The sequence below is a fragment of the Cuculus canorus genome, chromosome 21 (genome assembly GCF_017976375.1).
Source record: "Cuculus canorus isolate bCucCan1 chromosome 21, bCucCan1.pri, whole genome shotgun sequence".
In the NCBI taxonomy this organism is placed as follows: Eukaryota; Metazoa; Chordata; class Aves; order Cuculiformes; family Cuculidae; genus Cuculus; species Cuculus canorus.
In genome coordinates, this window is record NC_071421.1 from 8,799,094 (window position 1) to 8,869,468 (window position 70,375).

Consider the following 70,375-nt stretch of genomic DNA (forward strand, 5'->3'; position numbering starts at 1 on the left):
GTGATGGAGAGAGAGGAGTTCAGGACCAGCTTGGATGGGGCTTGGAGCAAAGTGGGAGGTGTCCCTTCTCATGGCAGGGGAGGTGGAACTGGATGGGTTTTGAGGTCCTTTCAACCCAAACCATTTGGTGATTTTGTGTTTCTATGATCCCTGGGTGCCAGCCCTGTCCCCAGCCTGGCTGGATCAGACAAGCACTGCCTGTGGTGGGGCCCAGTGTCGGGAACACGAAATCACAAAATCCAGACTTGAGGCTCTGTGTCCTGGACAGGAACAAGGACAGTGGCTGGTCCTTGCCGAGACTGCACTTTCATGGTGATTTCTTCCAGAAGAGGAAGAAATGATGTGTTAAAATGTCACAACCCTGCCTCATCTTACCCAGGGCTGCAAGTGAGATAACGCACTGGGCATGGTCCTCAGAGTCTTTCACAGGTGATGCTGTAGTAGCTGTGCAGCAGCTCTGAATCCAGATCCCTTCGCATGCAGAGCAATGCACACCGGCCAACCTGAGCGCATCTGCCCCTGCCTGGACTGGGGGGAAGGAGCCAGGCACCTGCCAGGCTTCCATCGATAAAGTGTTTGTCCAGGGCCAGCAGTGAACTCTGAGTGAGGACTGACATGGTTGTTGTCCCTCTCTGCGTCACGGGGCAAGAGTCTGAGCAGAGCCTGTGCAGGTGTGTGCACTGGGCATGCATACAGAAGGACCAGGAGGGATGAGGTGACCTTCAGAAGTCCCTTCAAACTTTCCAGGATGGAGAGGTGGACCTGTCAGGCTGGAGAGGTGGACATGTGTGAACTCATGGAGTTCCACAAGGTCAAGGACAAGGTCCTGCACCTGGATTGGGACAACCCTAAGAACAAACACAGGCTGGACTGTGGATTGGGAGCAGCCCTCAGAAGAAGGACTTGGGATGCTGGTGGATGAGAAGCTCAACGTGAGCTGGCAATGTGCACTCACAGCCCAAACCTGACCATGTCCTGGGCTGCATCCAAAGCAGTGGGACCAGCAGGGCCAGGGAGGTGTTTCTGCCCCTCTGCTCCACTCTGGTGAGACCCCACCTGGAGCCCTGCGTTTAATTTTGGAGACTTCAGCACAGGAAAGACATGGATCTCTTGGAGTGAGTCCAGAGGTGGCTATGGAGATGATCTGAGGGCTGGAGCATCTCCATAGATGGGAGAGTTGGGACAGGCTGGGAAAGTTGGAGTTTTTCAGTTTGGAGAAGGCTTCAAGGAGACCTTATAGTCACCTTCTTGTACCTGAAGGGGGCTACCAGTAGGCTGCGAGGGAGTTTGTACAAAGGCAGGAAGTGACAGGACTGGGGAGAATGGCTACAAATTGGAGAGGGGAAGATTTAGACTGGATTTTAGGAGGAAATTCTTTACCATGAGGGTGGGGAGGCCCTGGCCCAGGTTGCCCAGAGCAGTGGTGGCTGCCCCATCCCTGGAGATGTTCAAGGCCAGGCTGGATGGGTCTTGGAGCCCCTGATCCAATGTGAGGTGTCCCCAACCCATGGCAGGAGATTGGAATTAGATGATCTTTAAGGTCCTTTCCAACTCAAACCATTCTATGATCCCTGATGGGCTCCAAAGGCTGGAAGCATGCAAGCAGGCAGCGATGCTGGTGGTAGCAACCCCACTCTGTGCTGTGGTGCCCTTGTGGGTTACATGGCAAGAATAATACCCTTCTTTCCTGCAACTGCTGGTGTTGTCTTTGTCCCTGCCGCTCGTGTGCTGGCAAATCCTTCCCTGGATGGCAGCTGGAAGCACAGTAAAATGCCTAAAAGATGGGTCGTACAAGCCCACCTAAAAGATATTTCAGCGCAGATTTCAGAGGATGAGGGCTGAGGGGTTTTGGTTTGTTTTTGTTAACAAATCCAGGATTTCCAGGAGAGGCAAAAACTGGGTCTGGGAAGACCAGCAAGAGGACTCTAATGTTCAAAGAAGCCTCTGCATGCAACATCTCCCATGCCTGCATGATCTCCTGCCCTACACAGCGATGACTTGGTGCTTTGGGGAAGGCTTCTCCCAGCTCATAGCACAGCAAGGTTATGAACCATAAACGTCTTGGCCCTTCTCTGCACTCACAGGTCAATTCCACAAACACTCCTGCTACCCAGGGAGGCATCCTTCAGATTTGGAAGGATTTTTGGAGCGGAGGAAGGTAGTGGCTATCTAAGCACCCCTGTGCTGGCCCCATTGTTCCTGTGAAATAGCCGTGGAGGGTCCCACGCTCTTTGCAAGTGGTGAAGCAGCTCTGCACAACAAGGACGATAACAGGCAAGGAGATGGAAGAAGGAGTTTTATTATCCAGGAGGAGGTGCACGCTCTGAACATAAAAGGCAAACCCTGATCCCCCATCCCCACAGCCAGGAGCAGCCCAATGACCCCATGCTGCAGGATCTGACCCATGGACCACCCGGAAAGGGAACGGCTCCAACCTCAGATCCTGCAGCCCGCATTACCAGGGTTGTCCAGCAAACCCCAGGGATGCAGGTGTGTGGCACTGGCTTCACCTCCACTCTCCCCAGTTTGTCCAGGATGGACTCAACTTCTGGGGAGTTTCAAATGTTGGGAAGAGAGGAGGCGGCCAGCACCCACCCTCCCGTGCTGCAGGGCTTGGACTGACCTCCACCACGAAGCCGATCACAGGGTGGGGGTGTGAGAGGTCATAGTGCAGGAAGCAGGGTGCAATAGAAATTAAACAACACATTGCATCTGTCCCCGGTTACAAAGAGCTTCCATAGGAAGAAGTAAAGTGCCCGCCACAGTCAGCGAATCCACCAGGATGTAAACACCCTGGATGCAAAGCTAAACCAACCCCACAAAGGCCGGGTTAGCCAGGATTATTGCAGCTGAGAAATGGCTTTAACCCTCCCCCCACCCTCTTGTGCCCCAGCAGCCCTGGCAGGAACAGACCTGGGGCCAGGTCCTACCAGTACCTGCATTTGTGTGATGCTGGATTGACTGTGCCAGTGGTTAAGGACAGGGTGCTGTGTGCCAGACTCGTCCCAGGCGGTCAGCATGACTCCCCACAACCCTGCTCCCCCTCCAGCAGCCCCCGCCCCCCCAGCCATGCTTCCATTAGGTTTATTTTTGCAGTGAGTTCAGCCCCATATCTGAAGCCTCTGTGCTTTGACACCGTTTTTTTGTGTACTTAACATCATATTTCAGTAAAACAGCCCCCAAACCCATAGAAAATTGTATTTACACCCCAAAGAAACCTTCCCAGCCCCAGCCTGCCCCTGCCCCAGCCCAGCTGCACCTCTGCAGCCAGCTCCACCTCTCAGAGCAGCTCCACAGCTTTGGAAGCCACCTCACTGGCACCAGGCAAGCTCATCAAGAGATACTCATGTGGAAGAGAAAGGAGAGCTGGGGATGAAAGGCCATCGTCCCAGTCGCTGGTCTCACTAGCTGGGTCGTGCTGAAGATCCTCTTTGCTCACAGCCACTGCCCCCAGTCACAAACCTGTGCACTTTTGGCTGAAAATGTCCCCTCCTCTGCAGATGGAACGACAGCCCTCGGCATCGGCAGGTAGTGTGGTAGCGGACCAGCTCTTGGGTTTCTGTAGGGCAGTGTGAGAACAAAGTAGAGTTTGGCAGAAGCGTCTCTGTCCCTCCACCATCTGAGGTGGGTGCAAACTCTCCCACTCCTCTCTGCTCTGGTGCAGCTTTGGTTGTTCTAACGGGGGAGAAGCCTTAGCTTGTGGCCCTAGAAAACACGCCTGGGCTGAATCCAGAGAGGAGCAGTGCTGGTGGGTTCAAGAGGTGGAGAGCCTTTTGCAGCACGCTGGGCCTCCTTGAGGGTCCGGATGGCAGCCACTGACAACCTCTTGTCTTATGCTCCGTATCTCTGCGCACAGAGCCAGTCATTCCTGTCTCTGCCAACTTGTGCTGTCCAGGGCTTGGTAGATGTGGACCATGATGCCACCTGTAGGCTGGTGTAGTTCAGAAAGTCCAGACTGGAACCGGGAATATTGGGAGCAAGGCTGTCTCTGCTGTGGGGCAGCCTGTGGGGCCCTGCTCAGTTCAGTTATCTACCCTGTAAGGTCCAAAGGAGCTGTGTGCCATGGCAAGCCCAGTCCTGCTGCTTCTGGTATTGCTGATGCTTCTGCCCCCCCTCCATCTGCAGATGCAGCTGAGGCCACGCTGCTCTGTGAAGGGGTTACCACCTGCATAGTTGTGTTGGGAACCCCAGTCCCATTGGGACAAACTAGAGGATGGAGAGAGGCATGGCAAATCCCTAGTCCACTTGGAAGGCTGTTTGCCCCTTCAGATGAAGGAAGGAGGCAGCAGGACCATCAAGTTTTCTTGAAAGCTACATTTCCACTGATACTGGAATCAAAGAGATGTTGTCGGGGCTCCTGGTCCTGGTCTGGTGCCCCTTTTCCTGCTCACCACCCTGCTGCCCCTTTTCCAGGGTGAGTGTTAAGGAATGCCCAGTGCGGGTCTGCAAGGCCAGCGATCAGAGATGTCTCCTAGGGCCATTTGTGTTCATCGTCTGGGATCTCATAGCCTGAATGCTGCTCAAGATCTTCTTCTGGTGGCCCATCATGGTGATGCCCAAACTTCGAACGTCCCTGAGAACAAAGATACTGTCAGATATTCCATGGAGTGGACCAGTGCACGTGCTGCTTCCCCATGTGCACGTCCCATGGACCAGCCCAGGACTCTGCACCTGGTTGCCCATTGGCACAAAGCTGCTGCTGCTGCTGAGGCTGCCACTCCCTCTTTCTCATCCTCCTGACAGGGCTGCTGTGACAGCCCCAGCAGGGAGCAGGAGCGGGAGGGGATCACTCCTGACATGCTCAGGTTACAAGATCAATGGTCTGAAAATGGATTCAGTTTTAGCAAGGTGCCCTCAGATAACCCAGTCAGGGAGACGGGTGGATGATGAGCCTTCCCCACTCAAAATCTTCCCTGATGTGCATGAGAAACAGCGATCAGTATCAGCTCAATCCCTCGGCAAAGATCCCAAGTACAACTCCTGATCGATGCACATGACAGCCCTCTGCCTGCATCTTTCCATCTTCCTTTTCACTGCCTCCTTCTCCACCTGCTGCATCTCCACCAAGGTATGCACTGTCACATCCATCATGGGCACTACCATCTGGCAGCTTGACGCCTTTTGACAGGGAACGATTCTCCTCAGAGGAGGGGGAATGTAAGCTCAGGGTAGGAGCAGGTACAGTTGTTGTTTTTTCTAGTACTGCTTGGTAAATCAGCCACCCTGGAGACCCCCTAGACCAGTGGCAGATCAAGCTCTTTACAGCAGGAGGAGGATGCGTGGTTGGACACATCTTCCCCATCTCTCCTTACTTAGCTCAGCCTTGGTCACTTCACCAGTGACCAAGTGGACAGGTATGGTTGGATCTCAAGGGTCTTTCCCAACCAAAGATTTCGACGATTGGACCCTCCACTCTCATGGAGCCCCTGGATGATGCCTCCCTGGCTAACTGCACTGCAGGGAGCCAAGCCAGTGCACTGGGGTCTGAAGAAGCTCTGAGGTGTCCTCCAGCTCCACTTGTTTCCCAGCGATCACAGAGAGGTCCCACAGTATGGCACAGCCACACTCAGGTCCAGACATGTCTTTTGCAGGGCAAACAATGGGAAGAAGTGCAAGGAGACAGGAACCTCATCTCTGCCTCTGCTTTGATCAGGAGTTTGGATCGCATGACCTCCTGAAGAACCTTGCAATACAAATTACCTATGAACCTATGGTGACATTGGAGAGCCATCACGGATTGTGAGAGGTGATTTGGTACTCGCACTCTCTCAGTACATCTGCCACACCTTCTCTCAAAGGCCAGCACAGCCTTGGACACTGTCTCGTGTCTCAACACCGTTTTCTTAGGGGTATACACCTGGCATTAGGAACCAAATAGATCCAGCAAGCCATGGCAGGACTGTCACTGTTTGGGGCTAGTGGTTGATGCAAGACAACCCAACTGGTCCTGTCTGTTCTCTGGTACTCACTCGATGTTCATGCGCATCACCATGCCCAGGGAGGAGTACCCCGCCATGGCAAAGTTGTCCCGGTAGTGCCCCAGCCGGATGGAGTCCAGCCAGTCCTCCACTGTCAAGCAGCTGGCCAGGTCGATGAGGCCCCTGTCGAAGGGTGTTTGGGTGAACCTGGGAGCAGGATGGAAGGGATTAGCCCAGGAGGTGTTGATCCGAGATGGCCAGACTGTGAGGGCCACCTCAAAGAGCATCTCACCTGGCAGGGGAGGGCAGGACAGGGTGGTAAAGGCAGGCATGCTGCTGCATGAGCACTGCGGCACAGGCTTGGCCACACCCTGGCCATGGTGGGAGCAAGGCAGTGCAATGCAGGATGCTTCCCACCACCCACCATGACCTGTGCCAGTGGTCCCCATCCATGGTTTGAGGGAAAGGCACTGCTGCTTGAGCTGGACAGAAATATCCCCTCCTCACTGCCGCCCACACGTATCAGCTGTCAACCCCTGCTCCCCGCGGCAGCTCGAGGAGCCCTTACCGGTTCACAGTGGCCGTGCACTTCAAGTGGTCGGGGTTGCGGATGAGCTTGTCCAGGATGCCGACAATCTGGGAGAAGCGTGGCCTCTCACCGCGGTCCTTCTGCCAGCAATCCAGCATGAGCTGGTGCAGGGCAGTGGGGCAGCCCATGGGGGCAGGCAGGCGGTAGCCTTCCTCCACCGAGTTAATGACCTGGAAGGAAGACACAAGCCAAAGTGGAGCTCCACTCCTGACCTTGAGCAACCCAGATGGTAGCTCACAAGGAGGATCCACGGTGCACAAGCTGCTGGGGCCATCAGATGGGCAAGCAGGGCAGGTGCACACAGGATTCGTGCTAAATGACAAGCACGTTTTCTGTGAGCTGTGTGCAAGTCCTGTGGAGAGCTGGGAGCGGGGTGGATGCCAGGTACATACAAGAAATCACTGCAATGACAGCAGACTCATCCAGTGGCCCAACAGGGCTAAAATATCGTAGCTTCCCTTCAGCAGAGAAGCCATGAGGACTGCACTCACAGTCAGGCTGGAGGAAGCCTTGGTCAAAGGAGCAGTGCAGAGGAGAGAGCGTAACCACTGCATCTATGCCCTGTTGTCACCAAAGCCACTTTTGAAAATACTAAGAGCATTTGGAAGAGAGGGGGCCCTCGGGACCCTCTGAGCAGGGAGGAGTTAGACAGGTTTATGGTACCTGGAGGTGAAGAAAATAAAGGAGCCCTGCGGTTCCACAGAGGAAAATTATTCATTCTATTGCCCCCTTTTGGAAACGTTGCTCTCAGGTTGTATTAGGGGTATAACTCGTATTTTCCTACAGTTTTTATGCTACTTTTTAGCTGAAGGTGGTTCCCCATAACAAGCCCAAAGCCACTGCCAGGGGTGCAAGCCTGGGGCTTTCAAGCAGCCTCATGTGGGCAGTGGAAGGGGACAGACCCCCAGCACGGGGCACGGGAGGGACTCTCAGTTAGAGGAAAGGTTTGTACGGAGCAGCTGATAGGGATGGGGAGACCCGCAGCGCACACAGCCAGGCACAGCCAGGAGTCAGTGTGCTGTAAAGCGAAAGGCTGCATGGGGCAATGATGGCCAACATGGTGATGTCCCCATGGGAGGGGACAAGCACGCTGTGCACAACCCTGTGAGGCTGTGGGGAGAGGCCAGGGCTGCCCCTTGGGTCCCTTTACCCCAGATCCCCAGGCTAGGCTGGCTTGAGTGAGGACAGGAGGAGAGGCAGCCTTGCCACCATGCTGTGCTGCGTCCACTCACGTCCCGGTTGGTCATGTTCCAGTATGGGCGCTCGCCATAGGCCAGCACCTCCCACATGACGATGCCGTAGCTCCACACATCGCTGGCTGAGGAGAACTTGCGGTAGGCGATGGCCTCTGGAGCCGTCCAGCGAATGGGAATCTTCCCCCCCTGAAAAAGGGAGCAACAGTGTAGACTAAGAGCATGCAGGGCTCGGGCATCTCTATCTCTCCGCAGCTGGGATGGCAGATTAGGCAAGCGCTACGGTGGGGTGGCATCTTCTGGAAAGGATCAAGGATGCAACCTACACAAGGTAAGCCTAGAGGTGTACCTGAAGGATGACTTCAAGGTATTTCCAGTAAAGCAAGAAAAAAGCTGTGCTGTTCTACAAGGTCTTCTTCATGCATAATTCTGCCTCTCAGTGTTCGAGAGAGAGGAATTCAAAGTGATGAAGTGGAGCCAAAGGCTACCAGAGCACACAAGCATGGAGTTGGCCCTGAGCACAAGCAGAGAGCCTGACTCAAACAGACAAGGAGAGCACTGGTGTGTGCTCCCTGTCCATCACTGCTTTGGCAGGCAAGCATTGAGGAGAAGGACCAGGGGAATTAAAGAACCATGCTGACTAAAATCAACAAGAAATACGCTAAGAATACATTTAAGATGGAAATGTGTTTGCCGTCTGCTTGGAGATGAAAGTTGTGGTACAGGGAATGTAGGATGGGTTTCCCAGAGCAGCCAGAGCAGGTGTGATGTGTCTGGGAACAGCTTTCCTTGATGTGGAGTGAAGTTGAATGTGTCCTTTGGGAGACTCCTTTTTGGGAAGGCATATCCTGAGCAGGTCAAGGACAACAGAGGAGGAACACAGGATAACAACTTATCGCAAGTTTCTGAATGAGAAAGCAACTTCATCTTCAGGATATCCTGACTGACACCTCACCAGAGATCTCATGCTTCCAATCCCGTCACTATGGCATAGAATCATAGAATGGTTTGGGCTGGAAGGGACATTTACAGGTCATGCAGTCCAACACCTACTTCCCCCTACCCCAGTGACATCTTTAACAAGGTCAGGTTGCTCAGAACTCCACCCAACCTGACCTTGTGGTTCAGCTCTCTCCAGAGCATGCATAGTCTTCCTCCAGAGCAACCATCACTGATGGTTTCACTGTGCTAAGATACCTCAAAACCTCTGTTTGCAATATGCCCAGTGGCTGCTCCATCCTCCAGTGGCCTCCCCACTTGCAACCCCACTAGGGACATGAGACAGCCTTTCTAGAAACTGGGCAGGACTGGAAAATGTTAGCAAGTAGGTCAATACATGAGCTCTGGTCACTCAGGTCACCTTCCTGACCCAGCATGGTCACTGACACCTGTCTCTGAAGACTTGTTTGCAGAGATTAAAAGCACTGCAGGAAAGTTCAGAGGCTGGCATGGTGGAAGGAAGGTCAGGCTCTATGCATGCCTGTTGGGACAAGGATATGGGCTGCTTTGCTGACTCTGGGCACCTTCTTACTCTTCCTCTAAGAATACCAAAGCCAAGATGCAAAAGTTGCTCTACCTAAACCGAGCAGCATAATTCTTCCCCGGAATGAAAGGATCTGAAATACCAAGTTATTACGTGAGACAGATCAAAGGGAGCAATTGAATGCAAAGACACACAGGGGATACATTCTGACTCACTTCACAACTTGGCTGAAGCCAGTCAACAACATGAAGACTGTGTTCTCCAAGCTGGGCCACTGTGTGCTGATCCCTCAGAGCTGCAAAAGTTTTGGGCCCTGCTCCGCAGTGCTATGAGCTCTCCCAAACTAGCACAGATCTTTTTCTGCATCTCTAGTCCTCATCCTTGTGAAAAGTGATGCTCAAACTCCACAGTTGCAGCTCCAAACTGGCCTCCATTGAGATTTGCCTGTCCCACCTATCTTCCAGCCAGAGGTGGGCCTGGGGAGCACAGTAACACCTTTCATGGCTACAGAAGTGCAAAAAGAGCACATTTCCTCAATGTATTTCATTTCCCCTCTGGTGACCTCCAGCGGAGAAGCACATAAAACTCCAGAGCTGTCAGGTTGGCCAAAAAATGTTAAAATGACCTCACAGATAAAAATGTCCTACCTAAAAAAAAAATCATCTGGAATGTAAAGCCAATTCCCACTCTTTCAACCCTTCCTGAATGAGGCAGTGTCGCATGGGAAGAGTACAACTGAAGAGTGTGCTGGAACACTGTCTGGTGGCTGTAGGACAAATGAAGGAGTGGATGGAGCTACACAGTCTAGTGAAGGACTCCTGCAGGGACATGGAAGTGTCACTGTCAGGTGAGTGATGCGCCAGCACAGGAGCTGCTGGGTTGGCAGGTTTGATCAACTTGCTGCTCTCCCACCCTCCTTCTCTTTATTTCCTGCACACTTCATTTCCAAGATTATTCCAATGCATTAAAGCTCAGAAGCACTTTGGGTTCGTGCACTTGATCCCAAAAACAGTGGTGAGGTGACTATTTGCGCTCCTGCCCTGCCTACTTTGACTTGACCCGAAAGGATGTTTTGGTGAGGTGGATGCTGGTCTCTTCTCCCAAGTAACAAGTGACAGGATGAGAGGAAATTGCCTCAAGTTGCACCAGGGGAAATTTATACTGGATATTAGGAAACATTTCTTTACTGACAGAGCGGTGAAGCCCTGGCAGAGGCTGCCCAGGGGCAGTGATGGAGTCTCCGTAGCTGGAGGGGTTCAAAAAACCTGTGACCATGGCACTTCAGAACGTGGTTTAACAGACACAGTGGGGTTGGGCTGACGGTTGGACTGGAAGAGCTTTTCAACCTCAGTGGTTCCATGATTCTATGACAGTGTGTGCCTTTTCTACCTGTCAGTGGCCTGGGGTAATGACTGTCAGTAAAGATCAGTGAGACTGGGACATTGGAGCCACGCACCGTGGTGGTGTACGCAGCGTCAGGGTCATCCTCCAGGATGCGAGAGAGGCCGAAGTCGGACACTTTGCAGACCAGGTTGCTGTTCACCAAGATATTGCGGGCAGCCAGGTCCCGGTGCACGTAGCCCAGGTCAGACAGGTACCTCATACCTGCTCCAATGCCACGCAGCATGCCCACCAGCTGGATGATGGTGAACTGTCCATCATGTTTCTGGAGAGGAAATAGCCCAGAGTTCATTCATGTTTTCACCAGCATCCTATTGTTGTTATTCTTGTTAAAATAACCCCCTAAAGACCCCCATCTTTGGCTTAGTGACTTCTCTAACCCAACTGCCTCCCTCTTGTCCCCCAGCCCTTCTCCCAACACCTTGGATCTGCTGCTTAGGCGGGTGCCCCTGCCTTGGCAGTGCTGATCCGAGGAGCTGGCTTGGATGCCCTGGAGGTGGTGTCCTCTGGACAGAGTTTGCAGTGGCAGTGATGCTGAGGAGCAGGACCCAGCCTCTCCAGTCACTCCCTCATTTATGTGCAACAAATAAAAATACAATAGCTTCCTTACCTTGAGGAAGGTGTCTAGTGAGCCATTCTCCATGTATTCAGTAACAATCATCACCAATTTGCCTGCAGAAGACAAGGGAGGTCAAGTTAGCAGAGAAGTCCAGTGCTAGGCTTTTACTGGGACAGATGTGAATCTGGGCCTATGGATCTCCTGCAGTCATGCCAACCGGTCTCACCCCTCCGTGGTGCAGGACGGGACGGGCACGGCGGTGGGGATGTGTCAATAACACCAACATTTCCCCCTCCCTCCAGTTGCTATTGATGTGGCTAGGTCAGTTTTGTTATCTTACTGAAATTTGCATGTCATTAGCATAAGACTTTGCATTCGAATGAGCCTTTTTGAAGGAAGACTTCAAATTATGATTCAACACAGGTAACCTTTAAAACAAACGCTAATGGGTAGGACATCTCCTAACCCAATAACCCTGACCTGGGTTGCATGTGGTGCATGGTAGGAAACAACCACGTGGAAAATTTCTCCTGTAAGAGAAGGCAAGGGGGTGTGGTGGGGTGGACCCCAGGCAAATGGACATCTGATAAGATGGGCCAGCCGAAGGATGGAGGGCACCTTGATCCCCGATCCTGATCTCCCAAGGTGCCACAGGGAGATATGTCCCAGCTCTGCCCCACCTCAGGGTCCCAGCTCTGCCAGAGACATACTCCTGGTCACCACCCCCTCCAGGTGGATAATGTTGGGGTGGTCAAACTGTGCCATGATGCTGGCTTCGCTCAGGAAGTCCCGTCTCTGTTTCTCTGTGTAGCCCGCTTTCAGCGCCTTGATGGCCACAGGAATCTCCCTCTTCCCTGGCAGCTTCAGGCGGCCACAGCACACCTCTCCGGATTCCCCTGCAAGGGAAGGGAAGGAGAAGGAATAGGGATTTCCCCAGCTTCTTGCACCAGCACCATGGATCACTCTGCCTGCCGGCATGCTCACAGCATGCTCCAGCCCCTCAGGACTCCAGGGCATGCTGTGCATCACTACCTCTGAGCACAGAAAGGTTTGCCCATCACCGGACTCCAGTGCCACCTCTGGGAACTGGGTAGAAATGTCAGAAACTAACTCTGTGACAGCTTTTAACCAGAGTGATGGGCCAAGAGCAGTGATTACAGTGGCATTTAATTTACTGGTTCCAATTTACACCTCCCACTGGATCAGGTTGCTCCAAGCCCCATCCAACCTGGCCTTGAACCCCTCCAGGGATGGGGCAGCCAACACTGCTCTGGGCAGCCTGGGCCAGGGCCTCCTCACTCTCACAGTAAAACATTTCTCCATAAGATGTCATCTCAATTTCCCCTCTTTCAGCTGAAAACTGTTCCCCCTTGTCCTATTCCTGAACTCCCTGATCAAGAGCCCCTTCTCATCTTTCCCGTAGACCCCATCCTTTTGCATCTCACCTGGACAGTGTTATGGACATGTCTATGCCCTTGCAAACCTGGACCTTATTCTGTTTTAAGCCATGGTTATTTCTGAACTGTAACCATTCCATACTGTACAAGTCTATACTGTAACCATAAATTTGGGAGCCTCTGACAGCAGCAAGGATGCCTCTCAGCCAGGCTAACCTGGAATAAGCCCTTGGGGTGCTCTTGGAGAACTTCCAGCTCTATCTCTGCCTTGTGGTTTCCTGCAAATCCCATTTCTTTTGAAATTTTACCGTTTTGCTTGCAATTTCATTTGCATCTTGTCACCCAGATGCTTGTTCCGAGGTTTGAAAGCAGGGAAGCTGCATCGGAGCGCCCATGTGGGACAGGCTGAGCCATCTGCTGTGTCAGCCTGAGCCATCACTGCCATGACAGCTGAACAGCATCTCTGCACCAAGCTGCCTCCAAAGAGTTTATTTCATGCTTGGGGACTCACCGGACCCAATGACCTTCTCAATCTTGATCCTGGAGGCCTCGATTTCACGGGTGAATTCATGCACGGCTTGGCAGGGGTCCTCGTATGTGTGAGGGTCCACATAGAACTTGGACTCGGGAAATTTCACTGCCAGGTTCCAAAGGAGAGAGAGGAGGTAAGATCTTCAGGCAGCCCTGCTGAGATGCGGGGCAGCAGTAACTGGGTGGTGGGTGCACAGAGGCAGGGCTCATTGGGATGACAAGCAGAGCAGCCACAGGGTTTGCAGCCCCAAGGAAACCCAAGGCACTCTTTGGCCCAGTGGTGTCCTCTGAGCAGTCCAAGACCATGCTGCCCAGGTGTCCTCCAAGTGATTTCCTCCCTCCAACACACTCCATTCCACCTCAAAAACCCTTGCCTGCCGTTAATGTTCTATTCTTCTGGGCTGCTTCTGTCTGAGATGAAGGTGCTGCAGCCTCATCCCAACCCTGCAGCCCTCCAACCCCATTACCAGGAGGCCCCTGGGATCAGAGCCTCTCAGCTTTTCTAGACGCCTCCTCAGAAGCAGTCAGTGATCGAAATCCTCCCCCCTGGAAACCACTGCAGTGTCAGAGTGGGTAACGGTCCAAGTCCTTGCCTATCCACAGGGCTGAGGTCCTTCACATCCCAGGGGCAGCATCAGGGAGGGTCCTACCTTGCCCGTTCTGATAATGCATCTTCTCCTCATCGGAATCCTGGAAAGCCTTGCTGTACCCGCAATGCCTGCCATGAGGACACAAGGGTTGGAAGAGATGCTCTTGTCTCTCACTCTCACAAGCAGCCCAAAGGCAGGGTGAAAGGCAGCACATGCTGGGGCTGTAGGCAGCCCAAGAGGAGCTGGTGCTGACACTTGTCCCTCCAGCCGCTGCATCCCTGGTCTTGGTAGGCTGACACCCTAGCCTGGAGCAAGGCACTTTCCAGGTGCTCTTCAAGGCTTGGTAGTACTAAAAGCCGCAGCCCTATTATTCATCTGGGCAGTGGCACGTGTTTCCCACATGCCTGGCTTGCCCATGCTGAGATGCAGTAGCACATCTTCCCTCTTGGACCTCTCATAGAATGGTTCAGGTTGGAAGGAGTCTCAAAGCCCATCTAATTCCCACCCCCTGCCATGGGCAGGGACACCTCCCACTGGATCAGGGGCTCAAAGCCCCATCCGCCCTGGCCTTGAACACCTCCAGGGATGGGGCAGCCACCACTGCTCTGGGCAACCTGGACCAGGGCCTCCCCACCCTCAGAGGAAAACATTTCTCCCTAAGATCTCATCTCCATCTCACCCCTTTCAGCTGAAAAACATTAGTCCTTGTCCTGACCCTGCACACCCTGATCAAGAGCCCCTCCCCAGCTTTCCTGGAGCCCCTTTCAGTACTGGAAGTTGTTCTAAGGTCTCCCTGCAGCCTTCTCTTTTCCAGGCTGAACATTCTCTGATGAAGAAGAGCTCTCTCAACTCCTGACCTACACCCTAGCCCATCCAGTCAGCCCTTCTACTGGTACTGGTAGTGGTACTGGTATTGCTTTGGCTCACATTGTTATCACTGTTGATGTTTCTACACAGCCTGCCAGCGTGAAAGGATGGTTTGGGTTCTGTCTCGGCCTTGGGAAAGTTGAAGGCACGGTGACTCCCAGATGAAGTCTCTGGGTTGCTTATTAGCTCCTCACCTATGGCTGCTCTGACAAATCTGAGAGGAGGAAAGGTGTGCCCAGGTTCTCCCATCCCTCCTGCCCTAGTTGTTGAGAAGTCACACTGACCTCTGTAAAACACTCACCTCTTCTTGCAGATTAGGACCACCAGCAGCGCGACAAGTCCGGTGATGAGCGTCAGGCAGATCCAGACAATTGTCATTGTGTCGTACCGGAGAGAGACTGGAAGAAGCAGAGTAGGAAGGAGGTAAGCTAGAGTGAAGAGCACTCTGCTGGGCTCACAAAGTCACCTACCCCACTGGGATAATGTTTTCCAAAGATAAAGCACCAGTTCCCACCCAGCCCCAGATTTGGGGACCATTTACACACGGGAAACCAAGCACGGATTTGGGAAAGCCATAGTGATACAGAAACCAGCATGGAAAGGAGTCTGGAGACTCAGGACCTCCAGACTTAGGACCTCCTTGCCTTAACTGCTATGTCCTTCCTCCCTTTTCTTTCTCCTGTGTCAGCACAAATTAGGAGGGCTACCTCAAGCAAACTACACAGGCTGAAACCCCAGGAGATGTGCCTTCAGCCTTGCTTCCAGTACAGAGGAACAATAGCCACAGCCAAGGACATCACCACCCCCCACGCCCCCTGCCCCACACTTGCCACATTCCACAGCTGCACACACACACCTGGCTTCCCTGTTTCCACCTCCACGGCCTGACTGAACTTCCCGCAGCCAGCGGAGGTGCGAGCTCGAACCTGGAAAATGTACCGGGTTGCAGGTTTGAGCCCAGAGATGGTGGCAGTGGTGCCTTTGGATTTCATAGTAGAATAGCTCTGCATTTCCTTGTCCTGGGAAGAAGCAACACCAAAAACTTTGCTGCATCAGCACAGCAAACACAAAGTCTTCCAAAAGAGCCCCTTGTGCGAGGCTGTCTCATAGCAGCAATCACACCAGCAGGATTTAACAGAGCCGTGCCTCTGCCTAAACCCCGCGCTGGGACAGGTTTGGAGCAGCAAGCTTAGCGTTACCTTCTCGTAGTACTTGATCTCATACTCCAGGATGATGCCATTGGGCTGGTCTGGCTCTTGCCAAAGCAAGGTGACGCTGTTATGGCCTGTGCTCTCCTGGTGGACCACCACCACCTGGGACGGGGCTGGAGACGCAGAGGGCAGAGTGTTAGGTGCCTGCTGGTGGGGGTCCTGCGGGTGTGGGGCAGTGGAACATAGTAGAAGGGAAAGGGGGAGCTGGAGCCCCATGCAGGACCTCCAGTTTAAATGATATTTCTGTTTAATTAAAGCTGTGTGGAGATGAGTGCTGTGAAGGGGCTTGCAAACAGGCTTTTGTTCGCTTCAGTTGCCTCAATTTCTTTCCCACGGAGTGATCAGGCTCTGAGGAGATGAAAGAGGAAAGCACTGCCCAAACACAGTCAGGAGAGGACACTAGGGCTTTGCAGAGATCATAGAATCACAGAATCACCAGGTTGGAAAGGACCCATTGGATCATCGAGTCCAACCATTCCTAACACTCCCTAAACCATGTCCCTCAGCACTTCATCCACCCGTTCCTTAAACACCTCCAGGGAAGGTGACTCGACCCCCTCCCTGGGCAGCTGTTCCAGTGCCCGATGACTCTTTCTGTGAAGAATTTTTTTCTGATACCCAGCCTGAACCTCCCCTGGTGGAGCTTCAGGCCATTCCCTCTTGTCCTGTCCTCTGTCACTTGGTTCTGTAGCCAGAAAGGAGAAGGGGCTGTGGGTCTGGAGGCCATGGAGATCCTGGGCAGGACCTTGGCCCCTCCTGCCCTACCTGGGGAAATAGGAGAGGGGAAGGGGAAGAGAGAAGGGAAAATGATTTGGGAAATAGGAGAGGGAAAGAGGAAGAGAGAAGGGGAAATGATCTGGGAAATAGGAGAGGGAAAGAGGAAGAGAGAAGGGGAAATGATCACCCACAGTGCTGAACAGTGTCTGAACTGTGCCCTGGGTGTGCTCTCCTGCCCCGAAGTGCTCTTGTCACCTGCATGAACCTCGGTTGGGAGCCTGTGAATGGGTCCTTATACCTACTGCATCTGAATCAGAGCTGCCACAGCTGGAGGACCCAACTCACTGGTCCCTTTTCCTGCTGGGAAAATCCTCCCTAGAAGGACCCCAGAGAGAGTGGAGGGTGCTGTGGTGGCCAGGCAAGAGAAACTCAGAAACCACTCAGAGAAAAGGGGTCAGGCACCCCTTCTGACCCTAATGACTGGGTAAAAAATGAGACGTGATGGCTCTGGAGAAGATAGAGCTGCTGGCCAGGCGGCTGCAGCGCAGGGGGTCACTGGAGCAGCACAGAGACCAAAAGAGGCAGCAAGGGTTGCAGCAGTGGGGCACCCAGGGACAGAAATGCAGCAATTTTAGCTCCTTTCATCTTCAGGCTGGCTCCTCTGGGAAGCAGAAATCACAGGAACCTGGGGAGCTGGGCCAGGGCAGGATCATAGGATGATAGAATCATGGAATGGTTTGGGTTGGAAGAGACCTCAAAGCCCATCCAGTTCCACCCGCCTGCCACTCAGGTTACTCAAAGCCCCATCCAACCTGGCCTTGAACACCTCCAGGGATGGGGCAGCCACCACAGCTCTGGGCAACCTCCCCACCCTCACAGGAATATATTTCTTCCTTAGATCTCATCTTGATCTCTCCTCTTTCAGATGAAAACAACTTCCCCTCATCCTATCCCTGCACTCCCTGATCAAGAGCCCCTCCCAGCTTTCCTGAAGCCCCTTTCAGTACTGGAAGGACTGAGGGGATCAGCTAAACCCCATGGGCACGTGCAATGCTATCTCTCTGAACACTCCCAGGGCATCTCCCCTGCCTCCTTCTCTGCTCAGCCGCTCTGGGCTGGGGGAAGACAAGAGCAACCTGCATCTAGCATGCACCTACCACCCCATGCAATGCAGCAGCAGCACCTCAGCCCCTCCTGGTAGGCAGGGATGCTCTGTGCTGTGCAGCAGCTGGAGCACCACACACACATGGGAGCGAAACTTCAATCACTACCCTGCTGACTTTGCAGCACCTGCTTAGCATCCGCTTCCCAGCAGAGAGGTTGGATGGGAATATTCAGCACTTCCTGAGAACGTCACCCTCTGAAGCATCGCTCTGAGGCTTCTCATCAGCACTTGAGAGGATCGTGCAGGAGAGAGCCGGCAGGACTGAGCCTTGGAGAGGTAAAGAGGTGCCTCCGGCAGGCAGAAGAGACAAAGGGGCCTTGTTCTCCTGCCAGCCATGAGCTAACCCAGCGAGGCTTCCAGTGTTTCTCCTGCTGGCAACACCACCAGGAGAGCAGAAGGGGCTCAGGACCATGGGAAGTTCCTGTGGGGTCATTTCCAGCTGGCAGGATTAAGAAGCAGGGTCAGTTCCTGCCCTGGCCCCTCTGCGTGCTCCATGGCAAGGGGCTTAGCTGCGCTCTGCTCTGGGGAGATGCCCAGGTGAGGCAGGACATCGCTCTGAGCATTGCTGAGAAGACTGGGGAAAGAGCGTCTCACAGCAAGGGATTTGCAAAGATGAACGTGCACGAGAGAGATTTTTCCCAGCAAAGGTTGCTGTCACCCACCAGGGCCTGGCAGCGGTGTGAGCTAAGAAAAGAGCATGAACTGCTGCTTGGCCCTTTGGGAAGAGACAGAAGGTTGGAGAAACAGCCTGAAAGGTTCATGCTCCACTTAGTGTTCCTGTCAATAAACAAGTGTTCTCCGTGCCCCCTGTCTCCTGCAGAAAAGGAGCCTCTGTCAGTGGCTGCAGGGTGAGGTGGAGGGAAAGGAGGATGAAAAAGGATACCATGAACCAGAGAAGGATAAGAGTTGCCTTGGGCAGCAGCTTCTCTCCAGTCCATCCCAGCTCGCTGAACCCACCTCCAGCAGCAGAAAGGATAGGGGCTACGTCTCCTGGGAGTCCCATGTCCATCACCAAACCAGCCCTTGGCTGCTAAGGTGGGTTCGGACTCCTGCAGATACTGTCGGGAGCAACACTGGAGCAACATCAGCATCAATCACAGAGGCAAAGCCTGGACGGGGTGTCTGCTCCTCCTACCTGCCTGGTTTGTTGTGATGTTGGCGACTGCCGCCCTCCTGGACTCCAGGCTGAGGTCGGACACACCGTTGATGGCCTCAACCCAAAAGGAGTAGTTGGTGTGGGCCAGGAGGTTGGTCACTGTCAGCGGTCCCTGCACCAAGCTCATCTGCTGGGGCACGAAGCGGATCCCACTGCCGCACACCTCGCACTGGCCAGTGTCCCCCGAGCAGCGCCTGCACACCACGTTGTACACGATGTCAGCGCGTCCCCCTTTGTCCAGGGGTGGACCCCACTCCAGAGTCACCGAGGTGCCATTTACACTGGAGATCAGGTTCACAGGAGCAGAGGGAGGCCCTGGAAAAGAAGCAGAGATTCAGGCAAATCCAGGGCTGGCAGAGCATGGCATGAGTGGGAGGTGCACCTCGGGCAGCGGGTACCTGCTGTACAAATGATACTACAAGGGAGACAGAGCTGTCCGGAGTGGGAAATGATCCAAACAGAAGACAGCAAAGGCACAGACAGGTCTTGAAGTGAAATGCCATGGAGGTGAGGGGTTGTGGATCAGGGTGTCAAGCGCCAGGCAGGGAAGAGCTGATGTTTGTTCTGGGGGAAGCAGGGAGCAATGAGGTTGTGGGGATGCTTTGTGGTTAAAGCCAAGTTGTCAGTGGGCTGGAGGGTGTAGAGAGGACCCGCTCATCTGAAGGGAAGGGTAAACTCACATCTCTCGTGGAGATTAATGATCTTGGGGAGATGTGCCAAGGGAAACACAAGTCAGATGCAGCTCAGCTTTCACTCTGGCTTCTGCTAGCAGCCTTTCTGTCCTCCCAGGTCAATCATCCTTCTCCTTGGATACTTTTGTTCCTTTTTAATAGCACCCCCCCTCAAAACAGGAAGCTGAGTGAAAACCATAGAACGAGCTTATTGCCACCATCCACCCACAGCAAGGGAGAGGTCAGGAGCACTTGAGCTGCCCCGTGGCCTCCCAGGGGTCTCAGCAGCTTGGGAATTTCTGCAAACTAAGCAGCCAGCAAGTGTCTGGCTGCCAAGGTCTGGTGGAGCCAAGGTCTCATCCTGCTCCATTGCAGGAGGGAGTTCTGGGAGGAAACTAGACTCTGGCCAGGGGTGTTTGGAGAGCAGCAGAATGAGGATGAGACAGAGAGAAGTGGGGGTGTGCAGTTAAGGAGGTCTCAGCCCATGTCCCAAATGGAGACCCAGCATTGAAAGGCTGCTACGGTGCCTCGGGCAGCATGCACGGTGGCCAGGATACAGGATGGGTGCAGATCTGCTGCGTGTGAGGCCGTGTCAGCAGCCCCGCTGCAGTGCAGGTGGGACCCTGGGCAGCTGGGGTACTCACGCGTGCAGGCGGCTGAGGGGGGGTCCTGCACTGCCCTGTAGAAGCCGCCATTGCAGTGGCACACGCGGGCTGCCCGACTCTCCGAGTGGCTGTGCAAGGGGCACTTTGCACACAGCTGGTCCCCAGGGGCTGACTTGTAAAATCCCAGCTGGCAGGCTGCAGAGGAGGGAACAGGCAGAGGTCAGAAGGATGTGCCTGGATGAGATGCACCCCACAGCTTGGAGAGTCTCACCAGTGCAATGCTGGACCCCCATCCCAGCCCACGGGGAACCAGACTTTCCCCCCAACATCTGAGTGAGTTCCCCTCCAGCTGGAAAACTGCTTTTGTCTGTGGCCGAAGCTGTACTTACTGCCATCCTGGTGCCTGTTCCCCACTGTTTCATCATCAGACTTGGGTGCCTCTGCTCTTTGCCAGCTGCCTGCAAAGCTCGAGGTGCTCTCCTTGCACACGTGTTTGCTGCCCAGCACTCTCCCCACTGCATCCACCCCTCTGGGTCACCACCTGGCCCCGGAGGCAGCGGGTGCTGCGAAGATCAAACCAAGGAGCGCTGGAAGTTGCCTTGTATGCTGTTCTAGGTACCATCATTTACAGGGCAAATTTACAGTCTTCACGTTACAGCAGTCGCTGATGCTCATGCTGGCTGTGCCCGGGTGCCTGAGAGCTTCAACGTGGGAATTCTCTAGAATTAAAAGCTCCACACCTGGGACTTGGTGGTGTCCCTCTGGGAGCCTTTGGGGGGCTGTGGTAAGAAGCACCAAACTTCCTTGCACAAAACAAGGGAAAACACCCTCTGTTTTTTTTCACCCAGCACTGCATGCCCACTGCCTGCTCTCTACAGAGGGACAGCATGGCCAGATGAGCCAGCCTGACATTTTTCTGACAGTACAACCTTCCTTCCGTTGCTCAGTCTCCTCCTCATCCCAGGGGCTGTGTGGTGGGAGCATCCTCTCATCCCATCCTACGGCTGACATCGCTCTGCTCTGTCCCAGCCCCCATCTCCCAGCAGCCCCTCGCGTTAATCATTTGTCACACAAACAAACAACTTGTCTCTCGTTACAAAAATCGATATTAGCTCCAGAGTGACATGTAACATGGCAGGGATCTGTCTGAGGGTGGAAGGAGCCAGCATCTCTTGCAGATTTTGAATCCAAGTAAGGAAAACCAGTCTCTGTCCAGGTCCCTCTACCCACCAAGTGCTTCTAGGACCGGTTCCAGTGATTCAAGCATCATTCCTGGCTCTAACTCGTTTCTATTTTTCCCTACTGAGGCAGTAATACCTTCATTTTCCCATCTTTACCCCCAATGGCCAGCTCTGCATTCAGCCTCAATTTTTGCTTCCAAGCATGTAGAAGGGTTTTGTTTGTGATCCAGCAGCCCTGGTGGTCTGGGTCCCTCCTTGCTGTCTGTTCTGCTTCAAGGTGCCGATTTGTTTTCTTGTTATTAACACTCCTTTCCTCACCACAGATGTCCCTGGACTGATGGCTACCAACATTGTTCACGTATCACATGCTGCACAGTAATGCAACGTCCTCTTTAAGCTACTCCCAGCCATGGCAGCTGAAGGCAGGACTGCAGCCAGACCCATCCCTGGTAGCTTGCTGGTCCTTCTTCAGACTCGGTCACCAGCTTCTGGGGCACTTCTGCCCCACTGGTGTTCTGAAGAGAGGGGAACGACACCACAGCAGAATGTACACGTGCTGCAAATGGCAGAGACGCCAGTATCGTAGGCTTCAAGTTGGACGGGGAAGACTTGGTTTAGACACTGGGAAGAAATTCTTCACCATGAGGGTGGGGAGGCCCTGGCCCAGGTTGCCACAGCTTCCCCATCCCTGGAGGTGCTCAAGGCCAGGCTGGATGGGACCCTGAGCCCCTTGATCCAGTGAGAGGTATCCCTGCCCACGGCAGGGTGTGGAACTGGATGGGCTTTAAGGTGCCTTTCAACCCAAGCCATTCCCATGATTCTATGGTTCTATGTTGGTACAGCAGCCTGGAAACAATAAAGGCCAACATTTCCAGAGTTTGTTCCTAAATTCTCGCTCCTCCACTGCCCAAAGAGCATCAGAGCAAGGAGCAGAACTGCCCAAACTCGGGGATGCAGGGGAAAGCAGATGGGGCTCATGAGGAAATGGCAGCAGCTTGGCATTGGCTTTCCTCCCCAGCTCTCTTGACTCCTCTTCATCACAGGAGAGAAATTAGGAGAGGCAGAGCTGGGAAGGAAGGTTTGCTGTGCCAGTCTGCCACACCAAGGACAGCCCCGGGACACTGCCAAGCTCTGGTGCTGACTGTTCCTCGTGGTGCAACCCACCAAGAGAGGCAAGGATGCCCTCCGCCTGACACTGCAACACCCTCCAGTCTGCAACCCTTGGGTTTAGGTGTAAGACTGAGATGGGTGTCATTACACCCTATTCTTAGGCAGGGAACAAACACCCAAATCTTTAAGAAAGAAGAGTTTCCAGTTTTTCCATGCAGGGAAGGATGAAGACACGGCACAAGAACAGCCCACCAGAGGGGCAACTGAGCAATGAGAGGCCCACAGTCTGTGCGGGGCAGCATGCACGTCAGGATTTGCTGCCTTCAACTTGTGCCAATCCCACTTGGACCTGCAAAACACCACCATCATGTGGCCATCAGGGTGAGGGAAGGGATTCTGCCCCTCTGCTCCGCTCTGGTGAGACCCCACCTGGAGCCCTGCATCCAGCTCTGGAGTCCTCAGCACAGGAAGAACATGGAGCTGTTGGAGTGAGTCCAGAGGAGGCCATGGAGATGATCTGAGGGCTGGAGCACCTCCTGTACAAGGACAAGCTGAGAGAGTTGAGGTTGTTCAGACTGGACAAGAGAAGGCTGTGGGGAGACCTTAGAGCAGCCTTTAAATACTCAAAGGAGGCTGATGAGAAGGATGAGGGAAAACATTATCACAGGGCCTGTAGCAACAGGGCAAGGGATGACGGTTTTAAACCAAAACAGGAGAGGGTTAGATAGGATGTTAGGAAAAAATTTTTTACGTCGAAGTTGGGGAGGGTCTGACCCGGGTGCCCCATCCCTGGAGGTGTTCGAGGCCAGGATGGATGGGGCTTGGAGCCACCTTATCCAGTGGGAGGTGTCCCTGCTCATGGCAGGGGGTTGAAACTGGATGGGTTTTGAGGTCCCTTCCAACCCAAACCATTCCATGATTCTATGATTATCCCTACCTATGGAGCAATTGGCAACCGCGGACTCTTGATTCAGCAGGCACTGGAATGATTCCCTGACCAACATTTAGCGAAAGGCAGAGAAATCAGTGCTGCATCAGGTATGGAGAGACATGTGGGCAGGGAGGATGGGAACACCAATTGCAGCAGAGTTGCACCAAGCAACTGTAATCACTTAGTATTTAATGCTGTAAGAAATCCCGTTAATTATCTGTAGCAATGATTCACAATTATTTTAGATGCTCTTGGGGAAAAATTATCCTAAATGACAAATTAGGTGAATTTCTGCACTGGGGCAGAGTTGTTCGGAGCCATCTCCCAGCACCTGGACACCACCAGCATGCAAGGAGGCCAGCAGGGCAAGTAGTATTGCTCCCAATAGAGTCATGAACCTCTGTGTATCTCAGTGCTTGCTTTAGATGGAAGCAGGACCTACATGTAAAGCCTTACACAAGCACAGGAGAGGGAATAACCTTAGAACCTGGACGATATGACATTCCTACAGCAGTACTCCATGACAGACACATCCTGCTCTGCACTGAGCTCTTGCCAGTGACACGTAGAAGATCAGGACCTCCTGGGTTCACTTTGGTAAGCCAGCAAGTAAACTTCACACCTGCCAGGTCTAAAACCTTCAGAGCTCCACAGCCATAGTTGTAGCTCACACTGGAGCCACCCAGCAGGGAGGTGCAGAATGGTTGTCCTGCTGTCTTCACTGCAACCAGCTCCTGCCACCTGCCAGAAGCTCCCAGGAGTGATGCCGAAGGTGCAGATTTATCTTTTTCATTATTTTATTGAATTGATACCCGTGCTCTGTGTCTGAGGGTCCTGGGTCCTGCCTCCTCGTGGGCCACCAGAAGTCCTGCTACTGGTGTCCTCCTCCTGCCCCCAGTGCCTTCCCCTCTGTAATACCCAGCCAAGGCTGCCTGTCCTTGCAGTTTCTTACAGTGGGCTTTTGCAGCTCGCATGGGACAGCAGCAGCCCAGCTCCAGCCTTGCACATCTTGCAGCCCAGACACCTGGCTGGTCCCAGTGTCACAAGCAGAGCCCACAAAAACCTAAAAATTAAGCCTGTGTGTGGCAGAGAACTTCTCCAGCCCTCTGCGCATAGGTGGGTCCCCAGCTATCATCTCAGCCCACTGAGGTCCATACCACAGGGCTTCCAATAATCCCCCTGTCTTGCACAGCACATTTTGCCATTTCTGCCTGCCCACCAGCCCCACGCTCTCACCCATCACCTGCCCAAAGAGCCGCAGAGCAGCAGGCTTGTCTCACAAACAGCGATCGCAGGGAGCGCTCTGCCAGCCATCTGTAGTTCGATCCATTTGTTTCCCTCCCTTTCCATCCTCTGGGGACAGGACAACATCTGCTAATAAGCTAGCAGAGCTCAGGAGATGATAGATGAACCTGTCGAGGAGATGCTAGTCAGGAACATGTTGCTCTTCTCAGTCTGAAGTTGCCATATGAGACTAGTGCTTTGCTGGTGGCCTTAGTGGGACCATCAAGGTCTACGCTGGTGGGGCTGCAAATGTGATTATCAACCCTACATCACTCCTTCTCAGCCCCATCTCCAGCCCAGGAGGTTTAGGCAGGGCAAGGGCAAGGCTGAGGGGGTGCCATGGGGCAGCCCCATGGAACCAGTGCCACCAATTGCCCCCCTTTCCCTACCCTGCAACAAAGCTGGGCATCAGCAAGCACCAGAAGAGCAGCCATGTACCTCCCTTTGGTGGTGCTGGGAAGAGAGAGAGCTGGAAATAAGGGTGTCATGGTCACTGCTACAGCCAGAGACAGCCTCAGAGCCCTCCAGGCTGTGGGAGAGGTTAGCACGAAAATCCCAGCTCCTTTCAATCCAGTTTCAGAGTGATACCTCCAGTCTCAACATCCATGTCACATACATCAGACAGAAGCCTGTCATTCAGTCATGTCTTAAAAGGAGGCATCTACCCCATTGCCCCAATCCTTGTGGTTTTTTTTGCAAGACTGTTCTCTTCTCTCCCTGCAATCCCAGGGCATCTCAGGCTTTGTCCACAAGGACGTGCGGTAGTCAGAAAGAGGTTTTGGTGGCTAGCTGGGCTGGTTGTCTCAGGCAAGATCTTGGTCCCTTGATCACGCCTCACTCCATAGCCCTGCTGATGCTCTGTGCATCCTTTGTGCGCTCCTTGTCCCTGTACTGTCTCACACCCCAAACACTGCCTTACCTCTGGCCTCTGAGCACCACCTCATAGTCCTTCACACAGCTCAGTTCCCATCTTAGAATCATAGAATGGTTTGAGACGGAAGGCACCTTAAAGCTCATCCAGTTCCACACCCCTGCCATGGTCAGGGACACCTCCCACTGGATCAGGGGCTCCAAGCCCCATTCAACCTGGCCTTGAACCCCTCCAGGGATGGGGCAGCCACCACTGCTCTGGGCAACCTGGGCCAGAGCCTCCCCATCCTCACAGCAAAACATTTCTCCCTAAGATCTCATCTCAATCTCCCCTCTTCCAGCTGAAAACTCTTCCCCCTTGTCCTATCCCTACATGCCCTGATCAAGAGCACCTTCCCAGCTTTCCTGGAGCCTCTTTCAGTACTGGAAGCTCCTCTAAGGTCTCCCCACGGAACTCCACGAGGTTTGCGCACCCCCACCTCCTAAGCCTGTCAAGTTACCTCTGGATGGCATCCCTTCCCTCCAGCTTGTCAGCCATACCACTCAGCTTCATGTCACCTTGCATCCCCTCTGCCCAGCTCGCAACCTTTCCCACCCCCAGTACTACCTTAAATCCCACTACACCACTCTTTATACCTGAACTTGTCTCTTATTACCCCCGATTCCACATCACATCACCTCCCCACCTCTTGGCCCTTCTTCCCACAATTCAACCCATCTCATACTCCACAACCCCAGAGGTCACAGAGAAGGGAACAGGGAGATTTTTCTCCCATGAAGATTTTGCAAAGCAAGAAAAATCCTACTTATCAAGATGCAGGCAAACAACCTGTGCAGCAAAGTTTGCCCTGAGCCGCTTCTTGCTCAACATCCAAATTTCAGGGCCACCAGGACGAATGGTATAAGGAGGGCCCTGCTTTTCCAAGTGGAGTAATTCCACTTACAATACTGGACCCATGGTGGTCCACAGTGGCTGCATGCCAAACTGGACACCTGCGTGGTGCTGCCTTAGAACAATAAGCAGGTCTTGCCTCTTGCCTTGTGCTGTTGGAAGCACCCCTGGCTCTGCCCTGCTCTTCTTCCCTAAAAAAAAAGGCAGATGATATCCAAATCCCACTTTTCTGCTCAGCTGCATGGTGCAGACATCCTTCTGCTGGAGCAGAGTTGAGATGATGCTGAACAGGCTTATGAAGGTGAGACAGCCTGAGACACACTCGGAGGGAAGGGTTTTTTTACAAAGATTGTTTGGGGAGCAGTACAGCTTGTGGGAGTTGGGTGGAAACAGGCGGACTAATGCCAGAATTAGACAAAAAGCTGTTACTAAAACTCAGCCTTGTAGGAGGGTTTTAGACAGAACTGTCCAAGGCTTCTGAAAAAAACACAGTTTTCACCAGACCAATGCCAAACCTAGAAAACGCTGTGGTCAGGAATGGGGCTGAATAGGAGCAAACCCTGCAGATGACAGTTCTGGAGGGATTTCCCCCCTTCTGCTGCATGGCTTAGCAGAGCACCACAGAATGGTTTGGTTTGGAGGGGACCTCAAATCTCATCCATTTCCGCCCCCCTGCCATGGGCAGGGACACTTCCCACTAGATCAGGGGGCTCAAAGTCCCATCCAACCTGACCTCGGACATCTCCAGGAATGGGCATCCACAGCTTCCCTGGGTAACCTGGGCCAGGGCCTCCCCACCCTCACAGCAAAATATTTCTCCCTAACATCTCATCTCAATTTCCCCTATTTCAGCAGAAAACCATTCCCCCCATCCTATCCCTGCACTCTCTGATCAAGAGGCCCTCCCAGCTTTCCTGGAGACCCTTTCACATCTAAGGTGTCCCTGCAGCCACCTTTTCTCTTTAGGCTGAAAAACCCCAACTCTTCAAGCTTGTGCTAATATGGGAGGTGCTCTAGCCCTCAAATCATGTCTGTGACCTCCTCTGGACTCTCTCTGGGGAGCAAAGTTGCATATAGAGAAAATACTTAAAATCTTAATAAAAACCCAAGAACTTAATCCCAGCCCCTGCAGGAATCAATATGCATGTTCAGAGGGGGTGTGAGCTGTCTCACCACATGCATATGGGTAAAGATATGCACAGGGTCTGAGTTTAAAATAAAGGTACTGAATACTCCAGCAGAAGGAGGTGAAGAGTTTCACAGGGGCCAGCACAGCCCTCACCCCCACACAGCTGAGCATTATCAGCTTTTGGATTTTCTCCTTCACTGGGACGTGTCAGCAGCAGTATCTCATTTGCATGAAGGGGAAGAAGTCATTAAACAAGCAGTAACATCAGTGGGATCTGGATCTCATTCCAAGTACAGAACAAATTATTGGCATGGTCCTACTGCTCTGTAGGATGAGGAGCATCTTCCCCATGCATGGCTATAACACCAAACCTCCAAAAATGTTGAGGAGCTCAAGGCTGGAGAGCAGCCCTGTGGAAAAGGATCTAGGGGTTCTACGTGACAGCAAGTGGAACATGAGCACGCAGTGCTCTGGGTAGCCAAGAGCACAACCGTGTCCTGTGCATCCAGCGAGGCATCACCAGCTGGGAGAAGGAGGGGATTGTCCCACTCTGCTTTCCACTGGGGTGGCTCCACCTTGAGCACTGGGAGCAGCTTTGGCCACTGCAGAGTAAAAAAGATCTAAAGCTGTTGGAGAGCATCCAGAGGTGGGCACAGAGTTGGGGAAGGGTTTAGAGGGATTCACCATCCAGGGATCAACCACCTCCCTGGGCAGCTGTTCCAGTGCCCGACAACCCTTTCTGTGAAAATTTTTTTTCTGATGTCCAGTCTGAACCTCCTCAGCTTGAGGCCATTCCCCCTTGTCCTCTCCCCTGTCACTTGGAAGCAGAGCCCAGCTCCCTCCTCTCCACAACCTCCTTGCAGGCAGTTGTAGAGGGCAATAAGGTTGCCCCTCTGCCTCCTCTTCTCAAGGCTAAACACCCCCAGGTCCCTCAGCCACTGAACTGAGGCTCAGAACTGAACACAGTATTTGAGGTACAGTCTCACCAGTGCTGAGTCCAGGGGCAGAATCACCTCCCTGGACCTGCTGGCCACGCCATTTCTGATCCAAGCCAAGATGCCATTGGCCTTCTTTGTCACCTGGGCACACTGCCGGCTCATGTTCAGTCCCTGTCAACCAACCCCCCCCGGTCCTTCTCTGGGCAGCTTTCCAGCCACTCTTTCCCTAGTCCGTAGCTGCACAGGGTTGTTGTACCCCAAGTGTAGGACCCATCATTTGGCCTTGCTAAACCTCATGACATTGGTCTTAGTCCATCAGTTCAGCCTGTTCAGATCCCTTTGGAGAGTCGATGATCTCAAACGTCTTTTCCAATCAAATGATACTGTGATTGTGGTATGCTCATGGCAGAAGCCATCTGTGGTGGGCATCAGTGGAATCCAGCTTTGGATCCAACAGCTTGCTACCCTGCCAGAATGTCGAGGAAACTGAGTAGGTATCACGGAGGTACAACACAGCCACCAAGCCTGTGGCTCAGAGCTGGCATGTGCTCATTGCGACTTGCATAGAAAGTCTCCTTGAAATCCACACTGATATGCAAAGAAATGTGAAACGCATTTCAATGGGTTTGCTTGGAGTTGCAGTGCAAGTCCAAAGGAGGTCACAAAGATGGTCTGAAGGGTGGAGAACCTCCTGCCTGAGGACAGGCTCAGACTTAGAAGGCGATAAGAAGTGTGGGGAGAGAAGGGAACGGAGTAAGACTCTGGTGGGCTCCCTTAACCCACTAGCATGTCTTTCCTGCTCCCTGCATGCTTTTCCACCCCTTCTGCACTGAAGGATGGGAGCACGGGCTGTGGTCTCCCTGGGGACGTATCCAGGTGCAAGCAGCACCCTCACCTGTCGTCAGCTGGGCAAAGGGGGTCTGTCTCTTTGTGTCCAACGAAAGCAGATTGCATGCTCCTTTCCTCCCCTTCCAACATCAACATCTGGACCACATCTGTACACACAGCTGCAAAGGTCCACTGCTGTGGTCATAGGTCTTTGCCCAGCCCACCTGGAGTCCATGTCTTGGATCTGGCTGTCCCTATCGATGGCATCACCCATGTCATTTTCCCTTCTGGTGTTTCCAGGGTTTACTCTGACCCTGTATGACCAGGGCTGTGCCCACCAGCACAGGGGAGACAGGATGAGCTGGATGGAGTTTCCCCTCTGCTTACACCATACAACTCTGCTCCCTGCTTACTCCACCAGCTGGAACATCAGTCTCCAACGCCTTTCTTCATAAAGGTCCATGGATGCCAAGCTGTATTCACAAGCACATAATTACCAAGCTGGGTATTTTCTCCTCTTAATTAGCAATGCTGTGGTGCTTTAATTGCTCGATTTAAGTTGCCCATGAGGAAGGTTTAAGGTACATTAAATTTGCTGATTGGTTCATCAGCATGAATGCCACCAACTGGAAAAAATTAACTGGCTTCCAGATTGCTCACTAGCCTCTCCAGATCCGTTTCCACCATCCATATCCCACAGGAGACAAGAGAGGGGCTTGGTCCTAAGGAGCTGACAGTCCCTCTCCTACTCCCATCTCTCCTTCAGTTTGGGAGCTGCAGGGGAAAGGGCCCTAGAGGTGACAGCCACCCGCTCGTCTTGTCTGGAGGACACAGACCATCTTTTTGGCTTACGCAGTGCTGGGAAAAGTCTAGTCAGAACCAGATCCTTGTTCAACCACACATACCAACCCCTTGTTTGGTAGCCATTCCACTCAGCCCTGGCAGGCTGCACACACTCGTCCCTATGTGCAGATGGGCTGATGGAGCAGTAATTGCTTAATTGCTGCTCCTTCATCACTGTTTTCCAGGCAAAGAAATAAGCCAAGCTGAAGCCCCCGAGCCCAGCAGAGGGAAATCAGGAAACCTGGACTATGAGGTGCCTCATAGTCCCACTCCTAAAAGCCATGCATATATCACAAAGATGTTCTTTGGGAACTGCATTTCTACCAAGGACTCACCTACCTTCTCTGAGAGCAGGGAAGTGGGGCTGTCTCTACTGTTTTACCATTTTTCCTCTGTTCACTAAAGAAAAACCTTCCTGGGACTGCATTCCTGGAGGTCTCTGTGGCTGGCAGCTGGCTGGCTGGGATTGTGTCTGCTCCCAGAGAGCAGCACCATGTCCCATAGCCATGACTCTGCTCTGGATAGTCCAAACTCTGGGTGTGTACATCCCACAATCAGCTTTATAGATTTTAGTCCAGCTTTCCAGTTTCACTCACTGATCGTTGGTGCCAGGCACAGCCCAAGGAGCAACTTGGATCCTCCTCAAAAGGCTGACACCAACGCAAGGGTCCAGGGAGCTTAGGAGCCAAACAGCCCTCCCCGAAGACAGGCTGGCCAGGGGTGGTAGGAGGAGTGCGGGTGAAGAGCCACTGTCCTCACCTGCCTCAGCCTCCCTGTCCACCTCTCCATCCATCCAAAGGGCGTTGTACGCAGGTCCTGGCTCTCAGCCTCACAGCTGTTTGAGGAGGTGTCTTGTGGGTTTCCTGCCTTCCCTCAAAAGCAGACTCAGGGTTAAAGTGCTGCCCTTTCTCATTTCTCTGATTGCACTGACCTGATTAGAATGTGTCTCTATTCGTCCTGCGCAGCAGCTGCATATAAATAAGGTGAATTATGCTGATTATGTTCTTATCTGATAAATCACTGGCACAGATCCTTTTCACTCATGGCATCGCTTCTTCTGCTATTTAGGCAGAGCAGTTGGTATTTGCTGTGTAAGAGATACTAACGAGTCTTGCTGTGGACTGAGATGGTTCAAGGAGGGAAGAGCAGAACGTCTGATGCTCGCTGTGGAGGGATGATGGGGGAAGCCAAGTCTTTCTGAACCTTGAAATCAGAGGGGAAAAGCAAGTGGGGCAGCAGCGCTGCTGTGCTCACCTGGGAGAGAAACCTCAAGGTGCTTCATCCTTGACATGGCTGTGGCAGAAGATGCCATGGGACTAGAAGCTGGGAATTTTAGGAGCTGGCGCACCCCAGGACCTCATCAGCAGCTGAGGAAATTCATGCTCAAACATGGTTCTTCTCAGCAAGGTGCTGCAGCACCTCTGCCCAGCACAGCTGAAAGAAGAGTCCTGTGCCTTTGAAGATAAATCAGACAGATGCATGCGGCACAGGTACAAGAGAAAGAAGTCTTGTCTTGCAGGCTGTGAAACATCTGATGCCAGGCTAGCTAGTATCCTTACCATGGTCCTGACACCAGTGCCCCTGGGCTGAGATCTGCCCACCCTGATCCCATGGAAAGTGTCCCTTCTCACAGAATCACAGAAAGGTTTGGGTTGCAAGGGACCTTAAAGCCCATTCAGTTCCAGCCACCCCTACAGGAGCAGGGACATCTTGAACCAGATCAGGTTGCTCAAAGCCCGGTCCAACTTGACCTTCAATGTTTCTGGGGATGGGACCTCCATCGTCTCCCAGCCAGTGCCTCACCACCCTCACCGTAAAAAAATTTCTTCCTTATATCCCCTCTAAATCTTCCCTCCCTTAGTTTAAAACCATTGGCCCTTGCCCTGTTACAACAGGCCTTGCTAAAGGTCTGTCCCCATCTTTCCTGTAACCCCTTTCAACACTGGAATCTGCTCTAAGGTCTCTCGAGAGCTTTCTCTTCTCCAGAAGAAACAAACATCAGGTCATCATAAGATGAAGCTCATGGATCCCACTGGGGTAAGTGCAAGGGGTCAGAGATCCCAGCCACCACCCTCCTGCCCAAACAAAGGGGCATCAAAAGTGACATCCAAGAGCCAAAGGTATGAGAGGTAGGGATGTTCCTCAGGTTCCTATGCATTCTGCACCACGTCCCCCCTCTCCCTATCCTTCCTAACTCTATGGCACAACCTTCCTTCTCTTTGGAAGGGCTGGGAACAGCTCTGTCCATGATCTGGTTTCCTGAGCTGTCTTCCATCTCTCTGTCAGGTCCTTAGAAAAATGAACATTAAAGAGGAGGGGAAGAAACCTCCACTGTTCAAACATCTTTAGCTTTGACAAATAAGGCGTCTGGCTGTGAAAGGCGAAAGGAAATTAATTTGGAATCACATTTTAAACACTGCCATAAAGCCAAAGTATCTTCTCTCTAATTTTTTTCCCCCCAAGCAAAAAATGAATCTCCTTGATATTTATAGAAAGATTATTAGGGCCACAAGGAGTGATTTATATCATCTCATCCCTGTGACGGAGAATGAAAAATTGCTGGGGCGACAGCCACTGGAATCCCGCTTTTGTCCGCCTGACAATTAAAACAGCTAATTTCCAACTCCGACAGATCCTCTGGGGTTATAAATCATTCCGGAAAGGCACTTTTCACCGTGAAAAATGAACTCTGCCCCGGTCAAGCACAAGAAGCTTAGATCAGAGATTTGCATCTGTTTGCTTTCGTGTTTAAATATATGTCCTCCTGCTTTACACCCACCAGCCAGAGGAGATGCTGGGAAGGAAGTGCTGGCCCTTCCTCGCGTGATGTTGGGCTATTGAACCCCTCATGCTGGAGCTGCTGAAGATAAATGGGACAAAATCATAGAATCAAAGAATCATCGAATGTCCTGAGTTGGAAGGGACCCACAAGGATCATTGAGTCCAACTCCTGCCCCTGCACAGGACACCCCAACATTCACACCGTGGGGCTGAGGGCATTGGCCAAATGCTTCTGGAATATTGTCAGGCTTGGCACCATGACTGCTTCCCTGTCACTCTCTGGAGGAAGAACCTTCTCCTAATGTCCAACCTAACCCTCCCTGGCATCTTCCTGGCATTCCTTTGGGACCTGTCAGCACCCGCTCCTTCTCCTCCCCATGTGAGGAAGCCGCAGAGTGTGATGAGGTCTCCCCTCAGTCTCCTCTTGTCCAAGCTGGACAGACTTAAGTGATTTCAGCTGCTCCTCATGCTCTTCCCCTCTAAACCCTTCACCAACTCCTTAGCCTCCTCTGGATGCTTTCCAGCATCTTTAGATCCTTTTTATCCAGAGATGACTGGGAAGGCAGGAGGTTGAGATGACACTGAACCGTTCCTGTTGAGGCTGGAGAAAGGCTGGTGATGTTTCTTTTCTGTTTCTGATGCCACAAGCCCTGGAGAGCTTCACCAGAGAGCATTGCTTGTTGAGTAGCATGGGTCTGAGTCTGTCTGCTTGCAGAAGGGTCAGCTACTGCCTGTGTCCACCCCATTCAGGGAGATAGGTTGGACCACACCTCCTCCTGTGCTATGTCTATAGGTAGGGACAATCCCACCAGAAAAGGGCAGAGAAGGAGTTCTCCCACAGCTTTGCTCTCAGGAGAGAGATAAATATGTCCAAGGAAACACAGGAAAGTAATGGAGTGGATGAGCACAGCACCAATGCTGGGGCTTCCCTCCATCTCCAGGCTTTGGGGTGATCATCTCCTAGGGCAGACTCTGTTTTTTAGCATTTCAGGAGTGGGAATAGAGGGAAGGGGGGCTTAGCCCTTCTGAATCAATCCCTAACTCACAGCTCCAAGCAGTCATGGGGCTGGGACACAGCTGTCCCACAGCTGTCCCACACCAGTGCCTCCTCCCATACCAGCAAGCGCTTGGCCACATGCACGCTTCACCCCTATGGTTTAGCATGGAAGAATACAACCCTAACTGAACTATCAGATCTATTCCAAGCTGACTTTCAAATAAATGGTTGCAGGCAGGAGGAGTTTTGGACAGAAGCATTTATTCTGCCTGTCCTTCCCCCACTGCACAACTGGGGATGCGCAGGTCCCAGTGGCACCTGAATCTCTTCCAGTCCAGCCTCGGACGTCCTAACCTTGCGTCAAGTCTCCGTAAGACAAATGTTCCACTTGACGTTTCCATGAAACTCAAACAAAAGCCCTGCACTTTTATTTGCGGAAGCGGTGAACCGCTCCCCTAAGCGCCTCCCAAAAAGAAACTCAGAGCAAATAAATCTGTGGGGGGGGCTCTCCTGGGGAGCCCTGAGTGCTGTGCTCTGTATACACACGTCCCCGTGCCTGGTGCACGGCTGCTGATGGTCACCCCGCTTCCTTATCACAGTTTGTACAGTCGGCAGCTTGAAGTCACCCCAGCGGCACAAAGAGCCCCTGGGAAGGCTCCCTTCACCCCCAGATGGCTGGGGTCTGTGGCAGCCCTGGGGAGGGCTGATGGATGGATGTGATAAACTTGTTTCGTAAAAGTTCTGTCTTTTTCTTTTTGCGTTCCTTGCTTTCAAACCACCCACCACCACCACACCCCACTCCCCCACCCCTTCTTCCTCTGCCGAGGGGAGGCAGGCAGTGGGGCATTCTGCAGAGGCCAAGATGTGCTTTGCTGGAGTGCATGAAGCAGAGTTGCTGGGGGCACCAGGCTGGGGTCTCTGGGCCAAATGCTCCTTGGTAAGGGGATGTGGAACCAGGGCACCCCCCATCTCAAAGGCAAGTCCCATCCCAAAGCCATGCCTTGTGCACCAGGAACCGTGACTATCAGGCTCACAGAAGCTCCCAAGGAGCTTGCCAGTGGTAGCAGTAACACATTTTGGAAGCATGAAGCTGGCCAAAAAAGGCTTGGGCAGCCCTGGCCTAAAGAGAGGCTGGCTGTCCAAGTATTTATGAACAGGCTTCTCTCCTCAGCCTCTCCCCAACAAGACAAAATCCCTTTGCAGACATTCCTCCCCCCCAGGCACCGCTAGCAAGAAGCAGGGACTCACCCGTGCAGGAATCCCGTTGCTCTTCATAGCCAGCACTGCACACACACTTCCCGATGGGCACCAACCATTCTCCCTCGGCACTGCAGTACATTTTGGGGGTGTCTCTCTCCTCCGAATGGCCCACACACTCTCCTCGCACTTCCACCAAGGAGGACGAGTCCGCCCCGGTCACTGCCTCAGAGAAGGATGCCAAGTTCCTCACCATTGCCGGGCACTTCTTGTAGTACACCCGCACTGAGACAATGGCTATGCAAGCACCGATGTCCTGGAAGGCCAAGTAGAAACCTCTCTTGCTCAAGGGCCCCACGCCCCTCACCTCTGTGTTCAGCTTCAGGCGCCTCACCCCCAGGTCCACGTTGGTGAAACTCTCATCAGCTGCGATGGTGTCGATCTTCAGAAACTGGCTTTCCCGGGTGCTGGAGCCCAGGTCCCGGTCAGACTCCAAGTAGTAGAGGTTGAAAGTCTCCTTGCAGGTGCCCAGCACACCCGGCATGCTGTTACAGTCTCGCAGAGTGAATTTAATCTCTGCGTAGACACGCCTTGCACCATCACGTTGAACCCAGTTGGTCCGTAGCCAGTTGTTCTGGTTGGGAGTCATGACATTACAGACCTGGTAGGTGTGGATAGGGCTGAAAAACTCATCCATTTCATTGATGGAGTCCCACTGCAGGACAGAGAGAGAACTGGTCAGTCCAGATGTCCCCAAGCACCAGGCGAGCATGGGGCACGCAAGAGACTGTGCCTACCCACCCCATGAAAAACTCCCTCTGCTCCTGCAGCTGCACCTGGAAGAGAGATCACTGCTGCCAAAGAGAAATGAGGAGAAGACGACTTCACTCAACACTAATTTGGGCAGAAACTTTCACATCTCACCCTGATGCAGAGCTGAATGAATTGCACCCCTGTTTGCAGAAAGGAATGTTTGCACAAAGCTGATGTGAAGGCAGAAACTGATGGTGGTGTGTGTTTGGGAGGGCTCCAGACCCTTCAGGCTGTGTCTGCAATCTCCTTTTCTTGGTGTTTAACCTGCCATTCACAGCAACAGGACAAGACACATGGGTGATGCTCATCTGGGTCTCTTCTGGCTCTTGCAGTCTCTATGCATGAACTAAACAGTCACCTTCCAGCTGGAGAATGAGTTTTGGGATGAATACCACAGGGTGAAGGGGAAGCATGCAGGGAATGCAGGACTCCTAGCAACAAACAGGGGTCCAAGTAGCTCAGAGCCCCTTTCTTCCGAGACAAGGTGAAGTCAGTGTGGTTCCTTAGCATGAGCCCCCAGTGCTCAGCCCAGCTGAGAGGCTGGACCAGGGCAGGCTCCGGGAACCTGGGTGCTGGCAGCTCGACAACTCGGGGGTTAAAAATCGCTGTAGCAGCAAGGCGAGATTGGGGAGGGGATGCTGGCCAAAACCAGGCTGCAGTGAGTGGGATTGTGATGGAGGAATGGTCTAGGGAGTCATTGGGCAAGTTAGCAGGGGACAGGGATGTTTTTGTCATCCAAGGGAGGGATGCTAAGTGGTTTTGACTAACTTGAAGTGAGATGTAGGGAGAGCTTGGATAGAAATGAACTCAGAAGCAGAGAGACAAGTTGTGCTAACTTCGATGTTGGGGGCTACAGGAAACTTCTAGTGGCTTACTTTTGCCTCACATCTCTCTTCCCACCCTCTTCTACCCCACCAAACCCTCATGAGGACCCACAGGTTTTCCCTCCTCTGGGAGCTTCCCACCACTTCTTCAGCCCACATCCTTATCCAAACCAGGCACCCCCATCACATCCCCCGTGGAGGGGTCTGGGACACCTAAATTCTTCTTAACAGAGTAGAAGGCAGAGGAGGAGCAGAGAAGGACTTCAGACCTTCTGACTTCTCCCTGGTCTCAGCAAGAAGCCTTGAAGGTTCCTGAGTCCCATCATGTGATGAGTCCCTCAGATGTTGCACCTCTCTGGTAGACCTGCATTGTCCCCAGATCCACAGCACCCCTGGTCCTGATCCACAGCACCCCTGGTCCTTGGGCTGCCAGCTCTGCCTTCACTGGCGAAGGCAAGCAATGGGGAGCAGCCCCCACCTTGGCGGTCTCTGCCTGCCTGGGGGAGCCAAGCAAAGCTCCAGCAGTGACACACAGAGCAGGAAAACCAGTCTTCTAAGCAGCATTGCAAGTACATTAAAACAAACCCCCGGGGCTTGCTCTGACGGGACAAAACCGATGTTTTCTTATGTGAGTAGTGACCCGTGGTTCATTACAGATGCAAAACCGACAGCAGCCCAGAGAGAAGGAGCCTGATGCTCAGCTCAGGGCAGGGGGTGAGCCTGGAGACTTCAGCCCAGAGCTGCTGAGCATGCAAATCTGCTGGGACAGGCGCCCCTCAGCCTCACTACGTGGCTGCTGGCACTGCAGAGACAGGACACAGCTGGGGGAGGGCATCCCCCTCCGGAGTGTAAGAGAGATTGGAAAGAGGTTATCAGTGATACCTGCAAGACAGCCTCCTCCCTTCTCCTCTCTCAGATAGGAAAGTCCTTCCTTATTGAACCTCCTTGACCCACACCTCCTCTAGACATGTGTCACCAGATGTGACCCACACCTCCAGAGGAGGTGTTCCTGTGCTTTCCACTAGTGCTGGGGTGGTCCAAGCAGTCATCTTGCTGATGTACATCTTCAAAACTCCCCCAGCATCTCGCCTTGAGAAAACTCTGCTCCTCGTGAGCTCAAAGCAAGACAGCAAAGGCAGCAGCTCTAGGTGGAGACTTCAACAAAATCTTGTTCAGAGAAGAATACACTGGCAAAGAGTGTGAAAGGCACTGCCGGGAGAGAAAAATATTTCTGAGTCTTTCAAAAAAATCATCCTGGAAATTCCAGAAATACTGAGGTTCATCCTAGCTCCTGAGGTCACTGAGGAGCTGCTCTGCATGCCAGGTCTCAGGCAGCCAACAAGGAAAGAGGCCAAACTACGCATGGGCTTTGCCAGAGGGGTGAGCAGCAGCAATCCTTCTTGTTATGCCTCAGTTTCCCTTGCCGCAGGTATGAACCAATGAAAGTGCTATGACAGCCAGGACACAATCCTGCCCCCAGGCCAAGGGGCACAGGGGTGCCTGGAGGTTTGTGTCCGTGCACATGCCTGCGCTGGCAGGAGCCAGCCAGCTCCCTGCTCCTGCGCTGGAGGGTGCACGTACCATGACTGCAGAGGGTGTGGAAATTGTTGTTGCAATTAATCGAGCACAAATTAACACAACATCTGTTTCCTGTCTTTTCTCTGCTGAGTTCCCTGGGGAAAGCGAGGCAGAGCTGTTCACGGAAGGAGACACGCAGGGAGAGGGCAGAGATGAGGGTGCAAGCAGGGACATCCAGCTCCACTCTGCTATGCCTGTGGCACTCGGGGCTCATTAGGGGTGTCCAGCAAGGGAAAAAGGAGGTTACAGTCTGCCACAAAATGCCTCGGTCTCCAGTGGATGTGGTTGCTTTGGGTCTCCAGTGTCACAAGACATTCAGTTCTCTCCCAGATCTGGCAGAGGAGCCAGTCCTCATGACTGTGTTGTCTCCACACACCTGTGGCACTGCCAGAGCTGGCAGTGTCCTCACCACTGGCAGAGAGCAGGGGGCTAAATGTCCATCTCCAGGCTCTGGTGATCTTCAGCATCCACTGCAGGGCAGAGCAGGAAGGGTTTGCATTTATAGCATCTCTCTCTCAAACTTGGTGCTCTTTTGTGCAGCAGGTGGACTGCCAGCACTTTCCCTAGATCGTACACAGCATTGTGCGATCCCAGTCCGAGACTGATCCAAAACACCACCCTGGTGTGAAGGGCACGTGCTCTGCCATTGGTGGAAATGTAGGGGGAAGCTGGTCCACCTGGAAGCAGGACCACCTGAACTGGCGGCTTGGATGACATGGGTGCAACTTCCTAGTGTGCCACAAAGCGGGGGCACCTGCCGTACAAGGACAGGCTGAGAGAGTTGGGGTTGTTCATCCTGGAGAAGAGAAGGCTGTAGGGAGACCTTAGAGCAGCTTCCAGTATGGAAAGGGGCTCCAGAAAAGCTGGGGAAGGGCGCTTGATGAGGGAGTGCAGAGACAGGATGAGGGGAATGATTTGGAGCTGAAAGAAGGGAGATTGAGATGAGATCCAAGGGAGAAATGTTCTGCTACGGGAGTGGTGAAGCCCTGGCCCAGGTTGCCCAGAGCAGTGGTAGCTGCCCCATCCCTGGAGGGGTTCCAGGCCAGGTTGGATGAGGATTGGAGTCCCTGACCCAGTGGGAGGGGTCCCTGCCCATGGCAGGGGTGTGGAACTGGATGGGTTTAAACATCCCTTTCAACCCAAACCATTCCAGGGTTCTATGATTGCACGAATATAGGTCCCTCAACTTCTGCCAGATCCTAGAACCTGCCAGGCATTTGGGATGGAAGGATCTGCATCAGGAATCCTCATATCTTGAAAGATTTTTCTGTTTCACCCTAATTACAAGCTCTTATGGCCGGGGAGGGGAGACTCTGACCATCTGCAGCTGTGGCGCTGGGCAACACTGGTTGAAAAGCGCTGGCACTGTGGGTGCACCCAACCTCCCAGCATCACTCTCTCGCAGCTGACAGTTTGAAGTGGCTTTTATTAAATGAATCTCAGCCTGGCCCCCGTTATTGCGATAAGATCCCCTAGCGAGACGGAAATGAGGACATCATAATTAACGTGGTAAGCACACGCGTTGCGGGGGACATGATTGCATCTGTATTCCGGGGTTTGCCTAATGGTTTAAATTAAAGTCAACACCAGTCATCAAAAAAATTTGCCAGATTATGAAAGGCGAAAGATGCAAACAGGAGATATCTGGGCGGCAGAGCAAGGTCTCAGAAGTCTCCCAGGACCTGTGCAGTGCAGCAAAGTGAGGAGGAGGAGCAGTGGGCACAAATGCAGGAGAAGGGATCACATACTAGCCTCCCACAACAGAGGGGATCAAGGAATGAGGTTTCCTCAGTCTTGGGACAGCTTTCAGGAGGGATCAGGGTCTGCCTGGCATAACAAAGCTTTTGCTGCTTTTGGAACATCCAATGCTTTCCTTCCTCCCAGAGCAAACGCCTCTCCCACTGTCACTGGGAGAGGAAAAAAAAAAGAAGAGAACATCACTGCAGCTCTAAATCATTAGGTGGGAGGCGTTAATGGAGATAATCCCCATGAAATCAGTCCCTGCTATGGCTAAGGAGGGATTTGTCAGGCAGTTAACGACCCTGAGCTGCACTGCGGGTGATTAACTCCTGGTAGTGACCAGCATCTTGGGAATTAGCACTAACCCAGCATTTACTGAACAAGCACTGGGAGATGAGCTTTTATCTCAATTACTACTCTAAATCTTTATTTTCCAGTGTTCCATTCCTACCCATCATTTTCTTTTTTTTTCAATGAAAATGAGTTTCACCACAGTTTGCCCTGTAACTTGCTGCTATTCCTGGATTCGGGCAGAAACGCTCCAGACTGGAGGAGAAACTCAAGAAATGGAGCAAGGACATCAAAGTGACAGAGGGCAGAAGACAAGGCCTGGCAGACGGGAGAGCCCCAACGTCTTTTGGTGCCCTGAGGAGAAAGCCGGGATGCTAAAGGGGGTGGAAATGGCCAGGACACCACACAGCTCGGGCCAGGGACAGGGGGAATGCAGGGTGGCCCTGGGGCAAAGGCAGACTTTGATCTGGCATGGCAGGTAGGGTTCATCCAAGCCTTGAACATGGCTGCAGGACCAGACCCAGGCGAAAAAAAAAAGGCCTCCTGATGCCTAGGATTTGCTCTGCAAACAGCTGGGTCCTGAGGCGTTTGCAGCAGCACCACACACCAGCGTGAAATCCCTGTCCTTGATGCACAAACACTGCTGAGACAGCATCCTATGAGCAGAAATGCATCTTCTGTGCTCTCAGCTGGATGTTTGAGCAAATCTGGTACCTTTTTGCCAGCTCTCCCTCTGAGCTACTGCGGGACGAGGGGACAGCAGTCCACTAATCGTGGCCAGGGGTCTCAGGATAAGTCCCTCTATGAGGAGCAGAGATGGAGGGGTGTAAACCACCTCTGAAAGCCTTCCCTGGTGCTCCCACCACCATGGAGCATGCCAGGCATTGGAGAAGCTGCTTGGGAGGCAGATGCCCCCCAGCCCGTGCAGCGAGGGCGATGCTGTGGGGCCAGAGCACGGAGATGCTGGTGGGGGGCAGCATGGGGGGGTCTTCCCCTCGCACTCAAGGTGCTCCCGTTGTAATTAGCTTTTGCAAGGCATCCTTCAAGCTCCTTAGATACCCCGTGTCTGAACAAAATCATTTCCTGTTTGACTTTGTAAATCAAAGTAGACGATCCAATAATTATTAATAATATGTTGACTTATCTCATCAGCGTTTTAATTAGTCAGTAGAAAAGCAATTTGCATAGGGGCCGATCAGGGCTCCCTCTGATACAGCGGGTCACGTGCCAGGCAAGGAGAGGGGCGAGAAGGGCACTGGGGCACTAGGGCGTTCTGCTGGGGAGAGCTGGGAGACTGGAGGCACAGAAGGGGAAGGGACAGCCTCTTTGACGGCACTGATAAGAGTTTAATTTTCAATGCAAAGGGAATTGTTCAGGGGATGGAGCTAGCTGCAAAGCTCCTGGGAGCCCTTTGAAGTTATAATTGAGAGGAGCCGCAGCCTGTGGGACAGGGATGCTCCCAGTGACCCTGTCGCTTGCTGCACGTGTCTCTGGGGTAGAGGTGAGGAGGGGGACGCAATTAAACCCCTGAGCAGCAATTACGGCCAATTACCCCTCAGTTAATTGTCTGGCAAGAGGAAATGTCTAAACAGGCCAAGTGTGCCTCCCTGATGTCCTGACACTCCCCAGGCTCAATAGTGCTGCTGACCCTCGCTGTGCCTATTGCTCCCAGCCTCCTGCTCCTCCACTCTGGCTGGCCACAGAAAACCCAGAGAGGAAGAATACCTTCCTGATCATAAAGGTCTTTTCTGACCTAAACTATTCTATGATTCTGTAAGTTCACCTTGACCACAGGCGTAATGAAAACATTAGGACTTTGCAAATGGTCCCCTTTCAGATTTACACTGCTGATGATTTGTATCATTGCTCTGGCTGTGTGGGTCGCTCTGGGATCTCCCAGTCCAGAAGAGAAAACCTCTGAGTCTGACACCTTTCCTCTGGCATTCCCAGGAAACCCAGAGAGGTCAGACAGAATCTGCAGGCGTTGAGAAAGCGAGCTGTAGGACATTAGGGGCTGGCTGCCCCATCCTTGGGGTGTTCAAGGCCAGATTGGATGGGGCTTTGAGGAACTTGATCCAGTGGGAGGCATCCCTGCCTGTGGCAGGGATGTGGAACTGAATGGGCTTTGAGGTCCTTCCTACCCAAACCAATCTATGATTCTACATTTCTGTGATTCTTAGTCCCCTCAGGCCATGGACTGAGGCTCTGTGCTGTTTAGTACCATGCAAAGACCAACCAGAGCTCCACACCTCCCCATTGTCATCCAGGGGAACGGAGATGTGGGGAAAACAAAAACAAGCGTAACTTCAGCTGCAGAGCCAGGGTCAACATCCCCATCCCTGGGCAGAGGATGCAGTCACAGATATGTCTGTGAATGGAACCGAGACTCTTGCAGGGAAATCCTGCACCAGGTGGCACCCAGCGCACCTTCCCTCTGTGGCTGAGGCAGGGCAGGCAGCAAGGGAGGAGGGTGGGGGATTGCAGGGGAGGCACTGCTGCCACTTTTTTTTCCCAGAAGGAATATCTGATTTGAGGACATGGCAGCAAAAATAAGGGACCCCAGATAAAATCTGGCTTCATGGTACACTGCCCCCGCTCCATACCAGCAACTGGACTTTGCCCAGCTCTGCCAAAGCGGCAACGACGAGCAGCGACATTCCCAGGGACGCCAGCAGCACTCTGGAGGTGGTGACCAGCAAACTCAGTCCCTTTCCTGGACCGGAGATCACAGCAGGCTTCAATATTGGATATGTGTGGAGCCAAGATACCAAGCCTGCAGGTCACCCAACCTCTCTCCCACCTGAAGGAGAACATCCAGGGGATGCTCAGGAGACATCTGCTCAGTGCCAAAGCAGTGCACTGGGAGCAAATACCCTACAGCAGCTTCTCTGAGACAACAGCACCCTTCTTTCTGGTGATGGCAACTGGGCCCAAGTGTAAGTTCACTGCCCAAAGGGCATCTGCAGCTGAAGGAGGGTTAAGAAATCAGATGCTTTTTCAGGATATTGCAATGGCTCATGGAGAAAGTATCACAGTTCAGAGAAGGGTTCAGAGGAGCCACTAAAACATCTGTTTGGAAAAAGATATGCAAAGCTGTTCATGCAAGAACATCACATCGAAAAACAAGCACCCTCCTTAAAGGTGTTCAAGGCAGTTCTCACATGGCTGCTTGGTTGTCCTCCCAGTAACAAGACCAGGATTTATCCAGGACTCCGCAGCCCCGGTGCACTGCGGTCACGTAACACCTAACAGCCCAAGTGGGTCCTGACCCAGGGCTCATCCCTTGGCTTTGCAGACGTACACTACAGAGTGGACATGAGAAATCAACACAGCAGCGAAAGGCAGGCAGGCACCCCAATTCCACAGCTCTTCTGCTTGCACCACCGTGCCTTGTGGTTGGTCCTGTGTGTATTGATGGGGTTGATTCTGCTCGGGAAATGAAGGAGCAAAATCCTCACAACCAGGTAATCACTGCTGTCTGAAAACCACACTTTGCAGAAAGTTGCTGCGGCAGGAAAATCACGGAAAACAAGTGAAGGGAGTGTGTGGAGAGGATCCAGGCAGCAGAGACAGCCGGCTCACACGGGGGTCACCCCTCCTGTCCCTGCTGCAGAGCTGTGCATTTACAGCTCCATTCCCCATAAGAAATCATCTGCAGGGATGCTCCACTGCCCTCCTTGCCCAGTTACCACAGCAAATTCCTCAGATTGCAGGTGGTTTGGAGCTTCCCAGTCATTTGGGGCCATTCCTCCTGATGGAATTCCTTACCCAGTGGAGTAAGGAATGAGATGATGCTGAGCAGGAGGACCCATGGGGAGACCCAGATCTTGAGTCATGTCAAAGCTCAGGACCTGGTGACAACCTGGTCCCTACCAGGGGACACAGAATGGTTAAATGACATTCCCACCACTGCTATTCTTTCAGGAAGGCACTGGCCAACAAGACCCGATGTCTTTGCCTCATCAACAGCTATCAAGGCACCAGCCTGAGACTGAGATGTCTATCCCCCTGCCCAAGGGGACCCACGGTGACCCATCCCACGGGGGTCCCCCCATTCACCAACAGCCACTTCATACTTACCCCATGCGATGGATAAGTCATCCAGCCCCAGTCCCCCAGGATGGTTGACGTGTCTAGCAAGTTCACTGGAAAACACAAGAGCAAAACGGTGCATTAGGAAGCCTTCTCTCCATGCCCAAGAGACAAGGAACCAAGCCACCATAAGTGACCCATCCTTGCATCCCACTAGCTTGATTGTCCCCTCTGCTTATCACCCATGGGGCTGCTGTCAGGGACCTGCCTGGCTGCAGCTGAGGCAAACACAGAGTAGGAGATGGCAACAAATGATGTTCCTCAGAGTTGTTGGTTCGGGGTAGAGTTGGGGTGGGGCTGTACTGGCCATAGGAATGAGAGAAATGTCCTTTTGGAGGAGAGAGGGCTGCAAACACCAGGTCAGAGGGAATGCAAAGTAGTGGGGAGCTGGGAAAACACAGTCCGAGCCTCAGGTTGTCCACTAGTCCCAACCTAGACCAACATCGGTGCAACCAGGGTATTGTTCCTTGCTTGGACGCTTCTCTGGAGGCTTCACTGAGCCCTTTAGGCATCCCTCCCATGTCACTAGTTTGAAGTCTGCACTCCAATAGCCTCTGTAATTACACACTGCAGTGCCCAGCTCCGGCACAAAGTGCCCCCCCACAGTCTTGGCTGACACCCCACCAGAGCAGCCAGACCATGGGGGACAGGCTGCATGAGAAGCCCATCAAAGCCAACCTTTCTAAAGCCTTGCCACCAGCAGGAACCTGGCTTAATGAGCAGACAGGGGCAAACCTGCAAGGAGAGGGGAGCAGCTTCTAGCAGGGGAGAGACAAGGATGACTTTGAACACGCTCAGGAGCTTCCTGCAGAAACCTGTGCAGAGCCAGCAGGCGAGGGGAAAGCTGGATGCCAGAGAGCTCCTGGACACACAGAGTGAGCTGCCCCAGAGTGTCATCTGCTTCCCGCGAGCCTCAGATCCCACGGAAATCAGATCCCATCAGGCAGAGGAAAGCCTTGCTGCTGCCTCGTAACCCCGTGCCTCGCTCAGCACCTTGGGAAGAAGGCGAAGTCCCATCTCCAAGATACTGATCCAGAGAGATGGAAGCTCAGCAGAAAGCGCTGGCAAAGTGCCCCAATGGACACCAACTCGCACGCCCATGCCTCGTCACCCCTCATCAGCACTTGGCTCCCCCAAAGTCCTCCAGTGTCTACAGCTCTCCCAAGCACTCTTTGCCCCGCAGACACCCAGTAAGGTCAAACCCATGCTGGATGCTATGTCCGTGCCGTCTGCTTTTCCTCACCCTTGAGCAGTGACTCCATCAAACTGGATCTCTACGGAACCTGACACGCTACCCCTGCCGGTTGCTCCCTGGGCTCCGGAAGGCTGGTGGTCTTGGTGCCTTGGGAATGGGCAGGAATGGGACACATTGGGACAGCAGCTTCAACCCCAGCAGAGCTTGGGCCCAGCGTGGTGTTGGTCGCAGCAGCCGGGGGAACGGGTGCCACTTTCATTTACTATTACCAGGCAGGAAAGGAGGGGAGGGGAGAGAGAGGAGGAGAGACGTGATCTGGCTGTGAAACGCCCGGACGTCATGCTCCTGACAGAGCAGATTAGGAGCTTTTGAGGCATTTATTAATGTTAGCAGAACAATTTGAAAGAATTTCCAGGGTTTCTTGTGTGACTGCATTGGCCCAACAGCAGGCCGAGCCCCTCGCTCCCCACACGGTGCTGCTCCCACTGCTAAAGAGGCCCCTTGCCCTCAGCACGGAGTAATTACCTCGGAGATCTCAAATCCATTTTTATTTGTTATTGTTAATCTGAAGATTTTCTGCCTATTTTCCCTGGGTAATTCACCCAGCAGGAGGCCGGGCTCAGGAGTTTCCCTGCTCACAGCGCAGGAGCACGGTCCCGGTGACCCTCAGCAGGCAGGCTGCGCGGAGGGGACCACTTTCACGGAGCTTCTCTCCTCCCCGCCGTCTTGTCTGCACCCCCTTTCCCACGCTGAGATGCTCAGCGACGGGTGCAAATGCCTCTTCAGGTGGCAAGAGGAGCCTGTACGGCCCGGGGTAGGGCTGAAGCATCACGCAATGGAGAATAACGCTGAGATCGGAGAAGACACCCCCACATTGGGGCATCGCTCAGACTTGGCCGTGCAGTGATGCATGGGACCTGCAGCCGGCTACCCCGTCCCACCACATGGACCATGTGGTTATCGCCCAACCTCACTTGCATGAAGGAGTCATCTCCTTTCAGGTGCTGTGTGCACAAAGCACTGGACAAGCTCACATGCCCTGTAACATGTCCACAGAGCGGGAGCTCACGCCTCTTTGCAGGAGGAAGGCTAAATAATTGCTTTTATTCCTTAGAAGCATTACAGCCCATTGCAAAGGAGTCCAATGCATTAAGACCACTGCGGTGGGAATTGCACAAATATTACAGGATTGCGTGTCCAAGAGCTCTTGTGGTAACTCATGGCGTAGCGCAAACGCCTGTGGATGTGAGCATCCATGCAGCAGCGCTATTACGTGCTATGCTCAGATCTGGGGAGGTCAATACTCTCCTGAAACCCAACTGTCCATTATGGTGAAAGGCTACAGACCAACACCAAGGGGGATCGGCCACGTCACACACTACAAGTGCCCCGTCCAGCCCCTCGCAGGTGATGTCCTGCTTATGTGGCTTCTCCAGGGGTGATGCTCCAAAAGAGCCCACCCTTGACGCCAGAGGGTGAGCGAGACCACCACAAAGGGCTCCTTTCAGCCAAAATGTGCCGGATTGGGAGACCTCTCTCCTACAGCTGGGCGATTCTGTTTGATGTTATGGACTGTCTGCACGTATCAGTCTCAAACCGCGAGCTCCATTTTGTTTTGCCGCACACCATTTTGCATTTCCCCTATTCTGTGCCTTGGCCTTGGCTCGCCGCATTGAGCCAAAACACCAGGAGGTGTCAGGGGAAATTCTCGCCCTGGTGGAAAAGCTGTCAGGCCTGATTGCCCTTCAAATGGAAGCACCTAGGAGCAAGCAGGTCGTTCCCCAGCACCAGTTGGGGTCCTGAGCCGGAGTCTCACGCAAGGCCGACCTATTTGATTGTTTATCAAGTTGCACCAGATAATGTTGCATGAGGAGCTCTCATTGCAGTCTCGTATGTGCAGAATGTGGAGAAGCTGAAGACTGGGTGTGTGGATATAGAAATGGATATGGATATGTAATATATGCTTCTGTACAATTTATACCTGGATTTTTATCTTTATTTTCATTTTTATTTTTATTTATATTTTTATTTTATCTGTATCTGTATCTATCTCAATATCTGTACCCATATATATATACACATATCTGTACCCATATCCACCAAATTCCAAGCAGCGCTTGGGATGAGCGAGGATGCCAAGGCAGGGACCAGCAGGCAGTGATGTATATTTTGCCTGGGTCCGTGTAGCTTTTGTGCTGCATAAAGAGTGAGTGCTCAGAAACCCTTCCCGATCCTTGTGTAGTGACAGCAGTTCCTGCAGAAACGTCTTACATCCCTACAAACAGATGTGCGGGTGCCTTGGTGTCCCACATCCCAGACTCAGGAACAGTGCCATGGGAGCCACAGCCCATGGGAGCCTATGGATCCACCTGGGCTGCACGGTGAGGCGGTGGGACAAGCCATGAGGTGGCACGGTGGGAGATGCACTGAGCCTTTAGAAGAGCGGTGGGGGACCTAAGAGGGCTCTGAGCTCCCTCACTAATTGTTAACCCACTGTCGTCTTCACTCTAATTACTCCACCATCTCCCTCCCAGGCAGGGGCTTTGTAGCGCAGGCGTGGGGAGGAAGGGTCAGTGGGAGCAGCCCTGTTCCCTTGGGCTTCAGTTCCTCTCCATCACAACTTCAAAGGCCTCCCAAGATTCACAGCAAGGCTCCCCCCATGCGACAACGCCTTTTGCATTGATAATTAAACTCTTATCTGTGGGCTTAGGCGCTCCTGCCCCCTGCCACCCCAATCCCAGTGGACCCAGCGCCGCAGCCCCTTGTGGCTCTGCGCGCCCCAGCCCCACAGCCCCAGCTCCGCTCCGTGGGGGAACAACCTGGGGAGGGTTACCCACAGAGGGAAGAGAGCGTCTGGCTATGAGAAAAGGGCAGGGAGAGGAACGGAACAAAAGCCAGCAGCATTCATTTCCCACAATATGGGGCAGGACTTTGGAGGGGCAGGTGGGGCTGGGGTAGGTCAGCTATTTGTGTCCCACCGTTTAATCCAGGGTTGTGCTGAATAGCTCGCCGCGACCTTTCCAACTCAGGAGGCAAAGCCCAGCGAAAAAGCTGTGTCTTGCTGGCTTCAGAATATTGCGGGGGGACTGGACAGGATGCTTCGCTTTTACCTTCCCCCTCCTCAGGCCAATATTTGCGTTTAAAGAAAGAAAAACAGTCATTTATTCACCAGCACACGAGGCCAATTTGGAGGGCTTCGAGGGAAAAGCAGCAAGACTGGAGGGTGGATCAGCTCTTGCCATTGGGGAGCAGCGTGTAGGGGATGTGCCCCATGGATCAGGGTCAGCACCACGGTGGTGGGAGCTGCGCACCGGTGCTGTGCCGCACCGGCAGAGCACTCAGGCTTTGTTGAGCCACTGCCGGTGCGTGAGGCTGCACAGACTACGGACACAGAGTGAACGGTGTTTGCATCGGCACCCGCTGGTCTCGGTTGCCCAGAGAGGAGATTAAAAAGCTTTACAGGTGGTTCTAAAAGATGTCTTTGGGAAACCTGACACAGCGGGAGGTGTCCCTGTCCATGGCAGAGGGATGGAACTGGATGGGCTTTGAGGTCCCTTCCAACCCAAACCATTTGTCATGTCACCAAATCCAGCAGGAATGTGTGTTTTCCACGTTTCTGGAAATGCCATGGCTGAAATAGCTGAAAAAAAAAATAAATTTGAAAAAAAAAAAAAGATATATTAAAAAGAAACATTTTCAAACAATAGTGCAAAAGCAGCACTGCTGTTTGGCTGTGCCCTAATTCCCATTTCAGGATTTCTTCTCAGGCCTCTGGATTGTTGCTGTGAACTTGTATTTAATTTTATATCATTTTGTGATGCGTCGGGAGAAGCAATGCCCGTAAGGACTGCTCAGAGGGTCACCCCTTTTCAGCATACCAGGAGCAGGAGATGCTTTGATGGAAGAAGAAAGCTTGTTTGTTCAATCAGTGCTAACAAAAAGCTGCAGTTCAGGTTTTAAAAATAAAATGATCAACCCGATCCTTCCAGACCCTGCGTGATATCGCGCAAGATAACGTGCAGCGCAAGAGCATAACCTGTGGTAGGACTGAGGCGTCGTGAAATAATGTACAAAAATGAAACAAACCAAAACAAAACACCCCGAATAAAGTATTTCCAAGGATGAAAACCTTGAAATTACAGGGCAGCCTTTTTTACCCCAAGAAATAAAAAACACATTAAAAGTCAAACAACACAAAAATGTTCCCTCTCAGAAATATAAGGGAAAAAATACAGATGTAAAATGCTCGTATTTCCTACTCAGTTTGAGACTCCTGATGCTCATGTGCAGGGGAACAGCCGGGGAGAATTCTTCGTGCTGGCTTTGGCAACCGAGATGGAAGCACGCTTGGCACCCACCGTCAGGGAGGGTGACACTGGACTGGCACGAACACACCACTGTGTCACACACCGGTTTTGTGATCGGAGCTGGACATTGATAACGGACTGGGGAGGTTAAAAACCCACCAGCTGTCCCTGGGCTCAAGGAGAAGGGGTACAGCGCCAGAGCAGAGGCTCAGAGTGGGGGGTGAGCATGCATTTCCATGTCTCCAGTCCAGGAGTTCATGCTGGTGAGGAGAGAGCTGTTAAGGGCTCAAGGGGCAACTGGGCTCTTTGTGATTCAGGGCAGAAGCCAGAGGGGCAAGTGGGAAAGCTTTGGGGATGGAGGGCCGATGAGAAAGGTCAAAGAGGGAAGAAATTCAATGGAAGAGTCCGATGTGAGCAGGGGAAGGAGAAGGATGTCGGCAAGGCTAGGGAGGGAGCAGGCACAGCGCATCAGTGAGGACAGCAGAAGGGTCCTTGCAGCCCAGAGGAGGGCTCTGCAGACCTGGTGTCCCAGGGCTGGAACTGGCTGTCTAGGAGTCATGCGAGTCCTTTCCGACACAATATACAAGCCTAAGGGGCAGAGGATGACACGGACCCGTCCGTCAGCAGAGAGGAACCTGTGCCTTGCACGACTGCCCTTTGGCATCAGCTCTACGGGAGCTCATTCTTCACCCCACGCACCGCCAAAGGGCGGCTCCTTGCACCCCTGACCTGGCCCTCAAGCCAGGAACCTGCACCCAGGCCAAGACTTGCCACCAAGCTGCAGTCCCAGGGGCAGTGGCTCAAAGTCTCGCGCCACCAGGAACACAATATCGTGACAGCCTTTCCAAATTATACAGGAGCGTAACACAAAATGCAACTCTTCAGTTTGCAGTACGCAAAACCTGTGCGCTACAGGCTCGGAGCAATGTGAGCTCTCTCTCTCCAGAGCGGTCTGTGCCAGCGTCCCTGCACCAGTCCAGATTCCCTCTTTTCTGTCTTCTATTTATTTGTGTAGCAAAACAGACACGAATATATTTTCAGCTTTAACCACTGAGGTTGCTGATTTCTGAGAGTCGAAGCTCACACCAGGCAAGCCCCTAATGCCATGTGATGTCCTTATCCCACAGCATCTCTGTGCTCCCACTCCCTGTAAGCCCCACGCTTGCTCGGTTTTCTCCTGGTTACTTGGGATTTTGCAGATTTCTTACCCAAAGCATGACTCCCCGGTGTTGCTCCTAGCCACGCACAGTGACTCAGGGAGCTGGCTCTGGGAATCTGTGCCTGTAGCAGAGCCCAGGAGTCGATCAGCAAGACAAGCCCTGCATCACCCCCAAAACACACCCTGCCCTTCCCACTGACTCCTGCAACCCAGAGGTGCTGGTAAAGGTTTATCCTCTCTGGAGGATTCACTGCGGAAATGTGGATTTTTGCAAATGTGCTCACTTATCTGGATTATCTGAAGGGCTTTGGATGGCAGCTTTTCAGGCTGTCAGATGCTTTTTCCCTAATTTCTCTGAGCACATCTCTTGCTTTTACACGACTTGGCCACCCTAAGCCATGCTCAGCTGTTTGCACCCCACTGACATTTTTAAAGCAAGTTAATTTCTTTTAAAGGCAATTCCTTTGCTCTCTTAAAAATAGCTTTTGAAAACAGAACTTTTTTTTTTCTAAAATGGACAAAAATGCCAATACTAAACACCTGGGGACAGGAGGATTATTTCATGCCACCAGTAATGAAATACCCCAGCGAGATACATGGAACATGCTGCTCTCCACCCTCCGTGGCTGAGCATTTCAGGGGGCTCGTTTTGGGTTTTAGTCTTCTGTTGGGTAAAGTATTTTTCCCATCACTTTTCAGCAATTGAAAAAAAGAGAGAAATGTCTCATCCTTGCAGTAATTCATCAGATTTTCAGTCCTTAACAATTGCATGGGAGGTATCTATGCAAAAGGTATTTAATCCAGGAAGGACCTGGTGACCTGTGTGAACCCTCGGTGCTGGGACGGAGCTGAGTTGCCCACTCACTTCCACTGTTGAGGCATTTTAAATGTGAGAAATTGGGGACAGAGCAAATACCACGGCACAGCCCTGATACCAGGGCTGGAGAAAGAAACTAGGAAAGAGGAAAACCTGCCGAGCTCAATGCGCTTGTGCTCACAAGGGTGCAAGGCACCTGGTTGTACTCTGTACTTTCACGGCAGACAAACACCGGCTCTTTAATCCAGCAAGAAATGCCTAACAAGAACAAACGGCTGGAAGGTGAAGCCTGGCAAATTGTATTAGGGAAAAGAGAGGTTCAATTTTTTAAGGCTGATGTTGATGAGCCATTGGAAGGAATTATTAAAGGCAGGGATGGGTCTGCCTTTGCCGATGTCTTCAGAAAAATGTTGGGTACCTCTCTGGACGGTATCCCTGGGCCAAACACAATTGATGAGGCTTTATTAGTGGGGCTGGACCTGATCCATAATGGAGCTACATCCTTTGTGTGGTCATTAACAATCCTAAGTACCTCACATCTACACGGGCAGAACATGGGGCTATTTCTGTTTGTTTTTGAAGGAAATAGGACTGCCTGATCCTGAAGCCCAATTTTGAATTGCCAGGGCAGAAGGGGTTAATCACTCCTCTGTGCCAGAGGAATAATTTTGAGTGTTGGTCATGCAAACACACGGGGGTTAGGAGAATGAACTATCAAAAACTGTCAGAGTATGAATAGAGTTATCATATGAATGGCTTTGCCCCTGGAGATAAAGGCAGCACCGAAAGCTCCAGCGGGGTGAGCAGGGATGCACGAAACACAGGACCCAACCAAAACAAAGAGCGGAGGTGTCGGAGTGTCTGGATGTGACCGGTGCTCCCCGGAATCTCACCCGCCGGGACCCACGCGTGCCGATCCCAGTGGGCTGCGTGGGACGAGCCGCTCTCCATCCCTTCCTGGCTGAGCATCTCGGGAGCTGGGAGTCGTTGTTTTGCATTTTATTTTTCTGTAGGCTAAAGTACTTTTCCGATCATTTTTCAGCAATCGAAGAAAAGAGGGAATTCTTTCATCCCAGTAGTAATTCATTGGCTTTTCAGTTGTACTTAAATTTGGACTCCTCAGATCTATTTCTACTGTCCCCAAAATGAATGCCCATTTATTTCCACTGTGAATAAAGCCCTCGCAATTCGAGGAAACAAGAATTCAAGGAGAATGAGAAAAAGCTTGCAGAGCCGGTGTATTTTGTACGCTGTTTGTTGTGTTATTTTTCTGCAGATTTGGGGAGTTGAATTTCCAAAGTTTTATAAGCTATCAGTACAAGAAGGCTGAAAATGAAGCTGAGATCAGAAACCTATTCCCCATGAGCCTACCGAAAATCATGCAAGGTTTTGCTTTAGAGCAGTATTTTGGGAGAAATTGAAAAAATCACACACCCCCAAAATTATGGGTTGTTGTTTCTTTTTTTTTCTGCAAACATAGCCCAAATCCGCTCCCTGTTTTACACAAACGCTTCTCTATCTCCTGTCACCAAAAGTCTGCGTACCTAAAACCTCCTTTCCTGCCGTTATGGAGGAACACGGCATCCTTGGAGCCTTTTTACCACCAAAAAAAGCTATTTCCTCTCCCTTTCCAAGCTTTACTTCTGCCGCAGCCCCGACTCCGGCTCTGCTGCAGAAGGGGTAGAGAAGTGGCATTGAATAAATGCGCGGATGAGTTTTTACCTTTTTTCTGTTTGAGCATAGAGGTAATTAATAGGATTACAGTAGGGAGATTAGTGGGGGGAAAACCGCCACAAACCCTTCCACCGGCCCCCACAAGCTGCTGGCTTTTCCCAAGGCCCCCGGTGCTCTCCCACGCCCCAGCCTTGTCGCAAGGAGGAACAAAACGTCTTCATCACCGACCCCGTGGTGCTGGGAAAGGATGAGCATCCCTGTGGCCACAGCTCTGCATCCTCCCAGTCCTTTGCCCTGTCTCCATCGCTTGCTGCGTGCCTTGGAAACCCAGCAGAGATGTCTCCAGGTCCCCTGTTCCCCGCTGAGGTGCCACCTCGGCTCACTCGTGGGCCACGGGCTCCGTGCTGCGATGCGGAGAACGGTCGCCCACCTCACAGGGGCATCACCTGGGAGGGCGCAGACTGCAGCAGCAGCATTTGAAGTGCCATTTTCTGGCAGAAGAGACAATTTTTTCACCCCAGCCTAAGCCTTAAAATTTCTGCTTATCTGATTTTCTTTCAATATAAGCAAGATTATAACTCATTATTTACTATTTATTATTTTATTTCATTTTTTTACTTATTTTACTTTCTTATATAACTTCAATCCTTGTTGTCATATAAAATATCCAATTTAATATTTTTGCTTATGCAACTCAATGTGTAATACTGCAAACGTTTTACTCTACCGCACTATCCTTATATTACTGAAAAGAACTTTTCTATCTCCCTGCTCTAAAGGAATGCCACAATTTCAGAAAAAAATGTTTTCAGTGCTCCAAATGAAAATCTTTTGCATCCTGCAAATTTTCACCCATGTAGAAAATATCCAAGTTTTGGATTTCAATGCATTTTGCAGCGGCTGCCGTGCTGAGATGTGGGGATTTCGCATGGAATGGCGGTTCCCTCTGCCTCCCATTTCCAGAGTAAGACTAAAAGGAATAAAAAATATAAGCTCCAAACTTCCCCAAACAATTTTTTTTTTCAGAAGAAGAAAGACACTGGGAGCTCTTGGAAGAGGAAGAAAACGAGGCTGGAGCTTTTTCTCCAGGTTAATGCACGTCTTTAGATGCCAATTGCCTCCCAACACGCACAAACAGAGCGTGGTGCGCTCTGGCCTCAAATTTGCTGTGCGGCTGTAATTTTCTACCCAGCAGCTCTAAACCAAGTGTGGGGCTGACTGGGTCGCTTGGCCAGAGATGTTTGGCAAGCAGCGGGCTGGGGCTGAGGTGATGGGCAGAGGGGACAGGCACCAACGGGGCACTTTGGTGCAGCTACACCCTCACACCGTGCCCGCACGTGCTATGGAAAAGGGATAGCAAAGCCCTCCACAACTGGAGTGCAGGAAATTCCAGCACTGCGCCGCATTTTACGGTATCTCCCACACCGAAGAGCTCAACATTAAGCGCCGCATCCCTGCGCTGTCGGGTGCTGCCAGGAGCCCGTACAGCATCGCCAGCTCTGCCTGTGCCGCGGCACCCGGGTGGCGCTGAGCTGCCCCGTGCCACGCAGAGCTGTGCCCCATTACCTACGGAGGTATGAGCATCCTTGAGGGTGGCAAACGGAGCACCACCAGCTTTCAGCAGGGTCCCACACATTGTCCTGATGCCACCAAGCACCTTCTACCTGGTCTAACCCAGATCCAGCCCACTCGGTCTGCCCCAGAGCCCGGCTCGCTCCCAGCCCCACAGACCCCCTGACCAAAGCTGTTATCCAGACTAGCTTTCCTTACCAAAAAGTCACAGAAACCAAGGTTTCCCAGCTGGACACAGGCAGATAGTGGCCCACGGCCTGGCTGTCCATACAGATGCCGTAAACCCCACCACAGCAGCCAGCAATCTCCTCTGCAGAGGAGAGCGCAGAGGCTCCAGCCTTGCTTCCAGATGCACAAGGTTAGCAGAGTTCGGGCAGGGTGGGAGCACCAAGAGCCTGGGACAGGATGGGCAGCATCCTGCCCTGCCGGGGGCTCCGGGCTGCACCACGGGGCGAAGGGAAAGCGAAGGCTGGGGATGTTGAGGTGCTTGGGTCCCATTCTGCACCCACACAGCCCTTTCACAGCGGAAAGCACTGAATGCAGCCCCCTACGAGGGCAGTGAGGAAAGGAGAAAGGCAGGAAGCCGACAGCTGGCAGAAGAACAGGGTTAAGAGCGGCAAATAACTGGAAAAGAGTAATATAGGTGAGAAAGAGAGGCTGGGTGGGAGGGGAGGTGCAGGTGGGTGTCAGAAGGTGGACGGAGGCGCAAGGAGCCGGCCTGGCTGGGTGCCGCAAAGTGCACGAGGCATCGCAGCGCCGGCCCGTGGGCCACAGCATGTTGGAAGGGTGGCAGGGCTGCAGGGACAGGAGAAGGGAGGGATGGTCACCACCACCACCACCACCACATAGGGACACTGACACCGGGGCTCGCTGCAGAGGGCTGCGCCGTGCCGGCCACGGCTCTCAGGCATAGCAGAAGGGAGGAAGGATGCTGCTGCCAGTGCCAAGGACATGCCTGGGAGTAGGAACGGCAGATCTCCAGGTGATGAAAATCAGCAGACCTGGGAAGCAGCCATGCTGCTCCTGCCAGTGCAGAAGGAGGCAGGCGAGCGGGTGGGTGGCAGGCAGCGGGAGAAGCGCTGCCGAAGCCAAGGGGGGCCCAAGATGCCGGCGCAGGGTTGCATGGCCGACAAGGACCAGGGATGAGCACAGCCAGCAGCGGGGTGGAGCGTCTGGGTGGCAGGAGCAGGCCTGACGTGACTGACACCGCGATGATGGGAGAGGGTCCCTGGCTGCATCCCTGCTTCCCACTTTGGAAGTTTCCAGCCCTTTCCCTGGTGACAAGTTTCCCACCTGAGTGCCCATCCAGTTCCCTGCACTCTCCACTCACCATCCCGTGCCCATCCACTGTCTCCATCACAGCCCGTGCCATCCAACTGGTGTGCTCGGCCCCACACGGCTGGCAGCTCCGGTGAGGGGATCACCACGGCTGCGCTGGTGCCCACGTCCCTGTCCCTCTGCAGCCACCCCAGCTCGCTGCAGCAGAGCCTGTGCAAGGGAGGCCAGGCAGAGCTGGCAGGCGTTGCTGCAGAAATCAAGTCCTCCTGCCCAGCTCTGAAGTTTATCCTCTGATGCAAAAGCAAAACTCAGGCAGACAGGAACCCGGAGCTGTGCTCCTCTGGGAGCAGGGAGCACCTAAGCCCAGCAAACTAAGCGAGTCCATGTGGCTGCAACCAAAGAGCCGCAGCGATTTTGCAGATCCCCCCAACGCTGCCCTGTCGCACCAGGACCACCCCACTTCCTACCTTCACTGGTGGTGGCAGACAGAGAGGCAGCCAAAGCGATGACAATGGAGAGCAAGGATGTCAGGTCCCTTTGTGCCCATGCCATGGTCCAGTGGGGCCACCAGGCGTGGGACAGGGCCACCTCAGTCGTCCCAGCACCTCTGCAAGTGAGCGCCGGAGCTACAACACACGCCAGCTAATGCAAAGGCACTTTGAGCACATTGCTCGCATCCACACAAGCCAGCGGCTAGGCAGGGAGGGAGCAGCCTGCCTGTCACCACTCGCAAGCCAATGGGCTGGGTGGGCTCTGCAGCGAGCCCCCCTTCCCGCGCCACACACGCATGCTGTACCCAGCCTGAGCATCCGGACAGCGGGCTCCTGCTCCCCAATGCCATCCATTCTCCCTCCCTCAGGATGGCCAAACAGACTCCACTGCTTCTTGCACTCCCCATCCCTCTTTCACTGCTGTTGTCCGGCTGCTGCAAGTGAAAAACTTGCAGGCTGAGGCATGGTCTCATGGCTTGGTCAGGGTCAGCAATGAAAGGGATGGGGTTGCCCTTTTGTCCCGGTGTGCACACAGAATAAAACCCCTTGCACAGGCTCTCCTTGCATGTGTGGGTCTGGAGAAGATGGGAAGAACCCCCCTGGCTTGATGCTTTTCATACCGCATTGTCCTGGGACAGACACCCACTGCTCACCCATGAGCTGGGGCGGTGGAGCAGGGGATAAGGTGCCAGGGCTGACAACACCCAGCCTGTCTACAGGCTGAGGCAGGGTCAGCCCCTTCAAAAGCAGAGGTTGGGAGGGCACAGAAGTCATACCCCGCTGGGCAAGGCCAGGCACTGTGAGGGGGTTTGAGCTGCCTCAGGAGCACAGACTATCCTCCCCATGGTCCTGCCGAAGAAGCATCTGAACCCCTCTTTCTTGGAGCTGCCAGAACTGGCGAGCTTGGTGAGTACCTTGCTCAGCTTTAAACACTCAGCATCTGTCAACAGACCCCCTACAGCGGCCACGACTCTTTCCCCATCTAAATGCTGAACGATCACTAATACCTGCTCATGATAACTGCAGACGCTGCTTCCCACCTATGCCATGCAGGGTGGGGTTATTTTCTCTTCCATGAGCTCCCAGCCAGGGGACTGCCATGTGATATCCACTCTCCCCTGAGCCCAGAAACTCACCCACGGAAAAGAAACACGAGGGATGGGCTAACTGCTCCCTGTCAGGCCCCTTTATCCCTTGGAAAAAGCTCACTCCAGACTTGCGTGATGAGGTTGGGGCAGGGAGGACAGTGTTGCACACTCTCCCTCCATCACCTCTTGGATCCCCACATCCTTGGAGGTGCTGTACCTTGTGCTGGGGCACCCAAAGGCTCTACCAGCAGCTTCCTACATGCTGGGGTGAGAGGGGCTCCCTGCCTGTCTCATAGCATGTGGTGGCAATAGTTCTTCATTCAGAGCAGCTGTGGATTGTGCCGGCAGGGACACGTCCGAACCTCTCATCACCAGAACCTGGGAATGGCTCAGGGTGTCAGGTCCCTCCAAGTTTTTTGCTCTGCCTGCCTGGGAAGCTGTCTGGTTGGAGACAGCACTGGAGAGATCCTGTCATCAACGATATCACAGAATGGGTTTGCAGAGCAGCTCCAGCAGGGACAGGGCTGTGGCACGAGAGGACTCCAGCAGTTCACAAGGCAGCTGGCAGAGGTTGAACAGTGCTCTCATGCCAGAGGTGAGCTCCCAGCAAAGCAGCAGTCTTTGTGATGGGCCTTGGAGCTAAGAGGTCCAGGCCGATGACTTTCTGACCAGCACCAAGCCACCATGAAACCCCAGAGCAGCGCTGATGCCACGATGACTGTACTCCTGCAGCAGGTGGGCAAGATGATCTTCTGCCAGCTATCACATTGCTGTCCCAAACCAGCAATCTCCTTGTGCCAAAAGGGCTGGGCACATCTTGGCGCTGGATCCCTCAACTCCTTGTCACCCGGTGCCTGAGCAGAGACAGGCATGCCAGAGAGGCACCATCTGCACTGCCACCTTCCCAGCCCCAAGCTCTGGAAATGAACCTCTGGGGAAACAAAGCCAGATTTGGACTGTCAGTGCTGAGAGATCCCTGCTCCCAGTGCGATGCTCTAACGCAAGGAGTCAACCCTGCAGACCTCGAGCACAACCTGGCACACACTGGGACTCTCAAACTCCCTGGTGCCATTCCAAATCCATTTGAACCGGGAATTTGGGTTCTCCAGGTATTGCAGACATGCCCAGGGCCACCAGATTTTGCACCTCCCCACAGTTTTTGGCTCTGCTGTGACCCAGGATCCTACAGAAGCTGCAGTGGTCGGGCACTGCTACAGAGTGCAAAGTGGCTTTGAAGGAGCTAGGACATGGTGATTCCAGACTAGGGTGCCCCAGATACCTCCCAGGGAATGGGAGGCTGCTGGATACTCCGTCAGCTTTGGGGAGAGAGTGACATACTGAGGAGCCTGCACACAGTGGTGGGTGCAGCAGGGTGCTGAGCCTTGGGGGAGGACAGTGCTGGCTCAGAGGGAACTGCGTACTGTAATGCAGTGCATGCGTGCTGAGCACTGAAGGGATGTGGGGGCCAGAGCAGGCATCCTGGTTTCACTGGGCACTTGGTTTTGTGATCAGGATATGGTTCCTGTGCACAGACGAGGCTGGGTGCTGCTGGGAGTGTGTGGACTGCTACAGATGCCAACAGCCTGTGATGCTCCTCTCTGGAAATGTAGACCCTTTCCATATCAGGATGCATGTGCAGCCATGGACACACTCACAGAAATCCCAAACATCCCAGGAACCAGACACATGGAAGGGATCAAGCCAGGTCCCCCCAGCCCTTCTCCCCACCTGCATCCCTTACCAGGCTTCCGATCACCTCTCCCGGGTCTGGACTGGATTGGGCACAGTGTGTGCTCTCCGACTGCCTTCCTCGTCTCGCTGCGCGCTGCTGCCTCTGCTCCTTGGTGAGTCTCTTGCTATTGCCACGTTCCTCAGACGTGGTCCCACACCTGGCTGTCACTGAGATGGGGAGGATATTTATAGATGCTGCAGGGAGAGGAAAGCACAGCTCAGACAAGGAGGATCAGATCCTTTTACACCACCCAGGTTATTGTGCATTTACAGGGAGACCACAGCCTCCTTGCTGATCCATCAGCTGAAACCCAAGTTCCCGTTGCCCTTTTTTACCCAGGTTTGCACCCAGGGATTGCCCTTCACAGCCCTGCAAAAGCCAATCTGTGCCTGGGCTGGCAAGGAATGTGATCCTGCCTGCTTCTGGTGTCCCTGCTCCTCCTGGGTCAGGAAAACAATGTCCAGGCACTTTTGGCTCTGCTTTGAAGGGGCAGACGCCTCTGAGTCAGGGCTGCTGTGGGCAGTGTGGGTGGCAGAGTCATTCAGCGAACAGCACCCTGTCCAGGACCACTCTATGTTGTGCCATCAGCAGAGCCAGAACCTCACCTCCTACCCTTACAGAGAAGGGGCTGTGCAGAGCAGGGGGCAGAGCCACACTGCAGGTCTCAGCAACCGCCTAGTGTCTGTCCATCCGTCTGTCCCCTTTAGTACACCTCTCTGCCCGGAGGAGCAGTGCACAGGCAACGGCCCCGAAACTGAGGGTCTTTTAAAACCAGGATTGATTAAATAAGTCAGAGTCCTACCGTCCCCTGATCCCTCTGCCCTGGACTCCCCAGCAAAGCTCCGGAGACAGCAGAATAGAAGGAGGTGTGGGATCCAGGCAGGTGTCACCCCCCCTCCTCTGCGCTTCCACAGGGCTGTGGCATCCACAAGCAAAACTTGCATTTAGTGCCCCAGCCTGAGCTATTGGAAGTAGTTCCCAGTGAACTCCAGTAACAGTGCATGCAGAAAGACCTTTGGAATGGCATCTACTCTACAAAGATGCCGACAGGCTCCCTCTGTCAACGTGACCATTCCTCTGGAGCCATACTTGTGCTATGACTGTGTCACTCTAAATCCTTGTGCTGTATCAGGGCTGAGACAGATTGCTTGGCAGTGAGGTCGTACACCCCAGAGACCGCATCTCACCTCCTCCCTGCCCTTCCAGTGCCCTGGGGTTTTCCCATTCCTGATGTGTTTGGCTTCTTGTTTTGGCAAGGTGCCTGTCCTGAGGAGCAAGAGAAGTGGTGCCTCCCTGCCCTCCCTGGGGCTCACCAGCATCCCCGTCGCTGCCCCACCATTGAGCTGGCAGATTGAGATGCCACAGGCAAGCATCCTACCCTGCCTCTCTCCACAGCCAAGCAGAGGGTGTGGTACCCCTCCATGGTACCACAGGTGGGTGCCCAGTTTCTTCCCACTAATGCAGATCCAGGGAGAAGCACCTGAAGATGAACATGAAGGTGCAGAGAAGAGAAGGCTGTGGGGAGACCTCAGAGCAGCCTCTGGTATTAAAGGGGCTCCAGGAAAGCTGGGGAGGGGCTCTGGATGAGGAAGTGCAGGGATAGGATTGGAGGGGAACAGTTTTAAACTGAAAGAGGGGAAATTGAGATGGGATATTAGGGAGAAATATTTTCCTGTTCAGGTGGAGAGGCCCTGGCCCAGGTTGCCCAGAGCAGTGGTGGCTGCCCCATCCCTGGAGGGGTTCAAGGCCAGGTTGGATTTTGAGTCCCCTGATGCAGTGGGAGGTGTCCGTGCCCGTGGCAGAGCATGGAACTGGATGGGCTTTGAAGTCCCTTCCAACCCAAACCATTCCATGACTCTATGATTCCATTAATGTCAGCAGTGAGGGTCCCCTGGTATCAGTCGTGACGAGGTAGAACTGTGGGAGGCCCTTGGCCAGCTGAGCAATCAACACCCAATTAATTCAGGTCAAGACTGGGGAGGCCTGGCATTCCTTTCTTCCTTGTTGTTATCAGAAATGCTGTGTATTAATATCCTTTATATTAAAAAAAATCTTATCATAATTTTTCCTCATTGAAGGAGATGGTTTGCAATTGGAATTGAGACAAACACAAGCCCAGAGCACCGGCTGCAGAAGGGGAGAGTTTAAGAAAGGCCTTTTGGTAATATCCATCGTTCCCTTATCAGTGAGGATATTAAACGTATTGAAATGCTAAGCAGCTCTTTAATGGCTGTCTCTGATTTTCATTAAACAAGCAGGGGATGAGCAGGAGGGAAAGGGATGCAACACTGTTCTCTCTTTAAGAAATTCTGATTGCTGGATATCAACGGCATTAATGTTCTTTCATCCAAGAGCACTAGGGTTGTGCTTGCCTTCTTGCCTATTTTCTGTCTTGCTGAAGTGGAACTAAGTCCCTGCTCCCCGAGGTGGGTGCATGGTTGCTCTGAGGCTGTTAGAGTTGTATAATGATGCAGATCGAGGTTCTCCCAGGGACCCTTTTTTTGGTCTCAAAGCCCCACCACATGCATGGTGCCCAAAAGGACACATAGGCTTATGCCTTGATGAGGCAACCAGGTCTGGAGCAGCAGAGGAGATAAGCAGTCAGAAGAAGTTTAACCCAAGTGAAACCACCACAATGGCCCCAAGCCCAGGCTGGAAACAACACTTGCAAGTTTGGCAATAGCCCAGCCCTTATCCCAGGGCATGGTGAGGGATGGGCTCCCCCTTTGAAATGGATGTGGCAGTGAGTCTTGGTGATGCCCAGGTATCTCCTGGCGTGGAGAAAAATGCATCTGTGCCCTGTCTGAAGGAAGGTCTGGGGAACATCTCTGCCCACTTCAGAAGGTGATGAGACCGCACCTTGAGTGCTGTGTTCAGTTCTGGACTCCTCACCACAAGAAGGATGTTGAGGCTCTGGAGAGTGTCCAGAGAAGAGCAACAAAGCTGGTGAGGGGCTGGAGAACAAGTCTGACGAGGAGCCGCTGAGAGAGCTGGTGGTGTTTAGCCTGGAGAAGAGGAGGCTGAGGGGAGACCTTATTGCTCTCTACAACTACCTGAAAGGAGGTTGTGGAGAGGAGGGAGCTGAGCTCTTCTCCCAAGTGATAGGGGACAGGACAAGGGGGAATGGTCTGAAGCTCCACCAGAGGAGGTTCAGGCTGGAAATCAGGAAAAAATTTTTCACGGAAAGGGTCATTGGGCACTGGAACAGCTGCCCAGGGAGGGGGTGGAGTCACCTTCCCTGGAGGTGTTTAAGGAACGGGTGGACAAGGTGCTGAGGGGTATGGTTTAGGGAGTGTTAGAAATGATTGGACTTGATGACCCAGTGGGTCCCTTCCAACCTTGTGATTCTATGATTTATGATTCTCTGATTCTCCCTCTGCACCTCTGTGATGGCCTCAGGGACAACCCCTCATGGGGGCCACCGTTGTGGGGAGCATTGTGGGCAGCATTGTGGGCAACTGTCACAGCAGGCAGTGCAACGGCACAGGCACACAGCAGGGTGGGACAACACGACCTCCATGGCAGAGGTTCTGGGGTGCTTTGCAGAGGGTCTCTGTCATGGGCAGATGAACACTTGCAGGAGCTCCAACCCACGCTCACAGCTCTAACACGCAGACAGTGCTGTGACAGCTCCAGATCTCTCTGCAGACATCCCAAGCAATGATGTTTTGTTGGCCGAAGAAGCAGACATAGTCCAGTCCAAGCCCTTCAAAGACATGTGAGGAGACGAACCTCACGAATCGGGCATTAAAACGGCACGAGAGCCACAAACACACCTCACTACTCTTCATATCCCTTTGCCTTCCAGTTTCTGACCTAGGCACCAACATCATTCCATTCTGCATAGTCACAGAGGCCAAAGGCTTTGCTGTTATAATCAGCTGCCTCCAGGAGCCGGGGCTTGAAAGCATTCAAAAATAACACAAGGCTGCCTGTGATATTGTGAGAGTCGGCAGACAGGGAGAAAAGCAGCGGACCAGCCAGCTGCAGTCCTCTCTGCCCATCCAGTGTCTTTTCCATGCATGTGGAAAAGACAGAGACACGGGGGCAGCCTCAACACTCTCTCAGGAAGGGCTGGTACAAACAAACAGAAATTAGCTGGAGCTAATAAACCAGGGGCTGTCACCAGCCCAGGCAGTGCTGCATGTATTTAATCCCGGTCTCCAGGGCCCAGCAGCTCTGATATTGCCGGAGGGAACGGCTTTGTGGGCTAAGCAGGTGGTTTGAAACACTTAGACTTCAGGAAAACACAGAGTCTCTACAAGACAGCTGAGCATGCAAACCCATTCCTACCCCTCTGCCGTGAGGAACCCCAATGTCATCCTGCACTGGGGCATCCCTTGCATTTCCTGAACCTGGCTTGTGCTTCTTTCCTCCCAATTTATTCCATGTCTTTTTCTTCCCTCCCCTCTGTTCTTGCTGTTTCGTTTCTTGTGCATGGCTTGTTTTCTCTTGTCTCCAGGGCTTTATCCCACATGGACAGATGAATTGCTTTATGTCTGCCAGATGGTGGTGGCACCTCAGTCCCCATCCCCTGCCACCTACAGCCAGCTCCTCTCTTTGCACAACCGGTCACTGCTTTGCTCCCAGATACCAGCTTTGCCTTTACCCTACCTTCACCCCCAGGTTTCTCCAGTAGCAACCAAGTGCTGTCCAAGGCACCCCAAACCCCGTTAGCTGTGCTATGGGACAGAAATATTCCATCAAAGAGACAAAAGACTGGGAGCCAAGCCTTTCTCTGGATGGTGAGACGAAGCAGAAAGTGGAATCACAGAATCATAGAATCATGGAATCATTAAGGTTGGAAAAGACATCTCAGCTCAACTATTCCAACCATCAGCCCAATCCCACTATGCTAGATAAACCATGTCCCCAGGTGCCACGGTCACGTGGTTTTTGAACCTTTCCAGGGATGAAGACCTACCACTGCCCTGGGCAACGTCTGCCAGGGCTTCACCACTCAGTCAGTAAAGAAGTTTTTCCTGATATCCAGTCTAAACCTCCCCTGGCACAGATTGAGGCCTTTTCCTCTTGTCCCATCATTTGTTGCTTAGGAGAAGAGCCCAGCACTCACCTCACCACGACCTCCTTTCAGGAGCTGCAGAGAGCCATGAGGTCTCCCCTCAGCCTCCTCTTCTCCAGGATAAACAGCCCCAGGGCCCTCAGCTGCTCCTAAAACCCCTGGTCTCCAGACCCTTCCCCCCTCTGTCCGCTTTCTTCGGAAGGGCTCCAGCCTCCCAATGTCTTGGAGTGAGGGGACCAAACCTGAACCAAGGATCAAGGTTTGGCCTCATCAGCACTGAATATAAGGGCATAATCACTTCCCTGTTCCCTGCCCAAGGCACACCAGCCTCCTCCAGATCCTGCAGCATCCCTTAGAAGCACATTACAGCATCTTAACACCCTCCGGCATCCCTGACCTCTGTCATCCCAAGAAAAAGATCCCTGCTTGGCCCCAACCCCCTGGTGCCGACAGCATGGCCACAAGACAGACTGAAAAGACTTCCAGCCCCATCTCAGACACCCTTTGCGCAGCCGACAAAATGTGCTGATAGCTGCCTAAACTGCTGGCTTTATTTCAAGAGCTTTGTTTCTGCTGGAAGTGGAAATCTCAAAGAGACTTAATTATAGAGCCAGGCAGACACAGGCGTAATCCTTTTGAAAGCTTACAATGAGGCACTCTCCAAAATTAATTTTGATGCTGCAAAAATAACCAAACAAAGCTCGATTTAAAATAGGGTGAGCAATCAGGGAACAATAGTGAAACGAAGGGCAACACTTGAGAGCGCAGTCAGGGTTGCCCCTTTGCAGAGAGGTGCAGCAGTCGGGCACGAGTTGCCAGTGCATCGGCTCCCTGCCAGTGGTACCCCGGTCCCAACTGCATGAGCTCTGCTTTCAGAGATGGGCTCTGCCCTCTTAGATTCTTAGGAATTTGGGAGCAGGCCACCAGCATGATAAGATGGGTCTGGCAGCAGCAGCAAAGGACAGTCCTAAGCCAAGATCATAGAGTCATAGCTTGCTTTTGGCAAGTTGGTGGCCAGCAGGTCTGCAACCGGTGGTATTGCAACATAAAGTCATGGAAAGGTTTGGGTTGGAAGGGACCTCAAAGCCCATCCAGTTCCACGCCCCTGCCATGGTCAGGGACACCTCCCACTGCATCAGTTTGCTTCAAGCCCCATCCAACCTGGCCTGGAACCCCTCCAGGGATGGGGCAGTCACCACTGCTCTGGGCAGCCTGGGCCAGGGCCTCCCCACCCTCACAGGAAAACATTTCTCCCTAAGATCTCATCTCAATCTCCCCTTTTGCAGCCAAAAATCATTCCCTTCATCCTATCCCTGCACTCCATGATCAAGAGCCCCTCCCCAGCTTTCTTCTACCTTCACCTCCAGTTTGGGTCGCACATCTCAGGATCCCCAACTGCAGTTTCAGATTTAATATTTGCTCTTTTTGCTGCTGAAGTCCCACTATATCAGTGACCTGGCCCCTAGCTGGAACTATTTATTACCCAGCACAGGTCTCTGCGTGTGCAGCTCGGAGCCTGCCTCCCGCCCAGGAGCTGCGTTCCTTCGAGTAGGATGTTGGATGTAGGACTATTTAGGAAGAACCAGAGCTACCCACCCAGCCCTGGCTGTTATCCAAAATCATAAATAACTTGGTTACCTTGGATAACCTTGTAGAATTGCAGCTGAATTTCTTCAACTATCCACCTCTTCACCTTATTTCACTGAGATTTAACTCCCTGAGGAGTGCAAGGGGTCGTGAAAAGCCCTTCATTGGTTCAAGGGGCAGCAGAAGATGAACAAACAAATTGAAAATTTCTAAAGAGCATGTATTTAATTAAAACTAACTCAGGAACTCATTAACAGATTCACTTGGAAATTGTCAGAAGTATAATCTATGTTCCAAGTGTGGGCAGTGAAGGGTCAGGGAGGATGTTTCACATGAAGAGAAGGACTCATATCCAGTAATCGGCTGTAGACAAATCCCAGCCTTTGGCCAGGAGCTGAGGCATTGCTGAAGGAAGGACCACTTATGACCATTCCATTGTTGTGGCCAGAGGCCAAGGAGAAGCCAGAGCCTCGCTTGCTCAGGCTCAGCAGGAGGCTGTTTGCCACTCCCAAAGGTCAGTGCAAGCAAGTTCTTGCTGCGCAGAGGAGCAAGGAGCTGTTTAACGCAGTTTCTGTGCTTTGGAGAAGCCAAGGCTTCCAGTACGGAACATCACCAGGCAGCTCTGGCTGCCAACCACAGCCTCTCTATGGCTAAACCAGCCACAGTGCTCCTGTGTCATCCCACAGCTCTTGGTTCTGATCTCAACTTTACCCTTGAATGATCTTCAACATTGTGAGAGTTGTCTGTCCCTCATCATGGGTGAAGTTGATTTGTCCTCTGGTTTGGGGAATTGGGGATAAATTGAAGTCAAGTAGCATCAGAAGGGAGGTTTGTCAAACCCCAGATATCACAGAGTATGGGATAAGTGCCCGGGAACTGATAGGAAAACGACTCTAAGGTCATCATAAGACTTGGGGCCTATAGGAAAGCTGGAGAGGGGCTCTTGATCAGGGAATGCAGCAATAGGATGAGTGGGAATGATTTTCAGCTGCAAGAGGGAAGGCTGAGATGAATCTTAGGGAGAAATATTTTATTGTGAGGGTGGGGAGGCCCTGGCCCAGGTTGCCCAGAGCAGTGGTGACTATCCCATCCCTGGAGGGGTTCAAGGCCAGGTTGGATGGGGCTTGGAGCTCCTGATCCAGTGGGAGTTGACCCTGCCCATGGGATGGGGGTGGAACCGGATGGGCTTTGAGGTCCCTTCTGACCCAAATCATTCTATGATTCTATGATCTTCCTCTTGCTCCCATTATCAAGCTGTCTCTATTTTTAATTAGTCATTTTTCCCATTCTACCCTTGGAAATAATGTCTCCACAAGGAAAAGTGAAAAGAGCCCCAAGAGGAGCAGATTTAATCACTCCAGCTCCCCCATGGGTTGTTCTCTCCCGTATCCCATGCTGAGGATTACAAGCAAAGCTCCTTACCCATCAACTAGCACGTTCAGCATGGGCTCTGTTGTGTTGTCTGAGGTCCCAGGGGGCACCAAGTGACCATCCAAGGCTTTGGTCTGTCTGCAATACAAGACACTGTTTCATCCTTGGGCATCTCAACCCACCAAGGCACGGCCCCAAGGGCCACATCTTCTTTCAAACTATCTTTAGAAATTCTTCTCAACAAGCAAGTCACTCATAGAATCAGAATAGTTTGGGTTGAAGGGACATCAAAGCCCATCCAGTCCCAAACCCCTGCCATGGGCAGGGACACCTCCCACTGGATTAGGGTGCTCAAAGCCCCATCCACCCTGGCCTTGAACCCCTCCAGGGATGGGGCAGCCACTACTGCTCTGGGCAACCTGGCCCAGTGTCTCCCCACCATCATTGTAAAAACTTCTTCCTTATATCCGGTCTAAATCTTCCCTCCCTGAGTTTAAAATAATTACTCCTTGTACTGTCAAAACAGGCCTTGCTAAAATATCTGTCCCCAGCTTTCCTGCAGCCCCTTTCAGCACTGGAAGCTGCACTAGGGTCTCCTCACAGCCTTCTCCTCTCCAGGATGAACAACCCCAACTCTCTCAGCCTGGCCTCATACAGGACATGCTCAAGCCTTTAGACCATCTCCGTGGCCTCCTCTGGACTCGCTCCAACAGCTCCATGTCCTTCCTGTGCTGAGGACTCCAGAACTGGACACAGGGCTCCAGGTGGGGTCTCACCAGAGCAGAGCAGAGAGGCAGAATCTCCTCCCTGGCCCTCCTGCTCCCACTTCTTTGGATGCTGCCGAGGACACAGTTGGTTTCTGGGATGTGATCTCCTGTCACCAGCTCATATTGAGCATGTTGTTCTTATCCCCCAGCACCCCAGGTCCTTCTCAGGGCTGCTTTTAGTCCACTCTCTGCCAGGCCTTTGTGTTTGGGATTGTCCTATTGCAGGTGCGGGATTTTATCCCTAGCCTTCTTGAACTTCATGAGGTTCACCTTCGTAACAGCGTGGCCTGGGTCTCAGGGTGCCCTAGGAGGGTATTTGCTTAAGAGACTCCCTTTGAAGGCAGATTTGTTGACAGCTGCACTTGTCCTGACAGTGCCGTGTGTGTCTCTCATCCCACTCTAGCTGCCAAAAGCTGTGTGGTACTCCATGCCCCGTGTTTCTCTCATCTGGCCATGCAGCAGAACATCCCCGAACATCTTCCACTCCTTTGGCCCTCCAGTTTCAGGTCTCACGTCTTGGGACCCTTGCCTGGTTGATGATGCTAGCAGAAACAGAAATTTTATCTGGCAGGGCGCGCAATTGGTGTCCATGAGTAGCAGAGAGGTCTCTTCACCACTGTCAGACTCAGCTCCTTTTGTAGAAATACTTTCACAGTAAAGCAGGTTGCTTTGGCCTGGAGATTTACGGTGCCTTTGCCTTCTGCTGAAGCACTGTCCTTCGCTCCTTTGAAGAAATCATCTGAGCTAATAGCGTGGTTGCCTTCTTCTTTATCCTTCCTGTGCATCTGCTGGTGCTTGCAGACTCCTGCATCCGCTGCCTCTCCTCAATGCGCAGGGCACTTTGCTTTCACCGCTTATCACAGCCCATGCAGCATCCAGGTGCTGCGCTGGCTTCATTCCTGCTTTCAGATCTGCTCTCATCTCTGCCGCAGGTCACTCTGGTGATGTCAAGTGTTTTCAACCGTGTCTGTGAAGGCTCTGCGCTACTCACCCTTCAAAGTTGTCACTCTGGACAGGGTGGTCTGGCCGATTCTAATTGCACTGCTTGGCTTTAGCTCTGCAACCGGAGCTCTCTCGCTGCCTCTGTTGCCTGGTCTCCAGCCACAGATCAGTCACTGGCTCTTCTGAGATTTCTCTTTCTTCCAGTCCTCTCTGATTAAACTGTGCCTTTTATATGTTCCATTTTTTTTTTTTTCTACAGTGTTCCCACGTGCCTCGGGTTTCTGTGCTGCACTTCCGTAATTAGCTTCCTTGGCCTCGCTCAACTGAAAGCTACCGGAGAAATCAAATGCTTCAAAACCAGCCGGTGTCAAACATAAGGCTACAGCCTCCACACCTTCTTTTTTTTACTGAAGCCTATTGCTTAATGTGGTGGTGAGAAAAGGTGCTTGAAGCTCCTTCATCATGAATTCTAGCAACTGGCTGAGGGGCTGGGCTCAAAGGGTCGCTGTAAATGGGGTCACGTCGGGCTGCTGACCAGTCACTAGCGAAGTTCCGCAGGGATCCATCCTCGGGCAGCACTCTTTAACGTCTTCATAAATGACCTGGAGGCAGGACTTGAAGGTTTAATAACTAAGTTTGTGGACAACACAAAATTGGGGGGAGATGCTGATGTTTCTGAGGGCAGAGAGGCCCTCCAGGGGGGTCTGGACAGATTGGAGAGTTGGGCAATCACCAACCACATGAGGTTTAACAAGGGAACGTGCCAGGTTTTGCACTCAGGATATAGCAACTGTGGTTGTCCGCACAGCCTGGGGAGCGAGAGCCTGGAGAGCAGCCCTGCGGAAAGAGGTCTGGAGGTTCTGCCCAACGGCAAGTGGAACACAAGCCAGCAGTGCACTGGCAACCAAGAGGGCAACTGTGTCCTGTGCATCCAGCACGGCATCGCCAGACGGGTGAGGGAGGGAATTATCCCACTCTGCTCTGCACTGGGATGGCCCCA

General features: G+C 52.8%; 1 protein-coding gene across 2 annotated transcripts; it reads right to left on the reverse strand.

Annotated features, from left to right (window-relative positions):
* Nucleotides 1-3,078: 3,078 nt before the first annotated feature.
* On the reverse strand, nucleotides 3,079-57,042 carry EPHA8 (EPH receptor A8). Of its 2 annotated transcripts, XM_009562607.2 has the most exons (17): nucleotides 56,842-57,042; nucleotides 44,361-44,425; nucleotides 35,086-35,749; nucleotides 20,093-20,248; nucleotides 18,757-19,092; nucleotides 15,728-15,852; nucleotides 15,385-15,547; nucleotides 14,830-14,926; nucleotides 13,722-13,789; nucleotides 13,052-13,177; nucleotides 11,854-12,039; nucleotides 11,195-11,256; nucleotides 10,640-10,849; nucleotides 7,740-7,889; nucleotides 6,487-6,677; nucleotides 5,970-6,125; nucleotides 3,079-4,573 (listed from the first exon to the last, which is right to left on the reverse strand). In XM_009562607.2, exons 1-17 carry the CDS (start codon nucleotides 56,924-56,926, stop codon nucleotides 4,459-4,461), a joined length of 2,955 nt encoding a protein of 984 aa, XP_009560902.2. In that variant the 5' UTR covers nucleotides 56,927-57,042; the 3' UTR covers nucleotides 3,079-4,458. The 2 variants fall into 2 exon arrangements, with proteins under 2 accessions (XP_009560902.2, XP_053942013.1); XM_054086038.1 differs by lacking the exons at nucleotides 3,079-4,573; nucleotides 5,970-6,125 and having other exon boundaries at nucleotides 6,548-6,677; nucleotides 7,658-7,889.
* Nucleotides 57,043-70,375: the final 13,333 nt, after the last annotated feature.

What these genes read in the sequence shown, in the direction of transcription:
- EPHA8 (XM_009562607.2), bottom strand. Translation starts at nt 56,926, where the DNA reads ATGGCATGGGCACAAAGGGACCTGACATCCTTGCTCTCCATTGTCATC. An exon ending in CCCCTCAGCCGCCTGCACGC is followed by an intron (nt 19,093 to 20,092) that starts GTGAGTACCCCA and finishes CTTCTTTTCCAG; the next exon opens with GGCCTCCCTCTGCTCCTGTG. An exon ending in GGTGGAAACAGGGAAGCCAG is followed by an intron (nt 14,927 to 15,384) that starts GTGTGTGTGTGC and finishes TGCTTCTTCCAG; the next exon opens with TCTCTCTCCGGTACGACACA.